The following is a 72,089-nucleotide window of genomic DNA, read 5'->3' on the forward strand; positions in this document are numbered from 1 at the left end:
AAAACTAAGAAACAAAATACTGTATCTAGGTCTTCCACCGAAGTAGAATATCGTGCCCTGGCTGCTACAACTTTCGAAATTAAATGGATTGATTATCTCCTACAAGATCTCAGTGTTGAGACCATTACTACTGTTGTGCTTTACTGTGACAATAAGTTTGCTAGACATATTGCTCATAATCAAAGCTTTCATGAAAAGACTAAACACATCGAACTCGACTGTCACGTTGTCCACGAGAAGATTCAACAAGCAACTTGTTGACATTTTACAAAGCTTCCTCACCGCGTACGCTTCCAGTTTATCGTCTCTAAGCTTGGATTGGTGAACATACACAATCCAGCTTAAGGGGAGGCTATTGATGTTTGTTTTTAGTTATAATCTATTAGGTTTGTTATGATATGTTAAGATTACTACTTAGAAGTAGTAATGTGTTAGGTTTGTTAGGTTTTTGTACCCTTTTTTCTAACCTATTTAAAGGCTAGGGTTTTCCCTTTTAACGATTGTAATCATAGAAACTATTTCATACAGAAATAATACAAGTTCAAGTTTTTCTTACCTTTGATGAAGCCTATGTGTAGATCTGTCATCTCTTTTCTTCTCCTTCTTCTAGAATCCATAGCTGGATGTCGTTCCTGAGCCTCGCTTTCTTTCTTCGCTGAGCTTCCAGTGAGCCTCGTGCTCTTTTTTTTTCTCTCTCTCTCTCTTTCTCTCTCGCTGGCCAACACTGACTTCTGGAAGAAGTCTTTTTCTCGAGATATTTTATCTCTCACGGGCCTTAGGAAAATGGGCCTTTGTGCTATTGGGCCTCATTATAATACTTCCAAAATTTTAAAATATAATACAAGAAAATAAAAACATCTATCATTGAAAAATAGTAGTAATTATGATGGAGTTTGATTCAATTTTATTGTATAGATATGGACGAGAATCACTATGCATAATTACATTAAACATCGTTACTCAGTGAGTAAATACTATCAAAATGAGTAATATTTTTTATTTTATAATTATTATCTCTTAATTATATTGAAACGTTACGATTGAATGATATCAATTATGCAGATTACAAATATGTAAGTTGAATTCCTAAAACAAAAAAATAAATGACATTGAAAATTTTGAGTTTTTCCTAACCCTTCTTTATGCAAATTCCTTTTTAGGAATCACTTTCTCCCCAAGTGGTGTTCCAATGATTCTGATGACCACTGCAACCACTATTTTTGTGCTTTGTTTTTACAATATCATTGCTCTATTTCTTTTGTTGCTGTCACAGTATTTTTTATTGTCATTTTAGACCTTGTTCTCTTATTAATAGAAATGGCTTCCTATAAATTCTTTCTTACAATTCTTTTTACTCTAGCACTCTTATATTAGTGCTTTCTTTGACTCCATGACTAAGAACACACTTTTGAAGAAATTACAAAACAAGGTCAAAAACAATGTGGAGGATCTGCGTCGTTTATTGATAAAAGTGGAAAAGCTCGAAGTAGCTCTTATAGTTCAATCCAAGTTGTAGGACAAGAAGATGGACCAAACATTGCAGTAATTGTTAGAAAATGTGTCTCAATCTATTGGAAGTTCAATGAACTAAGGTTCCACAGCGAGGGCTACTCCGATCACCATGGCTCCTATGACAAGGGACATTTCGTTGCGTTTCCCTCATTTTGACGGTTCTACACCGGTGCTAGAGTGGACATTTAAAGCAAACAAGTTCTTTAACTATCATAACACCTCAGATGTAGATCGTGTAGAAATTGCTTCAATGCATTTTGAGAAGGACACTAGTACAAAATTTGCTTTTAAACTCGCATAATAGGCTTCGGTTTACACAAAATTGAAGCCTATCAAAACGCAGTGACACTTTTGTAGTTATGGAGAACTTATACACCTCGGTTCAAGGGGAACCGAGGCATAAAACCTCTATAACCTCGGTTATAAAGACAACCGATGCCTAAAACCACATAAAATTATCTGCAAAACTGGCTTTTAGGCTGACAACTTTACTAGAAGGAGTTATTGTTTCGATTCTCTGACCAACCGAGGCAAAAAAACCCTGACAACTTTTTCGAAATAGGCCTGCTGCCTCGGTTCCCTGACCAACCGAGGCGAAAAATTCTGACAACTTTTTTGAAATTGGTCTACTCCCTCGATTCTCTGACCAACCGAGGCAGTATGTCCTGCCAAAAACTGACAACCTCTGATTTTGAACATTCCATATCCCTTTTTTCAACCTGTACTGCCTCGGTTCCATTTTAACTGATGTCATAGGCCCTTTATGCCTCGGTTTAACCGCGAACCGAGGCCTATAGTTAGTAGATATTTTCAAATTTTGCATTTACAATTTTTTTTTTGAATTTTTTCTGTCAGGTTTACGCATCAGTTTTATTTATAACCGAGGTAATCGCCTCTTCGATGGTTATATTCCAGATCCATAACACAGTAAGCACATTTTCACTCTTCTTCTTCTTCCGTCAAAGAGTGAACGCGAATTGCAGCTTTGCAATCGCACGAGCAACGTTTCCTTGCCGCTCCACCGCCTCTACCTCCACCACTAGTTGCCGCCGTTGGCCGCCACCGCTGTCTCCATCACTAGGCTTTGCCGCTTCCTCCACCACTGGCCACCATTGTAAGAAACTTTATCCTAATGTTCTTTTTTCTCCCTCGCGTAACCATTCTCTCTTTCAGGCGAAATTGTTGGTTTGTAGCCTCCATTTCTCTCACATGAGTGCTTGGTGTAGTCTCCATCTTCGTTGGCTCCATTTCTGTCGCACGATCCTTGCTCCCTCTATTTCTCTTGCGCGAACACTATTTTGCTGTCGCCACCTGTCGTTCGTCGCCGCCACTGGTTGTTTGTCGCTGCCTTCTACCGTTCGTCATTGTCTTCGGTCGTCTGTTATTGCCTTCATCCGTTTTTGTGCTGCCTCCATTGTCTGTTGCAGATAAAAAAATTTGTTTTGAATAGGGAAAAGACCCTATTTTCTAGAAAAAAAAGGCATTTATCGCCTTAGTTCGAAAGCAACCGAGGCAAAAGTCCCCATTTTCTAAAAAAAAATGACATCTACCGCCTCGGTTCGAAACCAACCGAGGCAAAAGACCCCTACATACTGCCTCGGTTCTGAACTGAGGCAAAAAGGCTATGCTTTTTCCTCGCCTGTATATAACTTAATTCATGAACCGCTACGTATAACCGGAAATAATTGGTGTTGTTTCCCTTTACTGCACTAGTGAGAGGTGGTACCATGGTTTCAGATGTTACAGAAGATGGAAGCATTCACCACTTGAACAACTTTAAACCGAGCTTTGGAATCTCAATTTGGACCTTCACCATTTGATTGTCCAATGGCAGATCTTTTCAAGTTGCAGCAACATTGCTCTATATCAGACTACTACTTAAAATTCATGACGTTGGCGAATAGATTGGAATTTTGACGAAAGAAGTTGTTCTCAATTGTTTTATTAGTGGCCTAAATGTTGACATTAAACGGGAAGTGGCCATAACCCCATCAACTTTGTTAAGAGTCATAGCTTTGGCCAAATTATATAAGGAAAAATATACAAATATAACCAAGTCATCACCCTCATACTCCACCAGATTCACAACATCATTAGTCTCCTCAACCCCTTACAGCTCATCTTCCAGAAACATACTTAAACAACCTTTATCTGAGGTCAAATCAATTGCACCACCCTTATTACCCACACCACTGGGGCCCCAACTAAAAACCCCAATGTCAAGAGGATAAGCCCTGTTGAAATGCCATTGAGACGTGAAAAATGTTTGTGTTATTTCTGTGATGAAAATTTTTCCTTCAACCATAAGTGTCCTAATAGACAATGTTTTGTGTTGCAACTTGGTGAAGAAGAACAGGAAAGGGAGAAAGAACCACCATATGATACCGTAAAATAAGATACATCAAACATGAACGCCCATCACCTATCCTTGAATTCTTTAAAAGGAGGTTTGGCAGTATGGACAATAAAATTCCAGGCTTATATAGGCAATTTGTCAGTCATAATGTTGATTAATCGAGGCAGCTCAGATAATTTTCTTCAGCCAAGGGTGGCAAAGTTCTTAAAACTCCCAATTGTTCAAGCTCCAAAGTTTGTAGTCATGGCGGGTAATGGAAATTATATGGAGTTAGAGGGATTGATTCAAGACTTAAAATTACAAGCTCAAGGCAATGTCTTTCAGTTATCCGCGTTTTTGTTACCAATTTCTGGTGCAAACCTCATATTGGGTGTTAGTTGGCTCAAAACCACTGGCTCTCACTTGGCAAATTATGAGACACTTCAAATCAAGTTTTTACAAGGTGAAAAATTTAGTACATTACAAGGTGACAATGATCATCTTCCTAATACAGCCCAATTACATCACATACAAAGAATGTCAACATAAATGCTATAGCTGAAGTGTACAACATGCAAATGGTTCAAGAGGATGTTATTCCTTCTTCCTTGCTTGAAATTCCTATTGAAATGAAACTAGAATTGGCACTTTTGCTAAATACATACAGTTCAGTGTTTAGCAACCCTTCTAGTTTACCCCCGCATAGGTCTCATGTCCATGACATACCAATGTTAAAAGGCTCCAACCCTGTTAAAGTCAGACCTTATAAGTATCCTCATAGTCAGAAGGAAGAAATTGAAAAGTTGGTGGAAAACATGTTGAAGGAAGGCATCATTCAACCAAGCAGTAGTCCTTTCTCTCCTCTAATAATCTTGGTCAAGAAGAAAGATGGTTCTTGAAGGGTATGTACTAACTATAGGGCTTTAAATGCTATTACTATTTAGGATGGTGGAACAATAGACTCAACAAGCATCAAATTTTTCTAGGATAGGTTCTAACCAGACTCGGATACCACGTTAAAAAATAAATTTTAAGTCTAAGTCAACTTCACGAAATCGGCTTGTCAGATGAGATTTGTATCCACATATATATTGTTAATTGACCTTATTTTTAATGAATGTGAGACTTCCAACAAAGGAGATAAATAAACTTTATCAATTCCTTAATATGCTACTTTCGATCCATAAAAAACAATAATAAAATAAGTATATTTTTTATAGAAAAAAAAGGAAAAATGAAGATATGTTACTCGATATATGGTATAAAACATCTTAATCAAGAATCATGGACTATGACTTTTCACTAAGAAATGCATGAAATTGACCAAGATTGATAGATTTTCTAAAATTGTATTTTAAAAATTCTTGATACTTTTTATTATAAATTTTAGATTCCAAATTATCATATTTAGACACAAATAATTTTGTTTGGAAAACCATGCAAAGAATAATAGTTTGGTATAATCCATTTTTTTACAATATGAACATTAGGACAAAGTCCACTTCGGTGACACGGCCTCTTCGGTTTTTACGACTTCCTCTTTCTCGTAGTGTTACAATCATTGATATTTCAATAACATGAGCTAAATTTTTATCTTTTAACAAAGTAAACTCCTGAAGAAGTCTGATGACTAAGTTATTCTTGGCTTGAATCATTTTGCTTTTTGCAGTATCATGATTGATGCCTTTCTTAAATTTGAACTACTCAAATTTTAAAATCCCTTGTTTATCAAACTTTTGCAATTACTAGGATGGCTTGTTATTTCACCAATCATTTTCGGTATCTTATTCGTACGTTTACCGTGCTTCAAAATTGTAGTATGTAAATTCTCAAGTGTTCCTTCGAGAAATAATAATTAAGTGCATTTGATTGATAATTTACTTTGGTTAAGTGCATGATCGCCCTCAAATTAATTAAGAATGTACTTTAATTAATTTGAAAGTTAAATAATAATCAATTAAATAATTATTTGTGAATAATCGATGATAAATCTATCTTGGAAAAGAGTGGAATTAGCCTATTTCATTATAATCGTTTTTAAGTTTCTTATTTGTTCTTTAAACCTTCTCCAAACATCATTTTTATTCTTGAACATTGCACTGCATTCATAAGATTCAAATATTAAAAGGCAATTCTGTATTCGTTGGGAGACGACTCAGGGTTACTTTAACCCTATCTACTTTCTTGAATACTACTTGGCAATACTGAAGTTGCCTTGAAAAGTAGTATTAATTTGATAGCTTCAACAACAACTTATCAACAGGACAACACAGAAACACTGATTCATTCACCAACCCTTTTCTCTCCTTCTCGCCACCTCCGTTTCCAATCCCATACATCTTGATACTATCTCTGAAACCATAAATCTTGATACTATTTTTATTTTTATTCATTAACACCAATCTTCACAAGAAACCCAAAAAAAGAAGCAGATCAAGAAAAGAAAAAATCTCAGTTGCTTCAAGCTGCAACAAATCACAAGTAAAATTTAGAACTCCATCATCAACCCATGAAAAAATCAGAAGAAAAAGAAGGTGCCAATTTGAGTCAAATATCTCTTCGACCCCTTGAGCTATCTGACCTGGATGATGACCTCCGATGAAAAGGTGGAACCTTTCTGCACTTGGGATCCTTATAGTAGCAAAGAAGAGGGCATCAATTTCATCCAAAACATAGCCAACAAGTTTGCATGGTGCAGAGTAATATGCCTGAACGATCGTGTTATTGGGTGTTTCTCTTTCCTCCAATTCAGAGCATGATCAAAGTAGGAACAGATCCTTGGAACTTGACTATGTTATCGGTTCCAAATACAGGGGTAATGGTGTAAGACCCTTGAAAATATTTGTAATTCAGATACTAGAAAAAAAAAGTAAAAAGTGAATAGTAAATTGTGAATAGTAAAAAGTGAATAGTAAAAAAAATATAATTTGTGGAAAGGATAAGTATTCCACGCTGCCTTGAGTCATAAGAGATCAAAATTCATCAAATTGTGAATAAAAAATTATTTTTGTAATAGTAAAATGAATAGAAAAATGAATAGTTAAAATGAATAGTAAAAATGAATAGTAAATTTTTTTTTTGCTATAAATAGCCAAGGGGGGAGGCTGAAAATTTACACAAAAAACTTAGAAAAATTTTGAGAGAAGAGAGTTGGAAGAATTTCTAGTTGCAAAGGGGACATTTTGGAAGTTTTCGGAGAACGAGAAGATTTAGTCTGTAATAGAGGTAAGGGAAGCTACTCTTGAATCTTGAGTATACAATACTTTTCTTTTGTCTAATCCTAAATCTTGAATATGGAGTATTTTATTTCTGGATGATCTTGAATTTTGAATGAGAACATATTTTTGTGATGAGACCAAGTTTGATAGTTGTAAAACGTGATATTGATTATGTTATGCTAATTGTACGTTATTGTTACTTAGAACATTTATTTGTTTCTTTTGTATTGTTGGAAGGACGAGAAGTTGTCTAACCGGCTCTGCCAGATTCAACTTCTTGTTTTCCCAGACCTTTTATTGTTCCTTATCTCTTTACATTTTTGGAAGGACGAGAAGTTGCCTAACCGGCTCTGCCAGATTCAACTTCTTGTTTCCCCAGACCTTTTATTTCTTATTTATATTGTATTTTTGGAAGGATGAGAAGTTGTCTAACCGGCTATGCCAGATTCAACTTCTTGTTTCCCTAGAAATTTTATTGTTTTATCTATTTTTTTATTGCATCTTTCTGGAAGGATGGGAAGTTGTCTAACCGACTCTGCCAGATTCAACTTCTTGTTTCCCTTGAATTTTTTATATTAAGATTATTTTGATGGTAGGGGAGCTAATACTTTCTTACATATGATATTTATACATATTATGATCATGAATATGAGTTATGAACATGTAAAAATTTTGATAATGGTAGTTATCTATTCACTTGTGTAAATTTAGTTTTCATGATTATAATTTTTCTTATTTTCGAGTTACTGTGGTAAAACATTCCTTTTAATTGTTTTTACCGTTGGATTTAGCTAAAATTTTAATATATGAATCCTAAGACCTATTTTTTTATTTTGACCGTTCGGATCATTAATTAAGAGTGTGTACTTGGAGAAATAAGTTCTACATGTTTGAGTAAATTAATTACCCCTATTATTGTGTTACTAAGTCCTCTCGGTAAAATATAGATTATGTTTTATTTGACCGTTAGATCAACCTGAAAATTTGATGTATGATTCCTAAGATATATTACTATAATTTGACCGTTCGGATTTGTAATTAGAAGTCTATGTGTTGAGAAATAAATTTCGAAATTTTGAAAAGTAGGATGAACACTATATTTTTATTCTTAAGTTATCATGGTAAAAACTTCATATATATTTCATTTATCGTTACATTGAGCCCAAACTTTAATATGTAGTTCCTAAGATATGTTGATGTATTTTGGCTGATCTATGACCTTTGATTGGTGAAAATATGTTGAGTTATACTCGTTATGGGAAAAAATGAGTTTATAATATGAAGTATGGTATCTGGCAATATGTTTAATTTATTGACACCAAAACGGGTTATTGTCAATTTATGATTAAAGAATGAACATGATTGAGTTAGGTGGATAAGAGGGTATGAATTGTTGATTTTATGAAATGTTGGAGTGGATATAAGAAATCATTACTTATGAAATGATGTTTACTACTGGGAGTAGTATGTTCGGTTTATACCATGAGAGGTTGATATGAGCAAAGTAACACCCAAGGTTTATGAAAGCAGGCAGAAAGTGGTTTGACCATAAGGCTTTGACATAAACATATGATTCGTAAGTTTTATAGAAGCAGGCAGAGAGAGGTATGACCATAAGACTTCAGAAAGTAAGACATAGTATACAAGTAAGGCTTAAGGAAGGAGGCAGAGAGCAGTCTGACCATAAGGCTTCGTGAGTAAGCATGGTATACTTGTAAGGTTTATGAAAATGAAAAAGAGGATTTTGAAGAAATTAAGAAAAAAAATGGATTAATGACATAGGGATAATGGTATTTATAAATTGCAGAAATACATGATTGAAACATTTATATTATAAGTAAGTTTAATGATTGTATGATATGGTTGGCTTACTCTTATTTGTTTGTACTATGATCATATAACTCATGTTATATATGAGCAGATAATGTTGCAGATGCGGTTGAAAAGGCTTAGAGATGATGAGAGAGATGCGGGGAAAACCTTTCAGGGATTTTTGTAAAAAGAATAAATTTGCATTGGAAAAATATGTTGTATAAGACTTATAAGTTTAATTTCAAATTTATGTTAAGTATTGTATTGTACTTTGGAGGAATTGAAATAAAGTTTGATTGTTTATATCAGATATCAAATTAATTTAGTCTCTACTACCAGTAATACCCTTTAAATTATTTGGGTGTTACAAATGGGGTTACCACGGTGATTGTGAAAGAAGTGGTTAAGGTTGCTTTCACTGAGCAATCGTTGCCAAACTTGGAGAAGATTGAAGCTCTTGTTGATGTGCTGAATGTTGGGTCTCAGTTAGTGCTAGAAAAAGCTGGTCTTCATTGGGTTGATTATATAAAACCCTAATTTGGAATTTGGTGGTGCTTAATTTCATATTTAAAAAATTTTGGGGTTTATGAACCCTAATTTCGTTATCAACCCTAAGCATTAATTATTAGGGTTGAAGATAATGAATCCTAATTTAGGTTTATTATAAAAAAACCTAATTGTTAAATATATAATGTAATAAAACTTTATGTAACAACATGTTCTAATGTCACATATAATAAACTTATCACGTCAATGTCAGGTTATAAAAAACTTAATCTATTAAAGTCAATTTAACGGCAAAAAGTCAATTACTGAAAAAAAGTCACATAAATAAGTAGTTTAACCTTTATCTATTTTTCAAATCTATCTTGATACATAGGTTGGTTATATAAAATTCAGGATAATGAACTTTATCCATCTTTATAACTTATTTACGTTTATATTTTTTTTTACTCTCTATTATGCAACATTAAATTCAAATCAAATAATAAATACTTATCATTTATAATTCAATAATTTCTAAATATTTAAGTATTTATCATATAAAAAATATGTAATTATTTATTACAAATAACATACCATATATTTTTTTCACAAAGATCACTTATTTTATTCAATATGTTTAACATCTAAAATTATTCTACAAAAACATTTAATCATTTATTAATTTATTGGTTGTTATTATATTAATTTTTTTAATTGCAATATATTTAATTAATTTTTTAAATATAATATGTATAATTAAAATTAAATATTAAATATTTATAATATCTCTTGCGTATCGCACGGATATAACTGACACACGTTTACAACGTTTTTCCCATTTTCATTTTATATTGGAAAAAAATTAATGATTATTAAAAAATATAATAAAATCAATTAGAATGTAAATTAGTTTATTTTGTATTAAAAAACATTAATGATTATTTAAAAATATAATAAAATCAACTAGAATTAGAATTAGTAACTAACTCTTATCGGGCTTATGAATTCCATGGATCGAGAAGCCCTATATCTTTTATGTCCGTCGACGCTGTCACAAAATGAACATTAAGACAACCACCAAAGACCTTCGAATGGCCGACATCCAATTACTCGTCCTCTCTCACCCCGACATCACCAAACTCCCCTTCATGGTTAAGAATGCCTATGATAAGAAAATTTTTCCTAGCGTGGTCAACGAGGTGATGAAAGACATTGTCTCTCAGGAATTTGTCACCATCGTCTACGAGGTGCTCCCGGACGTTATCTCTGAAGTCAAAGCAGAGGAATTTCTCACCGATTATTCTCGGGTCTGCGCCCTCGTCCGCGACGGTTTAATCCGTCGTGCCGAAGATTTTAACATCGCTATAGATGACGTCGCCTTCTTAAAGGTGGTTCTCACTAGGGATAGAGCATAAGCAGGTGAGTCTGGTGTGTCCGTTACCATTATCAAACCTTAACACAACACTTATGTCTCAATAATGTGGTCAATAATGTGGTGGCAACACATGGCTGATCATTTTGTTTTGTTTCCTTGTTGGAATTAGTTTTCTGTTTTTACTTTAGATCCTATGTCATCTAAACACAATACTTGATTGTGTGGTTAAATGAACTTTATCATCAATTTAGTAATTATCAACTGACAAGTAATTTCATTTCATCCCTTGAAAAATTAATTTGGATTGACAAAGCTTTGTAATTTGTTCTAGTTTGGATAGTAAGTGAGTCAGTTAAAGTGTTTGAGAAAAACAATAAAACAGAATAGGAGGAAAATCAGTAGAATTGATTTACTGTTTGTAGAAAACTAATTTTTAATGATAATGTAGATATTCATTTTGGGCTTTTGGGAATATTGGAATGGATTTAGCAAAGCGTTTACAGGCATTTGATGTACGCCTTACGCCTACAAGGCGTAGCTGGCTTCATACGCGCAAGACGCTAGCAAATTAAGCAGAAGTTTCTTCCTTTCCAATTGTTGTGGACCATAACTTGTAAAAAGCCTAATTTTTTCATCTATTTCATTAGATGTTCTTTACTTTTTTTTTTGAAGATGATAGAACGTGATCTTTGCTAGGAAGGCTGACATTATTGTTTGCTGCCTAAGATTAAACCATAAAACGGTGGTGCTTTTGCAATCCTTCATTTATTTTGTTTTAGTTAGTTTCAGCCATTTGGTTCCCTATTTCTTTTTTATTGAAGTTTTTGAGATAGGTGGAAACCTATATTTTTTAAAACTATGGTAGATGGTTGATATAGACAAATGGGTAAACAGAAAAGGTTTTGTAGTTACACCAAATCTATGACAGTATCATACATGTTATCTATGTACACCAAATCTAATTGTACTGGAACGTGAGGGGATGTATTAGGGAAAACCCAAATCCCTTATCAACTAGAGATAGCGTCAAGATGCAATATAAACAAGCTGGTTTTATAGTGTAGTTACACCTAAAACACTTTGTAAGATACATGAAAGAAATAAAGGTGGACATGAAGGGGGGATGGCTTTTGTGTAATTAAACTTTGAAAACTTTTTCATCAATGGATGACGTTAATATGCATGCATACACAGGATTTGTTTGAAGCTAAAGTGTTAGGAAAGGAAATAGAAGAAAATATAATAGATTTTATATCAATTCACTCATAAATTGAGCTATGTCTAATTCCTTCGAACATGAAGTATTTCCACCTACCTAACATTGGTTACAACAAACATTCTTTATGTTTTTTTATTTAAAGCAATGATAACTTTATTGCCCAAGCATTGTGTTTTTTACTAGGTCTCTAAATTTTCCAACACAAGATAACTTGTTAGTTAATAGATAATTCGGAGTGAATGTATGATAGTTGGAGCACAGGAACATGAACATTGCAAATCAAAGAGTATTAAACTTGTAGAGCGTGTAGGAATACAAAAGAGCCTAAAACGCTTTGTATGTCTTTGATTCCAACAGAACCAAAGTCAGCTTCATGCATTTAAAAAATGGTTTTTGACGTTCTTGGGTCTCCATAACTCAATTTTTGAATTTTTTAGGCTTTTTCAATTTAGTTAAACCTTTCGTATGGTCGTGTCCTCTATCACTTTATTTTAACTAATAATCAGGTTGATTCTTTCTTTAAATGAAACCAAACTTTACTAAAGTTCTACTTAATTATATGCTCCAACAAGTTCTTGAATTAATATTCATGTATCAAGTTATCCCCAACCTTTATCTCATGAACATATCCTGTATCAACTGTAAATACTAAAACATCTCTTCATTTCTAGTAATTAATGGTTTATGCAAACATGAATCCATATTCTGGTCTGCATCATAATTTTTCTCATTAATTCAAACACTTTTTTCTTTGCATACTTCTCTACTATGGCAGACACAATCTCCACTACCTCGTATTAATATAAGTATGGAGGTTGACCTCAGCCCTATTCCAACAGGTTTGATGCATTTTCTTGTGTCTTATGTTGCATACCTTTTTTTTTGGCTTATCATAACTTTTATGATGATAGCTTCAAGACCATTGAAAGTTCCTGTACATAAGATGGTTAGAACAGATTCATTAGATCCTGCTGGAAGATTACATGTCTACACACAAATTACGTCTGATAGAAATCTTGAAATGAGTGCTAGTTTGAATGCTGTAATGTAAGGTGGTTCCCATATATTTCATTTACGTTTTTATATCTAACTAAGCTAAAACTCATAATATTAGTTGGTTTCAATAATCGTACATTCTTAATTATTTTAGTATGTTTTGTTTGAGTTTTTTATCTTGTTTTTGTTACTTTATGTATTTCTTGTGTTCTCTTTAGCATCTCTATCTCTTAATATTGTTCATCTCATTTTCATTGTTAAGTGTAAATTGTCTGAATGTCTCAAAGTTGATGGGGAATACTAGGATTGACTGGGTATGAGTATGAGTATGCATAATATATGTGATTTTAAATTGACTATTGGGATGAGAATTAGTGTGTACATATCTGTCTTGTCCCCACTCCTTCTCTGTTTTAAATTACTAAAATATTCTTACCTTATTTTGTACTCTATTTTGAAATTTATGCAATTAGAATTCTTCGTTGTTATTTAGCATTAGAGAGAAGAAAAATTGTCTTTCTGGCATTGAGTTCTTGATAATATCATGCTTCTTCCACTTTTATTTTTATTTTCTGTAATTTAATTAATATTTGGGTGGGTATTGGTATACTTGTTATTCAATGGAGATGAGGATAGAATTTTATTTAGGAGACAAATATCAAGTTTGCTCCAACATAAGGGAGATGAATGAAAATATATATTCTATTTAGGAGTTGTATATTTCTATTGTTGAAAGGATTAGCGACAAAACAGGTCATGAAGTATGATATCACTTTGAAAAGGGGGAAACAGATAAGGAATATAGATTATATATAATGAATTCCGTGTTAGGTACACACATTGGTATTTTTGTTTATAATGGAAAAGAGATACAATAATAAGGAATGAAATCAATGTCTAATAATGGAAAATATTTGGTAACCTATTTAATGTAACCAAATCATATCTCTAAGACTCTTACTCAAGATGGAGTATATATTATCATGTTAGACAAACTTGTTACAAATGTCATCAACATAAGATCTCTTGAGAGACTTAGCAAACATGTCTACTAGTTGGTTGCCAAAGTTGACAAAGTAAATAATGACAAAGCTTGTACACATTTCCAGACCATGACGGTCTCTATATCAAAGTGACAATCAATCATCAATGTACTTCATCCTTTCAAATCATATCTTTAACACCCCTCTTCAAGCTGAACATTTATATGGTTAGAGAAACATTGACAATACTTGTTAGAAAAACATTGTTGGTAGATGCTACTTGCCAAAAAAACGTCAAAGATAGACAACATTGTCAGAAAAATATCAACAATAAACAATCTTTGCCGAAAAAATGTCAACAATACTATCTAGGAAAACGTTTGTGGTAAACAATACATTTTGGAAAAATGTCAAAGGATTACACCCCAGACAAACATTGGCAATAAATGGTGCGCATTGGAAAAATGTTGGCGGTAAACAACAATCGTCAAATAAATGTTATGTTGGGAACCTTGAAACAAAGACCAGATAAACAAAGCAAAGAAGAACCAGAGATAAACTCCCAAACTGAATTATTCACGTATCTAAAAGAACAATGTTTACAAAGTAAAAAGCTTCCTTTCAGTTTAGGGTATTCCCTGTACGAAAGTCAAAGACTTTCAATACCAAAAAGATAGCTCCCTAACACCTCCCATAGGGAAACTATTTATAGACGTTTTGAGAAAATCTCTCCCCCAAAACAACTAACCACTTTACCTGTTTTATTTCTGAATTCCCTTCTATAATGCACATTCCTCTCTCTCTCAATATTTCCCTTCCTAACATGTTAACATTACAAATAATTGTTAGTTGGAAGAAACACTTGTTGGAAAGTTGTCATTGGTAAATAATAACATTCCCTGTAAAAGCTTATGAGAAAGTTGTTGTCAATGAACCGTAACACTTTCAGTGAGTAGTGCATTCAACTTAAACAGTGATAGAAGGAAAAAAACAATAGAAACATAAAACATGCTGGATTTCTCAAATATTTACTCCTAAGAGCCGTGGACTCACCAGGAGAAGACAAATTTGAATTTGCTTCTCCTCTTGATATCATGTTGAAAGGAATAGTGAGAAAACAAGTCACAAAAGGTGATATTGCTTTCGTATTATGTTGAGAAGAGAAAACCTGAGAGGAATATAATTTTACTTCAAAACGATAAAATTGTGGTTGTCACACGTCACTTTACGTGGCAGCTACGTGTCACTTTACGTGGCAGCTACGTGTCACTTTACATGGCAGCTTAAGTGCAATGCCATTTGTCATGTAGAATAAAATTTTACGTCATTGGAAATGAAGGACTAAAACCATTGCTTTTGAAAGTAGGGGGACCAAACAAAATCAAAGTTTCAAGCCGGGACCATCTGCAATTTTTTGTTATAGTTAAGAAACCAAAAACATATTTAACCCTATAATGAATTTTTGGTGTTGTGTACAAAAATGAATATATTTATTTGTATTGAAGCAGAGATACTATAATAATGAATGAAATCAATATCTAATAACAAAATTATGTTATAAGATATTTCCTATCAAATCATATCATAGTTATTCTTTGGGATCTCACATAAACTATAAGTGAAAGGGTGTGGACCTCACAAGCGGATTTTTTGAGGTTGTGTTAAGATTAAAGTATACTTTTTAAGATAATGTCAAACTATTAGTGATTGGGTGCAAAACTTACCAAACAAGCCAATTTTATGAGATCAAATTAGGTTTAATATCCACTTTCTAAAACCTACCTCTTTAATATAGTCAAATCATACGAGTTATTAGTGATTAGTATTTGATTTTTATGCTCTTTGATAATTTTCCTATTTGTCTTGTTTCCTGAATCTCAAGGTTGTAATGAAACCATTTCTACCCTATCAAACTCAATACCTAATTTTCCGGCTTCATCGCGAATATGGTGACCGATGACATCATAAAAATTTATTTTATCGGCAAGAATTTGAGATAGAGTGAATTCTTTCCCGAACTCTAACATGCTCCTACTCAGTGTCGACAACAATTTATCGCAATAATCCACCCCTATCTTTCTATGTAGGTTGACCAACATTTCAAACTGTGGTCGAGCCAGTAAATGTAATTCCACTTCTATCCGCTTCAAATCTCTAGTAAGAAGAGTAAAGCGTAATAAAGTGATGGTTTCCCTAACCTCAATAAGGCTAGGAATGTAAACGAATGGTGGCAGAAAATGAATCCCTAGAGTAAGGGAGAAAGTTGATTCAGTGAATCGATTAAAAATAACGGCATTATATCCGGGTTCTACGGTATACAAACTGTTATAGGCTGTTGTTGCTAACAGACCACCTACTTTCAGGGCAGAAGAAATTTTAAAAGAAGTTGAGATTTTTGAATGAAGAAATTTAAACCAAGACATGATAGCAGCGAAAATGAGTCGGGAAGGAGAAAGAGTAGAAAGAAAGAGTCTACTAGAAGAAGAAAAGGAAAAAGTTATTATGGCAGAGGAAAAGAGGAAAGAGATATATATAATACGAAATTCTAAAATAAAATTAATTCAAAAGTAAAAAAAAATGAAAAATTATTACACAGAACCCAAAATATATATTACACATTAGTCCAGAATCATACCAAGGTCACAATTGTATGAATCTCATCAAGAAGTTCTTGAACACTAGTGAGTTCTAGAGAATATTTTGGGTTCCTTCTTTGTCTAATGGAAGACCTGGCAAGGGACAAAGCAAATTAGAAATATATATATATATATATATATATATATTCTAGTCATTGAAATGTATCTAACACTGTCAATATATTTTGGGTTCCATGTAATAATTTTTCATTTTTTTTACTTTTGAATTAATTTTATTTTAGAATTTCGTATTATATATATCTCTTTCCTCTTTGCTCTGTCACAATAACTCTTTCCTTTTCTTCTTCTAGTAGACTCTTTCTTTCTACTCCTTTTCCTTCCCGACTCATCTTCGCTGCTATCATGTCTTGGTTTAAATTTCTTCATTCAAAAATCTCAACTTCTTTTAAAATTTCTTCTTCCCTGAAAGTAGGTGGTCTGTTAGCAACAACGTCCTATAACAATTTTTATACCGTAGAACCCAAATATAATGCCGTTGTTTTTAATCGATTCACTGAATCAACTTTCTCCCTTACTCTAGGGATTCATTTTCTACCACCATTCGTTTACATATCTAGCCTCATTGAGGTTAGGGAAACCATCAGTTTATTACGCTTTACTCTTCTTACTAGAGATTTGAAGCGGATAGAAGTGGAATTACATTTACTGGCTCGACCACAGTTTGAAATGTTGGTCAACCTACTTAAAAAGATAGGGGTGGATTATTGTGATAAATTGTTGCCGGCACTGAGTAGGAGCATGTTGGAGTTCGGGAAAGAATTCACTCTATCTCAAATTCTTGCCGATAAAGTAAATTTTTATGATGCCATCGGTCGCCATGTTCGCGATGAAGCCGAAAAATTAGGTATTGAGCTTGATAGGGTAGAAATGGTTTCATTTCAATATCCGGAAGGGTTTTTTATAAAATCCGTGACAAAAGAATTTTATTGTCAATCTACTAAATAAAAATGAAAGGGGTTTTTATGTTGTTTACCAGCTTTTATCTTTTGAATATGGATGAAGAGAAGTAGAATGAAAGTTAAAGAGGAGATAAACATTCAGTTTCATATAATAAAAAATTTACATTAAATTATATTAGTATTCAAATCATAACTAAACATTACATAAAATTATATTACTAACCTATACATAATACAAAAAGTATTCCAAACTTGGAATTTGATGACATAAAATGTCTAGCAGAGTAATACTGAACAGAAAAGCGGCGTAAACAGAGTACTCTCTGATCCATTCAGTCACACTCAACGCTTGCACCATCTTCATCGCACGACAACCAAATCATTTTTCGAATACATTCATTTGTACGTTCTTTCTTTCCTTCTACCTTCAAATTTCAATTTACCTATATTTCAAAGGCTACATCAACCCATCCCACACACCCAACTTAAACTACAAGTTGACTTTATTGCAGTGTTTGAATTGCATTCTTTTCTTATTTCAATATTGCTTCATGTTGTAGAAGAGGTATCATGGAGAGTAATGGGAACTTGGTAAAGCATGTCGAGAAACAAACCACTCGAATTTTGTTTTGTGGACCCCATTTCCCTGCTTCTCATGAATATACAGCAGAGTATTTGCAAAATCATCCCAGTACCAAGGTAAAATAAAATTGTTAATGAGTATTTCCTTAGCATTCTATTTGTCACTAAAACTTGTGTTTGTGTTTTTACCCTATTAGGTAACTCTTCTATGTGCAGTTACTTGTGGCTTAAGATAACGGCCAATACAATTTCTAGATAGTACTACTAGCCTTGCGGTTATACAATCTTTGTATTACTTTGGAAAAAATGTTCTCAGTATGTGGCGTTTGTAGGTTGATGTTCTCTCTTTTGAAGCTGTGCGCAAGGATATTGCCAACTATAATGTCTGCATAGTAAAAAGCATTAGGCTAGATTCTGATATAATTTAAACAGAAGACTTTGGACGACATTCTGATGTTGCTTTTAGTTGGTAGGTTTCTGCATATTCCGATCTATATTTACATGTTGATTTGTTAACATTTTGAGCAGACATATAATATATACACTTGATGAGATAATCATCAATTAACAACCAAAGCTGAAATTTCATGATATGTAGACTACATGACTTGGTTCATGACATAGGTATGTACCTTTATGTGATCATTGGAATTTTACTTTTGACTAGTAAACACCGTGGCAAGGATAGTTTGTTCCATGTAGTGAACATAGTATGGGAAAGAACAATGAACCACAGAATTGACCGACTCCTCACTTTCAAAATCATCTAAATTAATCGCTAACATATTTCCATACTATATTAAGTGAATACTATAGTAACAGAAATATAACTCCTCAGACTTACATTCATGAGGCATAACCACATACATTTATTTAATTTTTTTTATTAGAATGTGAATTTCAAGCTTAATTTAACCTCACAAAACAAACTTATAAGATGAGTTTGCACCTATATATGTACTATAATTCAACAACATCTCTAGTAGATATGGAATCTCCAACATACTCACTCACGCCAAGGATTGGACTTCTCGAGCATGGAACTAGATATTTGAGGTCATCTGATAGCCAATAGCATGATAAGTCTAACAAACCACACAAATAGTCTTTAATACCATATTAGAAGGTAGACTTTAAGTCTAACTCAATATTATAAAATCTACTTGTAAAGAGAAGTTTACACCCACATATATATTACAATTCAGTCATATGTCGATATGAGATCTCTAACAATAATTATAAAAATAAGAAATTGATCCTACATAAAAAATATCTAGATTATATTCGTATTATTAGAAACATTTTATTTATTCTCATATCCTGTCTTTGTCATTGGAGGATATCAAATGTCCTCTATTTATTGCATTGATTTCTTTTTCCCAATATAAATAAAGGAATAATGTTGTCTCACAAAAACACAGTTCCATCACCACTGGATTTGTCAACTATACTTGAGAATGCTTGACATATTCACCAAATCTTTAAAAGAACCAAGGCTAGATTATATTTGCAGTAGGCTAGACACATATGACCTATATGGCACAGATTGGGGAGGAGTCCTATAATTATAGAAATAAGGAGTTGTTTCTATATAATTACAAATATCAAGATTATATATATTATTAGGAATATTTTTATTTATTCCCACATCTTACGTTTGTTATTGGAGGATATCAAATCTCCTCTATCTGTTGTATTGATAGCTTTTTCTCAATATAAATAAAGCACTCCTACTATCTTAGAAACACACGCTTTGATCTCAACTCAACACTTCTTTGTTCCCTAGAGTTTAACAATAATAATGATAATGAATGAAAAAAGTAAAGCCAAAAGATTGGTCGTCTACCCTCCAAATTAGGGGGCAATCATTTGTAAAAAAATATGATGATATATAGGTGTTTGCAATGCCACCTCATTAATTGGAAGAAATAAAGATTGGCAACACTAAAGAAGACTGCAAGAAAAGAAACCGGGATGAAAATTAATGAAACCAAAACAGGGAAGAGGATATGATAGCATATAATTTAAGTCAACAAGAATTTGAGGGTGCAAATAGCTCTGAATTTTGCCCATAAAATTTAGGGAACAGATTTTCTTTACGTTTACAATTTGTGAAAACTTACGACATTCAATAGGAGCTTAGGTTCCACTGTATTTTAAGGCCAAGTATGAAACCCTAATCTCTCTCGCAGCCCAAACATATAAGGAATGCATTGGTGACAATGCCAGAGAGTTCACTTTTATAAGAAGCAAGGGACACAAGTAAGTATTTCCTAGAAAGAGGGGTTTCATTTTAATAATATTGTTGTTATGGTAAAATATAAGTTGTATTACTTATCATAATGAAATTTGTTATTATAAGTTTATTATTTTACTTATTTTGTTTTATTGTTATACCATTATTGATATTTAGTCACACATTCAAAATATTATGTTCACATAAAATAAATATAAAATTATTAATTTTATTTTACAAATTAGTTTTATAAAATTTAGTAAAACTTAAATTTTATAAAACATACTTGAGATCTAAAACAGAGAAAAATAGTTCTAAAGGGCTTGGAAGATCCTTCTTAATTCTATTATTTATATAGATAAAAATCTGATACAATAGGTAGATGGAAGATGAAGAGATTGTCCTAGACTGCTAAGAACAATCGTTATAGATAACCCAATACACAACTACCTATTTTAGGTCCTGCTATACTAATCATAGGTAGACTTAATAATTATTCTAACAAACATAAATCAAATAATTGAGAAGCACTAACTACTTCTTATAAGACCTTGTTTGTTGAGGTCTTTGAACTTTTGGTTTAAACGAGAATTTTGTGTTTTAGATAAAATAATAAGAGTGCCATGTTGTTTAATTAGCTTTAGCTTAGTGTAGTGGGGTAAAAGTTTAATAAATATATTTTATGTGATATGTAAATTAATTGAATTAAATTTAAAATAAGTAGAATGGAAAATTAGGGTTCCGTGTGTAATAATTTTTCATTTTTTTTTACTGATGCATAATCTAAGTTGATTATTAACATTAATCTGTTTATGCTTAATAGCTTCACTGACATCTAGTTCTTCCCTTTTTTTTTCTACAAGGTTTTATGTACATTCTGTGAACTACGCTTATGATTAATTAACTTCTTTTCATTAAATGTTTGTTGACTTGGATATGATGTTCTTCAGGGCTGTTATTATAAACAATAAAATAATTCTAATAATAATAATAAGTTATGTCAAAATAATTGGTTATGTCAAAATCAAAATAATTAAAATTAATGTATGTTAACCGGTAAACACATTTTTTAAAATTTTCTTTTTCAAATTAAAATTTAATAAATATTTAGTTTAATATAATATTTTAAAATAATAATTATTATTATTATTATTATTATTATCATCAATATTAATAATATTAATATTATTATCAGTATTGTTATTATTATTATTATTTTTATTATGTTATTACTTTGTTTTAATTCAATATTTATTGTTGTTTCTAAATACATTCGTTATTATGTGATTATATTATTTGAAACTCTAATTTCTTTTAATTCAATTTATTGGACTAGTTTTCTGTTTTTACTGCAGATCCTATATCTTCTAAATACAATAATTGATTGCATGATTAAATGAATTTTATCGTCAATTTAGCAAAAATATTTCAATACATCCTGCCACTTTTGTTTCCTTTGTCAGTTTGACTATTTTTGTTTGCTAATCATACCATCAATATTGTAAATGCTTATATAACATTCTTACTTCACCTTCTTATCTATTTCTTTTTTCTCGTTTTAAATAATTTTTCAAATTTTTTGCTTACTAGATAGATCCATCAAAAGAATCCACTCTTATGGATTCATGTTAATATACATCAATCTCTTGTGTATACTCATATGTCTAGATTTGCACAAGTAATCGATTCAAATCCCATGGATCATATGTCTAGATTATTTTGTTTCCCTATTTTCCTATTTTAAAAGATTAAATTGTTATCGGAAAGGAGAATTTAATTTACACGATTGAGAAGAATAAAATCATTCTTATTTTCAACTATATATTAAATACGTCAATGCAATGGGTACTAATTATTGAGGCTGCCCACCTCACGAGTTTTGCACGGGATTAAACCTTTGTATTTGTAGAAATCTCTGACTTGCTGGGCTGAAAATTGTCCAATCCCTTTTTCAACAATAGACTGTATCATTCCTCTCTCACTGCTGGGCTAGATGATAGATATAGGCTGATTATTTTGGATTAGCTTTGGTGGAATGGAGAGGAGGGCTCTTCTTCCAAGATGTGCAAGAGGAAAACTTCCGTTTTTGAGCTCTTTGGATGATCTGGGAAGAATTCCATGTTTTGGTTCTCTCTCGAGAAGTTTATTTGCAGAGAACTCTCCGATATTCAAGTTACCAGGAGTTATTTTGTAAGAAATATAAAGAATAAGTGAATGTTTGATGTGTCTTTTGAGTTTGACATTTTTCTAATCTTCTATCTTGGAAAACGTGTAATTGTATTGAAATTCTTTAGATGGTTTTTCTTGGGTTCGATTCGATTAAAATGTCAAGGTTTCTCATATTTCCTTGGGCAATAGTAATAAAGGCTCTCCCATTCTGCATCCCATATCCTTTTTGGGGCATCCTACGATGTGAAAAAAAGACTGCATCGCTTCCGGTGTTTTGCTGTGTACTTTTCATATCAGATTTCCAGAAATATTTGAATAAGCCCTTTAGATTACTAACTGGAAAACAAAATTATGTTTCAAATAGTAATTATAAGGTTGATAACTTTGAATTGGACTATTTGAAAAAAGTGCACCTTTACCATAAACTTTTTTTTTACGTCTTTCTTTCATTTCTTGTTCTGATTATCTTATTTTCACTCTGTTTCAAACTTCAGTTATTTTTTAAATGGAGTGTAATTACCTGTTAATCACTTGCAAGATGAGTATTATTTGCAATTGAGACAGCTCAATCAAAGGTGAATCATGAAGAATGAAAGTGGTTTTTAAAAGTTTGAGGTAAAAGAAAAAAAAAAAAGTGAAGAAAAGTGATGTCGTCACTATACATTGCCACCCGTAACATTTCTCAGTCACAATTGCTACTATATCTATGTTCCAATTCAATGTAGAATTGAAAAGATTTTTATATTCGCAAGTTGCAGGTATCATGCAACAGTCATCAATGCAATAACATTCGGAATTCAATACAAGACTAGCAGTTATATTGTTTAATGCTAACTACCTATTCCTTATTCTGTGTTCCGGATCATGGTTTTCATATGGTTTTAAAAATTCTGTATAAACTATTTCGAAAAATGTTTAAAATTTTTCATTTTCAGGTTTTTTTTTTTTGAAATCTCAAATAAGTCTTTTAGTTTTTTTTTTGTCTCAATGGTTCTTGACTTTTGAAAATTTGTTCTAATTAGAACTATACCGTCAAATTGCATGCTGATGTTATTTTTTTAAATAACGTGACAAATTGTTAGATATTTATAAACAAGTATGAAGTAAATTTTTTGTTTTTTTTTAAATTAAAGAAATTAAGAAAAGTTAATTAAACTAAAATGTTTATGGCAATTAGAGGTTTTGTTAGAGAAAGTTTAGGGTTCTGTAACACGCGTTGGAGAATTGGGTAACAGTGGTAAACATGTCGAGAATTGGGTAACATTCTCAATGTCTCATTTTCTTGACCTAACCTTTTCTTTCTGAAAATTTCTTTTTAAGGAATGACTCTCTCCCCAAGTGGTGTTCCAATGATTCTGATGACCATTGCAACCACTATTTCATATTGTTCTCTTTTTAATACAAAAGGTTCCCTATAAATTCTTTCTTACAAATTCTTTCTTACAAATTATTTCTACTCTAGCACTGCTACATTGGTGTTTTCTTTGACTCCATGACTGAGAACACACTTTTGAAGAAATTACAAAACGAGGTCAAAAATAGTGTGGAGGATTTGCGTCGTTTATTGATAATAGTGGAGAAGCTCGAAGTAGCTCTTGTAGTTCAATTCAAGTTGCAGGATAAAAAGATGGACCAAATCCAAATAGCGTTGTAACAGTTGTTAGAAATGTGTCTCAATCTATTAGAAGTTCAACAAACTCAGGTTTCGCAACGAGGGTTACTCCGATCACCATGGCTCCTATGACAAGGGACATTTCGTTGGGTTTCCCTCATTTTGGTAGTTCTACATTGGTGCTAGAGTGGATATTTAAAGCAAAAGAGTTCTTTAACTATCATAACACCTCGGATGCAAATTGTGTGGAAATTGCTTCAATGCATTTTGAGAAGGAGGTGGCACCATGGTTTCAGATGTTACAGAAGATGGAAGCAGTCACCACTTGGACAACTTTAAACCGCGCTTTGGAGTCTCAATTTGGACCTTCACCATTTGATTGTCCAATGATAGATCTTTTCAAGTTGCAGCAACATGGCTCTGTATCAGACTACTACTTAAAATTCCTGATGTTGGCGAATAGATCAGAAGTTTGACAAAAGAAGTTGTTCTCAATTGTTTTATTAGTGGCCTAAATGTTGACATTAAACATGATGTAGTGGCAATGACCCCATCAACTTTGTTGAGAGTCGTAGCTTTGGCCAAATTATATGAGAAAAAATATACAAATATAACCAAGTCATCACCCTCATATTCCACTAGATTCACAACATCATTTGTCTCCTCAACCCCCTATATCAAGAGGATGTTATTCCTTCTCCCTTGCTTGAAATTCCTATTGAAATGGAACCAGAATTGCCACTTTTGCTAAATACATACAGTTCAGTGTTTAGCAACCCTTCTTGTCTACCCCTACCTAGGTCTCATGTCCGTCACATACCACTGTTAGAAGGCTCCAACCCTGTTAAAGTCAAACCTTATAGGTATCCTCATAGTTAGAAGGAAGAAATTGAAAAGTTGGTGGAAAACATGTTGAAGGAAGGCATCATTCAACCAAGTGGTAGTCCTTTCTCTCCTCCAATCATCTTGGTCAAGAAGAAAGATTCTTCTTGAAGGGTATGTACCGACTACAGGGCTTTAAATGCTATTATTATTAAGGATGATGGAACAATAGACTTAACAAACATCAAATTTTGCTAAGATAAGTTCTAACCAGACTCATACCACGTTAAAAGTAAATTTTAAGTCTAACTGAATTTCACGAAATCGGCTTGTCAAATGAGATTTGTATCCACTTATATATTGTTAATTCACCTTATTTTTAATGAATGTGAGACTTTCAACAAGGGAGATAAATAAACTTTATCAATTCCTTAAGATGTTGTTTTCGGTTTTTACGACTTCCTCTTTCTCGTAGTGTTACCATCTAACCTGAGCTGAAATTTTATCTTTTAACAAAGTAAACACCTGAAGTTTTCTGATGACTAAGTTATTCTTGGCTTGAATCATTTTGCTTTTTGCAGTACCATGATTGAAGCCTTTCCTAAATTTGAACTACTCAAATTTTAAAATCCCTTGTTTATCAAACTTTTGCAAGTTACTAGGATGACTTGTTATTTCACCACCGATCATTTTCGGTATTTTATTTGTAGTACGTTTACCGTGCTTCAAAGTTGTGGTATGTAGATTCTCAAGTGTTCCTTTGAGTCCAAAGAAGCTCTTATCTAACCCAGAAATAAAGCTGAAGAAGGTAAGCGTGTTCCAAAAAATAGCATAGCAACAAGATAATTGTCACAAAATTGCTATCCACACAGTGAAGAGTCATTCACTCATATTTTTATTCTTGTGTGACATAAATTGTAGAAAATAACAAAGATTTATAATGCTGAGATTAATAACCATGTATCCTATATGTAAATTATATTTCTGTAAGGTATGTAATTTCATGTTATTACCAAATATAATATGTTGTTATATGTAACTTGTTTTTATTTTCTGTGTAAATGGAAAAGAATCAACTTTGTTTGAAAAATTAGTAAAATTCTTACAAATATATAAAGCATATGCATAATATTTTTAAAAATGTTCCGAAAATAGTTTTTTGTTTTGGATAATTTTTCCAACCAAAATATCCAAATTCAAGAAAGTCATTTTGTCTGAAAAGTTGGAAGAAGTTGTCACGTTAATATCTGGATTAAAATAAATTAAGAAACAAAATTGTGAAAACATTAGTAGACAATCACGAAAAAAAAATTCATTTCAAAAACATATTTAACGTTTTCTTAATCTTTAAAAACTAATGTGATTACAATTATGACCTTTCAGGAACTTGATCAATCGAACGAGAACCCCTGATGATGAAGTCCAAGCTTACGGATTAATATTATAAATATCTATTTTTAATTTTAAGTATTATTTGTATTTGCCTCTTTCATAGCCCCTTTGTAGTATTTCAATATAATTGTAACGTAATATTTTCTGTATCATGTGTCTTCAGTAACTTAACATTAAATCATTCTTTGAAATATAAAATAGGCAAAATACCCAATTTTGTCCCCACTTTGGTTCGGAAATCTCAAATTAGTCCCTTTATAGAAAAGTGAGTTGAATGGATCCTTACTTGTAATTAATTGACTCTAATCAGTCCCTTCCGTTAAATAGAAGGAAACGGAGTTAGTGGACTGATGATGTGGCACTAGTCATTGGTGAGGTGTCAAGACGTAATTAAAAATTTATAAAAATGAGAAAAGAAGATTCCATGTCAGTGGGGGCAAAAGGGAAATGTCCTTGGACTGTGCTGCAAATCCTCCTCCCTCCGAAGACTGAACGCAAGATCCGAGCTGAAGATGGTATTGATAATCTTCATGGGACCAGCATAGGACGAACCAGGAAAAAAGGCATACGCAATTTCCTTCTTATCCGAATCCGCAGGCATTGAATCCTGAGCATCCTTCCACCACCTGAAACACACGGAATCAACCACCGACACTCTTCACACATTCAATCTCAATCAAACAATGCAGACAGGCTCGTCGACTGGAACGTCGACGGCGAACTCGGTATAGCAGAGGGCAGAGAGGAGGGCGGAGAAGCCGGAGGCAGCGTAGGAGAGGACGATGGCGGGGCCGGCGTGGAACCGGGCCTCCTGTCCGGTGACGACGAAGATACCGGAGCCGACCACTGATCCGAAGGCCAACCAGCTGAGGTCCCACCAGGTTAATTGATTTGGAAGTTAGCTGTTGGAAGGGCTTTAATTGATTTGGGTGCCAGTATCAACTTAATGCCACTCTCTATGTTTAAAAAGATTGAAGGGTTGGAACTCAAGCCTACTCGGATGACTCTTCAATTAGTAGATAGATTTCTTAAATATCCTTATGTTGTAGATGTATTTAGGTCTTACCTTGGAGTACTAACACGTGATCGTATCTCTATACTTACTCCATCCTTTCACTATGTATCTAAGACTGATTGGAATCTCATTTGGCAAGATCTATTGGTAAGTTAAGCAATATATGTCCAAATTCTAGATTCATTATATTGATAAATTTGTATTGATATAAGGTTATTACTTTCTTTGTTGTAGATGACATTTGATATGCCAAATGTTGAGAGCTTAAGGAATATTTGTTTATCGCAATTGCAGAAAGATTTTGAGGGTTTAAGACAAAATTGACGTCTAGATATATATTTGGACCAAAAAGTAATGAAACTCCATGTTCCAAATATTCAGCAATTGACGAAGAAACATGGCGTCAGTTTGTAGAGCTTCATTCATCCGAGGCGTGGTAGGTAAGTGTAGTAAAATCATTCAATTCATCATTCATAATTATTTTTTATGACAATTGTTTCATTTTGTCACAGGAAAAAGGTCAAAAGCATAGGGATATAGGAAGCTTGAGAATAAAAATCCACACCTACTATCTCATGGTGGATATAGGAAGCTTGAGGAAAACATAATGAAGCAGAAGTTAGATAGTAGACTTCCACATTCTGAGGGTGGTGACCCTCCTCCTCCTCCTTCACCACCATCTCGGCAAGAGAAGTGGAAGTTAGCCCGTATAAGACCATCGGGCTCCTACACTTCCGACTCTGCTAGAGAGATATCTGAAAGAATTGTAAGATGTCATTTCTCATATTTTTACATTATTTTTGTTATATATATTACCTAGATCTTTCAAATGATTTTGATCTTTTGTTATGTGACAGGACTCCTTGGTTGAGCAAAGCTCCCAAGGTCAAATCACACAAGAAGGTCGTCTGGATATTCTTGCCACAACTATTGGACGACCTAAGCACACAAGAAGGGTACGTGCTGCTGGGACTGGCATAGGCATACGACAGTTCTTTGGGTCTTCCTCGCGTCCATATTCATACGAAAAGATGAAGGAGGACATAAGAAAAGAGATGACGCAGGAGATCACAAAGAAGGTTCGGCCAGAGTTGTATGATGAAGTTGCTGAAATGGTTGCGCGCCAGTTCCAGCAGCATTATGGGGATTATGGTAATCGTCCTCCGCCATCTCCTGTAGCGGAACATGTTGTGCCCCCTACAGGTAAACTTAATGATTTTTGTTTATTAATTTACCTTTTGTGTAACCTAACATTTAATTTGACAGGTAGAAGCGGTAAAGGAAGTTGCTCAACTGCCGGTGCCCCAGGGGACGACATGGATGACACTCGTCCATGTCAGTTATATATTCTCTCTGATACTGGGACCATGCTAGTGAATTGTGGTATAGTTTATGAGACAACCATTGTAGTGCATGGTGTACAACTTACAGAAGATGAGGTCAAGGTCACGGTGGATGAAGTTGTCGTACCAGATGTTGTTCTTCCTATGCCTACAGATGAGTTCTTCACTGTGGAAGAGGCATTTAAGTCCTTTGTCGCCTGACCTACTAGACATTTGGTTGGTGATGTATCTGATCCCCCGGTAAACACTCGTACTATATACTTTTCAATTTTAATATTTACTTCTAATTGACGTTATAACATAAACATTTTTTCATGTAACAACAGATAGGTCAAGAGGGAAGTCCTACACCGAAGAAGACTCATTTATCTGAGGACGACCCTCTTGGTGCGTTAGACGAACTTGTTAAAATCATTTCAGATGCACTGATGACCGTACACTGGGATTCTACTACATTTGGAAGAGAAGCTCAGATCCCATTGTACTTGCATCAACAAGATGTTAGGGAGCTTGCGTCGGAGAGAGAAGAAATTAATATTACACTCATTCAGCTGTGGATGATGTAAGTTTATGAGAACTTTTTTATATAATTATTTTTTATCAAGTTACTTATATCAGATTATTTCTTCATTTTAGGTATATGTTTGATATTAGTAACAAGAAGGGGTTCAACGATGTATATGGGTTCATTTACCCCTCTATGACTCATGAAAGAAATAAATTTGATGATATCCAAACATACATCACCACCTACTTTGGAATGGGGAAGGAGATATATTTTATCCCTTATATACTTGGGTAAGTGAAGTTTGTTAACTTTAAAGTTTCATTTATTAATTTTGGTATATGACAATTAAGTTATTACCAATTTTAGGTGTCATTGGCAGCTACTTGTTATCTCCATACTGGAGAACATTGCTGTCTGGTTTTGTTGATTGCACAAGTCTACTCCCAGCCCTCTTAGACATGTAGTAGATTGGTAAGAACCTCAATGTTTCAACTTTCTTTGTTATATAAATGTATGCTAAAGCAAATTGTTTTAATAGTTCCATTGCAACACATATGATGTTATCTAGGAGATCTACTGCTACAGCTAAAAAGCTTACACGGGTTGCCCTTAAGGTTTGGTATTTTAGTCCATACTTTGTTACAATTGGTTCCATTCAAATGATGTTACTTAACATTTTATAATTATGATGATATATTGTAGTGTAATAGACAAATGGGGTCATATGAATGTGGTTATTACGTCATGTTTTGGATGATGACCATTATTCGTGCACATTACACCAGTGGATGAAAAACGATAATATTTATGTTTGAATTTTATTTTCTCTATAGTTTAGATTTCATATACACTAATTGAAATCATTGTGTTTTATGCAGAGATTCAATATGACTGCTCCAATTCCAAAGAAGTTACTTCAACTTGTGAGGAAATCACTGGCTAAATATGTAATTCATTTATATAATAGTAAGTAGTAGATATTTGGATACAGTAAGTTCTAAGTTTATGTTTCTAAGTTTTTTTATGCTTTTCTACATTATTATTAGTTTAACTTTGTACATTGCATTGATTTATGCTTCAAACTTGATTTATGATTACATTGGATTGATTTATGCTTCTAAGATATTGATTTATGATTCATTCAAAATATATGTTTCTGGATTATTCTGGACTGTTCTGATTATAAAAATATATGCAGGTTTGTTTCTGTAGTTGGGAATATTGTAGAAACATACCTCATTTTTTTAAAAAAAAGGGTATATGCCTCGGTTGAGGTCATAATCGAGGTAGAAAGGCCCCCTTATGGTCCCCGTTATGGCCACACCCGAAGCAAAAAGGCTGCCGGATGAGAGAAAAAAAAGGGCTTTACTACCTCGGTTCAAGCTACAACCGAGGCAGTAGAGGGGGACATTATGCCTCGGCTCAAGGGGAACCGAGACATAAAGTCCTACGAAAAAAAAAATTTAAAAATAAAAAACTCTACTACTTCGGTTAATGTTGAACCAAGGCAGTAGAGGGGGACATTATGCCTTGGTTCGCGCCTGAGGCAAAAAGTCTACTACTTTTTGCCTCGCCTGGATATGCCTCGGTTCTGGAACCGCTGCCTATGGGTAAAAATAACCGTTGTCGTTTCCTCTGACTGTATCAATGATTGTTGTTTTTAACTTTTATAGTATTGAACATCGTTGTTTTTAACTTTTATAGTATTAAATATCGGTCTTTAATAATGTATGTTGAACAATATAATTTACATTATATAATAATATTCAATTTTAGATTATATTATTTGATTGTCTTGATATTAAAACCTGATTTATCATAATCCAATTTCAACACACAAAAAATGATTTGGAAGCATTTCCGGTGGTTTTGGATAAAACTCTGGAAATAAGGGCATTTCTTTCAAACACAGTTAGTTCCGGCGGCTTTCCAGAAACTCCGGTTAGTTCCGGCGGTTTTTCAAAAACCCTTGGAAATAGGGGTGGTTTTGCCGAAAACCGCCGATAATTTTGTGACGGTGGTTTTCTCAGTGGTTTCCTGCAACCGTGAAAAACATGTTTTTTGGGGTTAAAACCTCTGGTAATGCAAAAATAAACTCCTGAGAAAATTACAGATTTTTGTAGTGTTAGTTCTTAGTTTAAAACTACTGGTTTCTCTGGGATTATATATGTAGCTATGGTAGTCACACTTTTTAATCTTTGAGAGTAAAAAATATTTTGGTATTATGTACGACTTTGTTTTATATGCTTTATATGCTTTATCTTTATCTGTAGTAAAGAATCAAACTAATGAAAGCTGAAATTCTAGACTTTGTTCGAAGGATATAAGTTCAGTGTAAACTATCTGCATCAATAGGTGCAAGATGTTCCCTTCGGCGTTTTCTTTTGTCTCCAACTAATCATTATTTCACGCCACCCTTTTCATGCCTCACATTATTCAAAAAAGAGCGTTTTGCCTTTCCCCCTCCCCTTTGCATAGCTATCACATCTGACCGAAGTGTTAAAAAGTATTGTGAAATGAACAATTCTATTTTTATTTTCTGATAATGGTCAACAAATATCACAGGTTATTGGTTTCTAATTATATTAATCACCTACCATTTTATGGATTTTTTTTAGTTTTTGGAAAAATTCTGATGTACTGAAACAATATGTTAAATAACCCAAATTTAAAATGAATATGTTTGTAATTGGATGGATATGTAATGAGAGTTTGGAAACTCTGTAAATTAAAAAAAACATATCAACCCTTCATAATTAGTTATATAATATTCTTTTACACATGAATAACTAGCATATATAGTTTGTTGGCAAATAAAGTTATAGCTGAAAACCTGAGAGACATGACTGTCCTATATTCTGGACTATTGAGAAGGGATTGCTGTTAATATGAGAGATGATGGTAAAGATCAACATAAAAAATATGAGAGATGATGGTAAAGATCAACATAAAAGCGTGGATGCATTACATGTTGATTGCTGTCATGTTAGCCATTGAGCCTGCTGATATGAAAGGATGAAATAATTTGTGATTAGAATGTATAGGATGAAATAATTTGTGATTAGAATGTAAAGGATGAAATAATTTGTGATTAGAATGTAAAGGATGAAATGATTTGTTATTAGAATGTGATTCCTACAAGGTGAATCTAACTAATGTGCCTGCAGTTTAGCTTACTTTTTTATCCTGTTGGAATATGTCTTTTATCAATTTTTTCTCTAGAATAAGAAAAAACTAATCCTATCTTCTATTATCTCAATCGAAATTTTTTATATCTCAAAAACTTATGAAAAAACAAAGTTGAACAAAATAACAAAGATAATATCATCATTTTGAAATAATCTAAGACAGAAAGTACAAAGATAACAAGTACATTGAACCAAGTAAAAATACTTCTAATGAAAATGTGAGTAGTTGTTTTCATAACGTAAAAGATTGACGTGGTTTAATAACAATCTCAAAGGGAATGACTCTGGTGTTAGTTGACTGAGAGGTTTCAGTCATATCAATAAGATAAGGTGATGAATTTAAAATTTTGAAAGAACTGCAAAAAGATAGCAAGAGTGAAATGCATTATTTGAAGGTTAAAGAATATTTCAAGACACATTCTTCTACCACTTCTAAATTGTTAATAACTCAAAATGATGATCTTTGGTATCATTGGCTTTGAGTTGTTAAAAACCTTTATGGTTTAGACTTCAATAGATCTTTCCAAACATTGTTATTTATCTGAATCTTCTAAACATTTGTGATTAGATGAGTTTCCTTTTCTATGTTATAACTAATTAAAGTGCAATTTTATGTGAACTCACGAGATTGCGAGAGAATAGAATGAGAATATAATCTTAAAGTTTATTTGACTATAGCATGAAGGTATGTTAACTTATATCATACTCCTTTACACATCTCTCTTTTCCAACATGAATGTCTAGTTCGGCTTTTACTTTTTCCAACACCAAAAGATTTCCCAAAATCGAATATATTGTCTAGGTTACAACAGTATTACTTCCCTGGTGTATAATCTGTAGACAAAATGGAAACGCATGAAATATGAGAATAATGGACTATAAAGATGGGAAATCTGGTGCTGTCCAATATCTTCAAAGCCGTACGAAATGAAAGCAGAGAGGAATATAAGCGTGTATGAATATGTGTCACGAAAATTGGATTTTGAAGGCCTAAAATTGATTTTTTCAAACATTGCCAATGGAGAATAGTATAGGTTCAAATATAAGAGGAAGCTTCTGGGTAATTTACATAATAAATGGTTTATTATATATAATTTACACTACTATACCAATTGTATACGGAATTCATATCTAAGGTAAGTTACTTTGGCAATATTTAAAATCTAATCAGGGAACTATATATATTATATTTGTATGCTTAATTTTGTGGACTTAAGTTTCACATTTTGAAAGGACTATAATGTGTAAATTAAACATATACGTACCAGCACGGTGGATTTGATAACGGTATCTGCATCAACCCCATCAATAGTCCTTCCATCCAAGAAGGAAATCATCACATCCATGAAATCTTGACATTTATCAACCTTTTAATCGAAACCCTTCTTTTGTCTGTGTTCTTCTAACTCCTCACCTAAAACACTATCCAAATCTTTGGCAGTTTCTTTCATTGCCTTCTCATGGCCTCCGAAATCAAGCCATTTCAACCAAGAAGGAATAACATCTCCTACTATGTGCACACCCACCAGACGCATGAACTCCTCCACAACCCTCACACATCTTTGTGCCTTCTCATCGTTCACGTTTTCACCACCAAAATATTTCTTCCCAACGAGCATTCTAAGAACCATGTCGAATGTCAAGTGATAAAACCATAACTTCAGCTCAACCGAGGCATAGCCAGACTCACCCTTTTGACTACACCAAAGAGTATACAACTCTTTGATTGAGTTTTGAACTTCAGAAACACGAACATGTTGCAGTTGTTCCACTCGACGAGGGGAAAGGTTCTCTAAAGTTGTAATCTTTCGCAGCTGGCGCCAATAGGGACCATAGGGTGCAAAGCCAAACAAGGCATGGTTATAGCTCACGAGTTCAATGGCGACAAGTTTGGGACGAGAGGAAACCACCATGTTAGTTGTGGTGAAGCATTCCTTTGCTATTTCCCAATTGTTGATTACCAAAGCCTTTTTGGAACCAAGTTGGATGGTGAAGATGGGTCCATATTTTTCAGCCGAAGTAACCATTGGAATGATAAGCTTTTTGAACATGTGTTTTCTTAAAAGTTAGTTAGATGTCTCAACCTGTTGATTATAATAATAATAGTGATACCATGAATGAGGATATGAGAAGAAGTAAAAGACAGAAAAAAGAAATTTCCTTTGGAAATGACTTTTATACTTATCTTGTTGATAATGATTCAATAAGCTTTGTAGAGGGTACTATTGTTCCTGATGCAAAACAGTGGCACAAGGCCATTAGGATTGAAATTGAATCAATTAAGAAAAACAATACTTGGACTTTAGTACATTTTCCTAAAAGAGATTGTTATTATATATTATTATTATTATTATTAGGCTTAATTACCTACTTAGTCCCCATGTTAGGAGGTAATTTTCTGTTTAGTACCCCGTTTTAAAAATGTAGGCATTTGGTACCTATGTTTTGAAATTTGTATCAATTCAATCCTATCCAGTTAACGGCGTTGTAATTGATGCGAGAAATTAAGGACGTTAATGATAGCCTGGGTGGAATAGCTATGAAATGTTTGAATGCATCTTCATTAACGTCCTTAATTTCTCGCATCAATTATAACGCCGTTAACTGGATAGGATTGAATTGATACAAATTTCAAAACATAGGTACCAAATGCCTACATTTTTAAAACCGGGTACTAAACAGAAAATTACCTCCTAACATGGGGACTAAGTAGGTAATTAAGCCTTATTATTATTATTGCAAAAGTGAAAAACATTGATTTGGAACGTTTGTTAGAATGTTGATATTTTATTAATTGGCAAATGGTAAAAAGTTTATGAAGCAACGTTCATTTTCTTTAAGAGCTGCAAACGTTCAAATCATTTATTATTTTTATTTTCTTTTATTGATATTATTCTACCCTAGCTCTATAAATAGAAAGCTATTTCCTCATTCCAAAACACATTAAAATCAATATTCTCCTATTCTCCTTTCTTCTTAGTTTCATCCTCTTTTTCTCCTCTAAAAAATATTCTGGGTTATTTTATACTCTTTTTAGATATCCTTGCCAGTTCTGAGATTCTCAGATATTCTGAAAAGTTCCTGTTGTATGCTAGGTGACTTGCACAATACACCACGGATAAGTCCTTAAGGACAGTGAAAGTACATGTCTTAGGAAATATTGCTTTCTCAGCTTTTCTATAACAAGGACTTATGGCTGACATCAACAACATGACTTTGGAGCGCCAAACCTTTGCTTCCGAAACTTAGACAGTCTTCGCGAAACACTTCCTGACGTGTCAAAAGTCGAGGTTTTCTCTAGACAGAACTTCTGGTGTTGGCAAGAACGCGTGTCCACCCTTTTAGACATATACGGAGTTGTTCCTGCTCTTTCATCTCCGAAGCCCGAGTCTAGTGTTCCTTCAAATTCAAAACTAGTTGAAGAGTGGACTTACGCGAACAAGGTATGTCGACACACCTTGCTTAGTGCACTTTCTAATGATTTGTTCGATGTGTATTGTTCCTACAAGGAAGCAAAAGACATTTGGGACTCGTTGGTTCTCAAATACATTGTCGAAGATGTCGTCAGACAAAGATTCGTCATAGGGAACTACTATCATTGGGAGATGATTGGAGGTAAGAACATCAAAACTCAAATAAATGAATACCACAAACTACTCGAAGACATCAAAGTAGAGAATATTCTTTTACCAGATGAATTTGTTTTAGAACTTCTTATCGAGAAATTGCCATCATCCTAGACAGATTACAAACAACAGTTGAAACACAAGCACAAACAGATGTCTCTACCAGAACTCATTACACACATAATAATTGAAGATACTAACAGGAAGGATTCTGCTACTGCAAGGGCCAAAGCTTTGTTTGCAAAAGCAAATATGGTAGAAGTAAACATGCTCCCAAAAGGTACGAACACAAACCTAATCACAAAAGGAAAAATAATTTTCTTAAATCCCATCCCAGTGAATTTAAACCCACCTTTAAGAAGAAAGGAAATTGCTTTGTATGTGGGAAGCTGGGCCATCATGTACCATAGTGCAGACGTAGAGTAAGAAAGGATAATCCTAATTTTCTTAAATCCCATCCCAATGAATTTAAACCCACCTTTAAGAAGAAAGGAAATTGCTTTGTATGTGGGAAGCTGGGCCATCATGTACCATAGTGCAGGCGTAGAGTAAGAAAGGATAATCCTCCTAGGGCAAATATAGTCGAAGGAGATGACATTATTGCTCCGGTCGTTTCTCAAGTAAATTGGATGACCCATATGAGCAAATGGGTGGTAGACTCTAGTGCCTCCAAGCATATATGTGCAAACATAAGTGCCTTTACATTTTACACTAATGTAGGGGATGGAGAAGAACACGTCTACCTCGGAGATTCCAAGACCACTCCTGTTCTGGGAAAAGGAAAATTTCTTCGTAAGCTCACATCTGGAAAGACTCTGGCCTTGAGTGATGTCCTACATGTGCCATCAATCAGAGTTAATTTAATCTCTGTAGCAATATTGGGAAAGGTGGGGGTTAAAGTGTCATTTGAGTCTGACAAGATCATTATGACAAAAACTAATGTTTTCGTGGGGAAGGGATATTGTGAAAAAAGACTCTTCATTCTAAATGTTTTTGAAAATATTAATGAATCAAGTTCTTCTGCTTATATTGTTGACTCATGATATATGGCATGCTAGATTAGGACATGCGAATTCCTCGTATGTTTTGAAATTACAACGACTAGGATTAATTAATATGCATGATAAACTAAGTAGTAAGTGTGATATATATGTAGAATCTAAAATAACAAAGAAAACATGTTTTTCTATAGAACACCTAACTAAACTGTTAAGGTTAATTCATACTGATCTAGCTTATTTGAAACAACCATGTCTAGAGGATGTAAAAATTATTTATTGACCTTTATAGATGATTATTCTAGATACACCAAAGTTTATTTAATGAAACATGAACATGAAGCCTTTTATGTGTTTTTAACCTATAAAGCAGAAGTAGAAAATCAATTGAATAAGAAAATTAAGAGGATTGTATCGGATAGAGGTGTGAGTATGTACTATTTAATGAATTTTGTGTTAAGAAGGAATTATCCATGAAGTAACCCTACCATATTCACCTGAGTCTAATGGAGTAGCTGAGAGAAAAAATAGAATTCTTAAGGAAATGATGAATGCTATGCTTGTTAGTTTTGGTGCACTTGATAACCTTTAGGGAGAAGTCTTGCTTACTGCATGTTTTTTACAAAATAGAATACCCCATAAGAAAATCAGTAAAACTCCCTATGAGTTGTGGAAAGGCTACCAACCTAACCTTAAATATCTGAGTGTGGAATTTCCTAGCTAAGGTAATGTTACCCGATCCCAAGAAAAGGAATATAGGCTCTAAAACCTCTGATTGCATGTTCTTAGGTTATGTCGAACATAGTGCTGCCTATAGGTTTCTAGTGGTTAAAAGTAACATACTTGAGAGAAATTCTATAATGCAGAGGAAAAGTGCTGAGTTTTTTCAACATGTGTTTCCCTTAAAGGTTAGTGAGATGTCTCATCCTATTGATTATAATAATAATCGTGATACCATGAATGAGGATTTGAGAAGAAGTAAAAGACAAAGAAAGAAAACTTCCTTTGGAAATAACTTTTATACTTATTGATAATGATCCAACAAGCTTTGTAGAAGCTAGTAGTGCTCTTGAGGCAAAACAGTGGGATAAGGCCATTAGGACTGAAATTGAATCAATTCAGAAAAACAATACATGAACTTTAGTAGATTTGCTTAAAGGAGCAAAACCCATTGGTTGTAAGTGGATCTTTAAGAAAAAAATATCACCCTGATGTGTCAAGCTATAAGAGATGATGTCTTGAAAATAAAAGAGCATCCAAGTTGAATACTCCTCCTGATCAGGATGATAATGAAGATGAGTCAGGTGAAGAGGGAAGTACACCTGATGACTCTACCCGAATGAGTGTTGATGAGAATGAAGAGGAGGAGATTGTTGAAGAAAGTAATAGTGATATGCTCCTTAAGACATATCTGAAAAAGAACAAGAAGAAAATTTAAGTTTGCTTGTTTAATGTTTTGTTTGCTTTTAGTACTTGTTTTGTAAATGGCTTTGTATGCCATTTTGTTTTGATATAATCTGATTGTAATCATATTTTAAATCAATGAAATCAGAGTTTTTTTAAATTGAGTAACTATTTATATCTGATTGAAATCGACTGTGTGATGTATGAAGTTGATTAATTTACTATTTATCATTGCACTCATACACAGATTATCATTACACACATAGATTATATCTGTAATATTTCTTGCATAACAATAATTCTAAAAATGCTTGATCTGGAAAGATCTTGAAAGGTTTTGTAGGAAAATTGCTTCTGGATTAACTACTGGAGATAAAACTCAAATGGAAAGCAATGAAGTCGATTACAACAGTGGATCAATCGATTACCATTTTAACAGGGGTTATAAATTCCATGATTTGGAATTTGGTAATTTTGTTTCTTGATCATATACTGTTGTTTGTTTCATTTTCAATATATCTCTGATCTTTTATTTGATTGAAATTACTTGACATAATATTGAGATTGTTGATTGATATTGTATCCATGCTACATTGATGTGGTTGCATAATTTCTTATCTGATACAATATTGTCATATGTTTATATTTACTATGAAATGTTATGTGAAAACTGCATTGTGCATTGTGCATTGCATAGGATCTTAGATAATTTCACATGCCTACACTTTAAGGGGAGATTATATCTTTATCATGTGATTATCTATGACAGAGGAGCATCTTTGTTTGATTAATATGATTTACTGATGCATCTCTGAATAACTGTCTCTGTCAACATATCATTATCATGTGGAATACCTTTTTTGTTAATGCACAAAGGGGGAGAATGATGTGAAAAATATTTCTAATAAATTTTCTGATAATGCTGAGAGTTTTCTGATAAAAATACCTTTGTTTGTGCATGTGCTCTCTGATATGAATTGATATTTTTTGAGCATGTTTGCAAATCTTTTGCTCTGATATATTTGCTAATCATTTGCACTGATACAATTTTGACATGATATGATTGAATTTGTACAACAAGGTTGTTTATTAATCATGGTTGTGTATCATCAATAAAGGGGGAGATTGTTGAGATTGTTGATAGGAAAAGCACTGGTTTAGCTGAACCTACAATCTCAGTGTTTCTGGTTTTTGATGATGACAACATAATTAATAACACATGTGATGTTTATGCGTTACATGTTCTATTGCTTACATGCTACTTGTTTTAATTTATGAATAAATTTGTTTAAAGAATGGAGAACATGATTGTGTTGATACATTGCATTTCACTGTGCTATATAATTGATTTTATTGGTGAATGCATGTCTGATGTTTCATAGAAAGAAAACCACTAGCACTTATGTTGAACTTTTTACTGTGTGGCAAAACAACAGTTTTAAGTCGACTTCATTATGGGGTGAATCGACTAAAACTCGTGGCTTTGCACAAACTTGTTAAAAGTGTGCTGTGAGGATTTTCAAAGAAGAAGTTTTTCAAAACTTTGTTTAATTGTGTTACATAGTCGATTATATGCAACTTGCATTCGACTAAGTCTGTTACAGTTTTGAAATTTTGTTAATGCTTGTGTTAAATGTTACAACGCCTATATTTTTATATTTGTTGACCAAGCATTTATTATGATTCGATTGCATTAATTGCACATTCAATTAACTGCATAAAGTGTTGCTAACTGCTTTGACTGAACTGTTACATTCGACTGCATTAGTAGCTAAGTTGATTAAAATGGGTCTGAATTGTGAAAATCTATAAATTGACGCAAACTTGATCTTTGTAAGAACTTTTGTGATTCTAACAGTTTTGTGATATTTTGCAAAGACTGCATTCTTACAAAGAAAGGGAAATAGCTCTAAGAAACAAGAAGTGATCGTGGTGATCATCTACTTGTGGATTCTTGAAGAGCAAGTTATCTGCACATTTGGAAATGAAAGACATGGGTGAAGCCAATGTGATATTAGGTATTAGAATCACAAGGAAGGGAGATAGTATATTACTATCCAAGAACAATACATTGAGAAACTTCTTAAGAAGTTTGGGTTTTATGATTTCTATACCTGTGAGTACCCCTTATGATGCTAACTCTAAATTAATGAAAAATAGAGGAGAATCATTATCTCAGCCTCAGTATCCCAAATAATTGGGAGCTTATTGTACTTAATGAGGTTTTCTAGACCTGATATTGCTTATGCAGTTGGTAGACTAAGTAGGTACACTCAATGTCCGAATCAAGAACATTGGGATGCACTTGCTAGGCTTATGAGATACTTAAGAGGTTCAATGGATTATGCCATTGAATACATTGGATTTCCCGCTGTACTATAAGGGTACAGTGATGCTAACTGGATCTCTGATTCAGATAACAAAATTCACTAGTGGTTATGTATTCACACTTGGGGGTGGTGCGATTACATGGAGATCAACCAGGCAAAAAATTATTGCAAGATCAATAATGGAATTTGAGTTTGTTATTCTTGAGCTGGTTGGTAATTAGTTTGAGTGGTTGGAAAACTTCTTAGCGAACATTCCACTAGGAATGAAACCAACCCCATCGGTATCAATACACTGTGATTGCCAATCGACAATAGCTATAGCTAAAAACAAGAATTATAATGGGAAGAATAGACATATACAATTGACACACAATTTGCTAAAATAATTGTTAAAGAGTGGAACTATTTCCATTGATTATGTGAAGTTAGAACAGAATCTAGTAGATCCTTTGACAAAACCCCTGGGAAGACAAATGATATTAGAAACATCGAAGGTAATGAGACTTAAGCCACTTGCAAATAAAGAAGTGATTGTAACCCAACCTTTGTGATTGGAGATCCCATGAATATGGGTAAAAACAAGTCACTTGTTAGTTTTGATAGCACTAAATTGATTTTAATCAATTATGTCCCTTCCTATGGTGTGTGTGAAAGTGCTAAAGACTGCATTATAGAGAGGTTAAACTTTGTCATTAAATTTCTATGTGATGAAAGAATTTTAGCTTAAACAAAGTTTTTAATGATTTTCATATCCCTTATGGGTAGTGTATGATTTGCAGCATACACTTGATGAAATCACCTATATGAGTGTCGAGGCCGCTTGCATGAGATTTTGACAAGATCTCTAGAGCACTCATAAATATAGGGCACACGCATAACCTGGTAAGCGCAACACAGCGATAACAACAAAGATTGTAGGGGTGTATTATGATTGATAAACCTCTAACACATGTCAAGTTTATTTGGTTCATATAGCTTGTTATACCAACTACACTCTGTAAGTATCTCAATCTAAGACTGGTTCATATAGCTTGCTACACCAGCTCTGATGCATTACATCCTGTGAGACCCAGGATAAAAGTTTCTTATCTTTATTTTAATGTTTGGATCAAAGACCATTTTCCTTCTTTTGCAATATGTGGGGGATTGTTATAATATATTATTATTATTGTAAAGTTGAAGACATTGATTTGTAACGTTTGTTAGAAAGTTGATATTTTATTAATTGGCAAATGGTAAAAAATTTATGAAGCAACGTTCATTTTCTTTAAGAGCTACAAACGTTCTAATAATTTATTATTTTTATTTTCTTTTATTAATTTTTTTCTCCCCTAACTCTGTAAATAGAGAGCTCTTTCCTCATTCCAAAACACACCAAAATCAATATTCTCTTATTTTCCTTTCTTCTTAGTTTCATCTTCTTTTCCTCCTCTAAGAAATATTCTAGGTTATTTTATACTCTTTTTAGAGATCCTTACTAGTTTTGATATCGTCAAAAATTCTGAAAAGTTCCTGTTGTATTCTGGGTGACTTGCGCAACCGTGGATAAGTCCTTAAGGACAGTGAAACTACACGCCTCAAGAAATACTATTTTGTCATCTTTTCTATATGAGTATTCGCCATGCTCCTGCAACCATAGAAGCCTCTTTTCCTTTAAAAAGTTTGAAGGGATCATACAAAAAATAAACAAAAGAGGATTAGAGAAACAAGTCCAATGGTAATGGTGTTAAGGTAATTTAAAACAAAATCCATGTGAACTTGTTAGGAAAGTTTGTGTGCTGTTGAGTAGGAACTAATATTCCATTAAATAGATCATTGACAGAGATGATAACGGGTCCATACAGATATGCTGCATTATCTGATAAAAAACTCATTTAAAAAAATTTATACATCCTCAATTTTAAGAACATAAGGTTTGCAAAAGAAAGGGCAAGGGCCCCTCATCATTCTCTGTCTATATTGGACAAATTCCATAAAATAAAGGTAAACCGTAAACATTTTCTTTAAGACAAATATCCAAATTTAGGATTTTATATATATCAATATCAATTTGATATTGAAACATACTGTTAACTACATTTTTTTTTCTTTAGTATATAGATGTATAGATCTTGAAAAATGAACCTATATCAATTTGATTTCTTAAAACATACTGTTAACTACATTTTTTTTTCTTGGAAATACTCATTACAAAATCATTAAAAGAATAAAATATCTTGCATTAAAAGTTTCTATTATCTGTGCTTCTTAAAAGAGGCTTTTATGGCATGACGAGTAAACCATCAAAGTAAGGAATTTTCACTGAAATTATTTTGTAACTCATCTTTCTACTATATTTTCTTCTCTCTTAAGTAAGCTATGACTTAGTTATATGCATGAGTCCCATAAAAATATATACGACTTATTGAATAAAAGTGGCTTTTATATAGCCTTTACAAGCCACACACATCAATAAAGACTTCATCTTCCAATTTATAGTAACAGTGTATTAACAAATTATTCACTATATGTTGTAAAATGAAATCTTCATCTCCTAATTTATAATTTTATGCAAAGACCTCTTTTATAATAGGATATTGGTATGTTAACAATTTTATACCAACAACATTTTGAAAACGACCACGTGTGAGCAATTTATTGGCCCTTTTAAGGAAATTCACTCACACAAGAAGAAAATTGAAAAAATGAACAAAAAACACAAAAAAACCCTTCATGGAGAGTCCAGTTCTCCCTGTTGAGGAGTCACGTTCAACTTTTTGAACAAACTAACAATTAGCCCCTGATAATCGATTAGAAGGTATTTGTAATTGATTACCAGAGACATATTGGTGGTTTGTATAGAAAGTTGAACGTAGCTCCCTAGCTGGGAGAACTAGGCTCCCTAGGGTTGCATGGACTTAGTTTTTTAGTGATTTTTTCAATTATTTGTCTTGGATGAGTTAGTGAAAATCAGCGACCTCAATTATAATTAAGACGATGAATCAAACAAACCTTTTTTCGTTATGGTTTTCAAAATCAATTATGGTTGAAGTTGAATTAACTCATTACGTTATAATCCATTCATTCATAGTCGAAAAAAATAACATAATAGATAAGAAATCGAAAAATGTAATGATAAAAAGAACATTACAATATTGAAAAAGACTTACAATAATAAAAAAGTACTTCATTTAAAAACTAAGAAAGACTATACTATCAAATCTAAGAAGGTCCTTGTTGATCTAAGCGACTGCATATATAATCCATTTGTTCCTCTCACTAGTGGAAAATATACTTTTTATATCGATTTTTTTACCTGTTAAAATTCACCAGGCATAAAACATGGTACGATGGCAGTTTTGTAAATATGATAAACTTTTTTACACCGATTATATTAAAAATAGGTATAAAAGGTGGGAGGATTATAAAATACAAATATTTTACACCGCTTGCAATCCTAACAAGTATAGAAAATCTTTTTTTTTTATACCTGCTAACTCTAGAGCAGGTATACATTATTGATTATTTTACATTTCCCGTTGCCATACTTTATCTTCTACGCAAGCATTCACATCTTTAGTGGCTCGAGAGCTTATCCTTCACCATCACAAAGCATCTTCCTCACCTTTAGGTTAGGGTTTCTTCCTCATTTTCTCATTTTTTCATCTTTGACCGATTGAAACTTCATTTAAACATTATTTCACCTTCAATCTACATCTTCCACCTATTATAGTCACATTCTACCGATTATAATCTCTTTCCACCATTTAAAACCCCTTTTCCACCGATCAATCGGTCCATTATAGGGTTCCTTGGTTCCTTTAGGGTTTTGCACCGATTAAACCATCAAGTTCTCTGGTCTAAGGCAAACATTTGATGACTGCCCTATCCAAGTTACTTAGCCTATTTGCAAGTTGATTTAAACCATGTAGATAGTCTCATTACTATAGTTGTTATGAACTGTATGTAGGTAAAGTTTTGGGGTTGCTTGGAAGTGTGCAGCTGGAACAATCCATCAGAGTCTCTTCTTAATGAACTAAGAACCGTTGAGGTATGTTTATGTATTTATTTATTGTTGTCTGATTCCTCTATCATTCATTATAAAGCACCCAATGGCCTGATTGGGCTCTATAGTGCACAGTTCTGTATTCGTTGTTTTCCAGTTTTCCTCTTAGTTCATTACACCTTTATTTTAATGGTTACTGGAAAAGGCAGTTTCCTATCAGCACAGAATGGAATGCAATTAAAAGACAATGGTGTTTTGTGAATAATGCTTGGAAATTATAATGCTTTGCAGGGATGATTCCAAAATCTCATCACCTTACGACTATATGTGGTTGGTTATCAAATGTTTATAATCTTCAATTTGGTTAAATTGACATTTTGAACCTACAAAATTTATAATTGTTGATAGAAATTCTGGATCAAACCAGAATTTTAGTCCAACAAGAATAATACACTGATCTCCTTTCAGAGTCTTTCTCTCATAAACATACTTAGTAGAAACTACCCACTTAATACAAAAACTGTCATGCCATCTACATATATAAAACCATTCAACAACTATAACACACACCCATAAAATCTTCGTGCCTAGATTGCTACCTAAAGATGCAAATTGTTGCCCTATACTAATGCTGCATCTAGGTGAGAGGAGAGAAAAAATAGATAATATGTTTACTGTTTGTTCTATTGAAGACAAAATAAAGGGGAAAAAAATGAACTTTCAGTAAAAAGATTTTAATTTTTTCTTTCCTTCCATTTTCTCTTCAATTCATATTTCAACTTTTTCTTTCCTCTCAAACAGAGGGTAATGTTTCATATATGTGACTACCTAAAGAGACTCTGCATCAAAATATCATTGTGAAAAAATTGTAAATAATGTGAAAAAGCTGCTATATATATGTAAAGGGATTTTCACAAATGTTCTCTAAATCTAGTAATGTGTTTTAAAGCTGCTATATATAAAGGGATTCGCACAAATGTTTAGGTTCAATTAAAAAGTTCATTCATACCTATTTGTAAGATGTTAGGATCTGATTGTAAAGGATGAGAAAATGTTTAGTATTTGTTGTTTATGAGGGTGTAGGCTCTCCAACTTTCCAATTACAATGTCGAGTTTTTTTTATTTAATTTTACAGGAACATGTTATCTTACTAAAAGTTTCATAGTTTGAATATATAAACAATGTTGTTTAGTTGAGCGTATAACTATTTTTATTTCTAGTAATTCTAGTAGGTAGCAGTAAATTCTATAGATGATTCATTCTTTTTTCTTGTTAGAGAGAAAAAGGTAAAGAGAAAAATGTAGTAAGGTGGGTGTCACGTAGCCTTAATCACTTTGTTTCCCTTTTGAGTTTGAACTAAAGTTGCTAAAGAAAAGGTATAAAGCCGGTCAATAACAGCTACAATCTTAGATCCTCACTGGGTTACTATTCTAATTTTAAACGAGTTGTATCCATGAAAGATCATAAATTACTTGGGTTAAAATCTCATGATTGTCATGTATTGATGCAACAACTACTACCAGTGGCTATTCGGGGCATATTGTCTAAGAATTTTAGATACACATTAACAAGATTGTGCTTCTTTTTCGATGCAATATGTAGTAAAGTTATTGACATTCAAAAGTTGGATCAACTAGAAAATGAGGTTGTGGTCATTAAAAGTACACTAATATTGTAAGTTTTTTAATAATTTATTTGTTATGTACATATAACTGATTTTACTAAGTTCCTTAGGACTCATTTCAATGTACATTTAACTTTATAGAGTGGTTGAGGCATATTCAAGGTTGTAGGGAACACATATAGTCTCTACAAAGAAGTTGCAGTTCATTGCACCAACTGTAAGTAGTTAATCTTTCAAACTATAAATACAATTATAAATTTTAGGATACTTTATAAATTTAACTTGTAGTGCTCACGTCAACTGGGAAGCTTTGAGTGCAGATATTATGTCATGAGGCACATGCAGAAAATTTTATCCCGCAAATGTCGTTGACTCATGGAAATTGGTAACGTGAACATTTTATAACTAAGATATTAAGCCATTAATATTATAACTTGACTCAAATTATTCATTGTATAGATATTTGATGACACGTCTCCAATGGAACAACAAGTCATAAAGGATGTTCGGGAGAAGTGGGCTACATTTCTTTTAACCATTTGTAAATGATTGGATGTTTCAATATTACATTTTGAGTTTAGAAACTATTTTATGTGTAACTGTGTTAGGTAAATATATTTAGGAACTTTGCTAGGTAAATATTACATTTTGATATGTTAATGAAAACAATATTTATTATTTTTCTTGTTATTGATTATTTAAACTGTATTCTGGGATTAAATCTTATGCAGGTCTGAATATGGATACTAGCACATACAAATCAAATATTTAAAAAAAAAGTCACTTTTTTATAATACCACAGGTATAAAAGTGAGACTCTTTTATACCTATTATAGCACTAGTAGGTATAAAAAGATATTTTTTCTTTAGCAACAAAGGGAACTTTTTATACCTACTCCCATAGTACCAGGTGTAAAATTAAGACTTTTATACCTATTATAAACAACACAGGTATACATAGTAAAACTTTCTACACCGATTCAAGAGTACGTATAAAAAATCGTAAACTTTATATACCCCTACTTCTATACCTACTCAAAAACAGGTATAAAAAGCTATTTTTTATGTATAAAAAACCATTTTTGTCCTAGTGTCTAGGTGTCCAACTCCAGTGTCAATGTTGTCAAATCTGATATCGTTGATGAATTGAGTCAACATTGCAGAAGAACTTTTTTGCTGAAGGGGAGGCACTCGGCAAACATTACACATTCTATGAGCATCCTCTCTTTTGTGAACCCAATTTCCATCTATCATTTTTGACAAAACCAAATGATTGTATAACTTGGGCTCAAATCCTAAATGAACGCTTAACTTGGGTAAACGGATCAATTGTCACCGATGCCAACAAAATCTCCTAAAACAACATATACCAAAAAAAATTATCACCAACAATCTTTACAAAGCAACATAAAACATAGTAAAGCAACAAGCGCCACAACATAGCGAAGAACAAATGGCAAGAGGGAGAGAGGGCAAAAATTAAAAGTTGTCCATAGGAAAGGGAGAGACAGAGAAGAGAGAAAATCAGTGGAGGTTGACGGTGAATGTTGCCACAAAGAGAAAAAAGGATAAAGGGTGAAAGAGAGAGCAACTAGAGATATAATGAGAAAGAGCAAGAGAAATGTTACTAGAAAGAAGGCAAGGAGCCTTAAAATAGATTTTAAACGTTCTTTCCTTCACAAATTGCCCTCCACATCACCATTTCAATTTTTTAAAATTTATTTGAAGTCCGCCAACAAAACACTGACACCTAGAGTTGTTAAAAGGTTGTGGCGATTTGGTTGTTAAAGAAGCATTTTCCTATTCTTTTATATAATAATCTTCCATTTTTGGATATTTATTTCGCAGACTCTAAAGTCAGTTCTCTCTTGATAACTGTGTTTTCCATATCAGTTAATCGATATAAAAAATGATGATGCATTTTATATCGATTTTAAGGGATTTTTTTTATATTGATTTCGAAATTAATATAACTTTTTATACTTTTTGTATTTTAAAACTAATATAAAAATCCTTTTTAACCAATATAAATATAAATATTTTAAGTAAAAATCTTTTTAACATTCGTCATTTCATTCCCAAATATAATTCCACTTCTTTGACCACAAATAACCAACAACACTGCAATCCACGACTAGAAGAAAATGCATTTATTTATAGTTAAGAATTGTGAGTAATAACAAAACTCCGTAAGTACATAGAAATATCCACAAATTACCAACAAAAAAAACCTATCATTGATCAGCGCATAGGTAAATTTCATACAAATTATTGGTCCGTGAGAAATAATTTTCAGTGAGTAATTTATAATCCATCTATATGTAAATTTTCCACTACTACTTATCTATAGATAAATGGGTACACTTTAAAAAACTTGAAAGACACATAGAACAACCACCATTATATCCCAACATAAAACAATTTTCTATAAACCATCTTTGTTGAAACCACATACATACAAAGAACAACCACCATTATTACTGCAAAATTGTGTCTTCTTTAACCCATTTTGTAGCTGTTTTAAGGTGGATGCAAGATGCAATTGAAACACAGAACCAGGTAGCAGTTTTATAGTTGCAGAGGCTTCCATTTGGTGAATATTTAAATTTTTTTGAGTTGACCACATTTCTCTCTCTCTGTATTTATTGTCTGCTTTAAATAATTGACTTAAATCGTTTTAATCATAAACATTGCTAATGATCATTATTCAATAAAAATAAATATTCCTTCCAGTTTCTTCTTTTTATTGCACTGGTTTTGGTCCATTGTCAGAGCGGCGGCAGCGGAATGGTTAGTATGAAATAACAAACCAAGAGGGTTTTTAGTACTATCGTGTACCTTTTAATTTCTACTAAATTATACTTACCAAGCAAATAATAAATACAATTAAAGAGAGTAAGGTTGAGAGTAATTTGCACAGATGATTTTATCCTGGTTCGGATCTCACCAATCCTACGTCCAGTCGCTTATCTCAAACCAAGATAAACACTTCACTACTCACAAAACAATTACAAATTACAATCACAAAGAAACAATTTGTAAAAGTTTAGAAACCACCTCTCTTGATACCACAAGAGATGAACCTGCACCTCCTTTGAGTCTTCACAAAGGATGAACACCTCCTTCGAATACTTCACGAAGGATGAACCTCCTCTTCCGAACACCTCCTTAGACACACCAAGGATGAACCGGCTATTTCCTCTGTCACCATAGCAGCACTTCACTAGCTCCACAGACACGAGTTTCATAAGCCGAACAAGAACACACAAGTCTCAATGATTTCTGAGTACTAGAGCATAAGGGAAGAGTTGTTGTTGATGGATAAAGAGAGCCTATTTATAGACTCAAGCAAATACTCTTCCATTCTTCGTAACTGGCCATTTAACGCTTTTAATCGATTAATACAAGTGTTTAATCGATTAAAATGAGTGCAACGACTAATTTTCAAAAGCTGGAAAACTCCAACGGTCAGCTTTAATCGATTAAAATGTATTTTAGTCGATTAGCTAATAGATTAAAATTTATTTTAATCTATTAAATCGGAAAAAGTTGAGTTTTAAGATTTTACTCGTTTTAATCGATTAATACTTGTTTTAATAAATTAAAACAGTGCAATTTTGACTCTGGACATTAATTATATAATATAAAATTACATGGAATCAAAACCACTAAAAATCTAAGTCCTAGACACTAAACTACAATTATTACAAAAGTTTTCCATAGCAATACAAGTCTTCATAACATCTTCTTGAATCTTGATTTCTCTTGACTTGATTTGGACATCATCAAAACTTCATCTTCATCATTTTGCTAACACATGGTTATAATAATCATGATAAGTTACGAATTAGAATAATATTTATTAACAAAAATCAGTTTACATGTGTTGGTACCGATTTTGCGCAGCAGAAATATTAAACTAGAGTACGATACAGATTGTTAAAAGCAAAGAACTTGTTCGGTAAATTTAAAAAATGGTTCCTTTAGTTTTCTTACAAACGTTTTAACAAACAATTGATGTGCAGAAAATATAAAGAGTGTAGGGAGTAGAAAAATCACACAGAAGATTTTTATATTGGTTCGAATCAATAGATTCTACGTCCAGTTGTTAATCATATAAAGAGTGATTAACGATTTCACTAAAAATAGTTTCACAGATTACAATATAGTGAATGAAAATAGAAATAGCAAAAATATTCCTTCGACGAACCAACTAGAAGGAAGCTTCCTTCGACAAATGAACCAGAAGCAAGCAGCGAACACTTTCCTTCGACAAACGAACCGAAAGAGTGCAGCAATTATCTTCCTTCAACCAACGAACCGGAAGAATCAACTCTGTCAACTTGAAGAGAATCGCTCCGACCTTTGACACATAAAGCACGAGCTTCTCTTATTCACAAGACTTGACAAGAGCAATGAACTAACACTTGAGAACTTCGTCATATCACATTGTATTCTCAAATGACATAGATAACCCGCTAAGGGTTTAATCCAAGTATATATAGACACTTGGTCTGAAATTTAAAAGACACATTACAACTGTCAGTGATAATCAATTATTGTAAGTAATAATCGATTATTCAAGTCCGTTACAAGGTTTTCAAAAGAGTGAGAATCAATTATCCTGAGGAATAATCGATTATCTGCACAACTTGAGTAGTTTTGAATCAGACCAAGATAATTGACTATTTCGAGCAACGGTTTCTAAAAAGGCTCGTGATAATCAATTATTACATCAAATAATCGATTATATGCGCAAACATCCTAAGGACAAGAAATTTCTAAGTGTTTACATGTTCAAAGTTATTCGTAATACATTTTCAGTCTACAAAAGTGCTTTTAAATAAATTACAACTTGATTCTTCGAGTTCTTCACTTGCAGCATCATCAAAATCATTATCTTTAAAATATCAATCCACCTCATTGGTAACAATCTCCCCCTTTTTGATGATAAAAAATCTTTTGTTCAAAAGCAACTTTGTGTTATCTGCATAAAATAATAACTCACAAACAACGAAACAGATTAACAGTAACTGTACTATGAGTTTGTTCTTCTCCCCCTTTTTGATAAAAAGAAAAAAGATCAAACATGCTCCCCCTCAAAATGTTCTCCCCTTAAATGAAACAATATATGCACTATATTTGAACAAGAGAGCATTTTATTAATTGTAGGGAAAATGACATTTTCATCAGAAAGGAAATACAGAAACATTTAAAGCATCTTACTAAGTTAAAAACAAATAAACATATGGCCTAATCTAGAATTTTGGACTAGGTGGTTTTTTTGAAGGATGAAGATTGAGATGATTTTCAATGTTCCTAAGATGGGTGTCAAAATCGTTAAACTTGTCAATGAAATATTCTTCATGAATTTGTTGCCACTCAAAGATTTGATCAAAATAGGCTTGTTGAGCAAGATTCATATCCTCTAGTTGTTTGCAAAAATTGGCAAAGTATTCTTCCATGGATAAGGTGGAAGATGAAGGCATTTGGGAATGACCAACATCAGAAGGAGCAACAACTCTTACTGGTTCAACCATGTGAGTGTCCATATCATCATCTTCATTATCTTGGTGATCGTTGATGAGTGCATATTTATGTCCACATTTATGCTTTAAAATTTAAATTTTTGATGAAATTCATGTGCTTGAATGATTGATTTAAAGAGAATTTGTGATGATTGGATATATTGAGTTTGGAAATAAAAGGACTTTAATTCATTCATTGATTCACCACTTCTCTCTCTTATTTCATCTTGTATTCAATTCCATTTATGGAGAGCTAAGCATCTAGGGCTATTCTGTTGTAATTCCATAATGGATTCTGAGGTTAGGTTGGGTTAATGCAATTGTTTATTTTGATTATTTGATTTAAGTTGTTCTCTCTCTATGTCTTTCATCTCTCTATCAAATTAAAAGCAAAGATTGTTTGCATCATAATGTGTTTGAACCTACATGCATATTGATTATATGAGTTCTAGGGTTTCTAGGTTTAATTGAGAATCTACTTTGATTTAATTTAGAAACTTCCATATGATTAAATGACTTTTATTATCAATCGAGAATGTAATTGGTAGTACTAATTTCAACTATAATCAATTGAGAATTTACTTTGATTAATTAGTTTTTAACTTGGTTAGGAGATTTAAGAATATACATGATTAAACACAATATGATTTGATTGAGAATGTACTTTGGTTGAGTTTATTGTGAATAATCTAGAAAGGTTTTGCATTTGATTGAGAATTTACTTTGGTTAATTGCATGATCGCCCTCAAATTAATTAAGAATGTACTTTAATTAATTTGAAACTTAAATAATAATCAATTGAACAATTATTTGTGAATAACCGATGATGAATCTATCTTGGAAAAGCAGTGGAATTAGCCTATTTCATCATAATTGTTTTTAAGTTTCTTATTTGTTCTTTAAACATTCTCCAAACATTCCTTTTATTCTTCATTGAATTGCATTCATAAGATTGAAATATTGAAAGACAATTCCGTATTCATTGGGAGACGACTCAGGGTTACTTTAACCCTATCTACTTTCTTGAATACTACTTGACAATACTGAAGTTCCTTGAAAAGTAGTATTAATTTGATAGCTTCAATGATAGCGTATCAATCGTCATCCTTGTGAATGATCACATGCCCACGAGCAACAAATCCCATTTGTCGAAAAGTGTTTCAGTTTCGATTGCTTGGATGGCTTGAGTGAGCTCTCCTTCTACATTCACTCATTTGTATTCAAGAATCCTAGAAATAAGGAGTGCATAAGGAAGATGATAAGCATGATACTTTTTAGCCTTCAGTGTCTGAGATGTGTGCAGGTCAATCAATATGTATGTGCTTTTAAATAAATTTGAATTATTTTTCCTTTTAACATTGGTGTTGCGCTTACATTTTCCACAGTCGGTCTTTCTTCTTGTGAAATCTGATGAGAATAGATGATTATCACTAGTTAGAGAACTTAAATAAATTTCTCCCTATTGTTTTAATCATTGTTGACTTAACTATTACATATCAAATTCGGCGGGAAAATTGACGACATAATGGGTTAGGCAAACAATGTTTGTTGGGAACCTTGATTGTTTATAATAGAAGCAATTCCAATCCCGGTCCATTAGAAGTTTCAAATCATTATTTTGTGGTTTTCGTATTGGCAAGGACTTCAATGATTGAACAAGGGAAATGTCCAAAAGAAAGGAAAGTATATATGGGTAGGGGTGGGCAAAATGCAGTTCAGTGCACTGTACTATAAATAATTGTAGTTAACTATAAAATAGTTCAAGTGAACTGAACTGAACTAAAAAATAGTTCAAAGAAATTGAACTGAACTAGTTTTTAGTTCAGATACACTAGTACAATTCAGTAAACTGGTACAGAAAACATCAACAATAATACTACCCTGGCAGCAACTAAGAAATTAAACTTGAATCCTAACATTCGTGGTTGTCCCGACTGCGACTGCGGATTCATCGAAGAAATCGAACACCCGCCGCGCTCAGTCCACCTCGACCCTTGCCGTCGTCGCTTCCCTGCTGCCGCCATGTAAATGATCGGCCAGAGCCCTGCCTCCGACAACGTTGTCCGTCCCTTCCTGCACCGCACCCGCCACAACGGTGCTGACCGCTCCCCCTTCAACCCCGTTATCGTCCTCCTCTGCAGCGCAGCTGCCACCTCCGCTATCAGCGAGGAGGAAAGTCGAGGCTTTGAGCTCTTCTACGACGATGGTGCCGGTTCTGGCTTGAGACCCTTGCCTCCGAGCATGCCAGAGTTTCTACTCGGATTTGGATTCGATAGGCTTCTGGAGCAACTGTCTCAGATTGAGATCAACGGTATTGGAAGGTATGAGCACGCTCCTGCGTCAAAAACAGCCATAGATTCCTTACCAACCATCGAAATTGATAACACTCACTTAGCCATGGAATCACACTGTGTGGTGTGCAAAGAAGCTTTTGAATTAGGTACCGCGGTGAGGGAAATGCCGTGTAAGCATATATATCACCCTGAATGCATCTTACCATGGCTAGCTTCGAAGGTTTTCAATTTGGGGTGAAATTTTTTATTAAAAGAAAAATCTGTGGTTTAGTTAACTGTACTCAAACTCTGTAAAGTTCAGTTTCTTTTAACTGTACTATAGAATAGTTTATTTAGTTTTTAGTTAAAACAAATTTAGTGTTTTTAAGTAGATTATAGTATGGTTAACTGTAGTTACAGTACAGTTTATTGAACTATGCCCAGCCCTATATATGGGTCTTAGGGGTAAGACTAGGTAATATGTTATTGCTAAAGATTTCACTATTTTATAGGTAGCCCCACACCCTTTTGGATACGGAACTAAGCCTTGCTCGGGGTGTTAGACTACATAATATTTTATCATATCTTAAATTATCCTTTATGACTAGATTCTCTATATCATCTTTATATTTTAGAGTAGTTATCATTTATCTTATAATGTTTGTTTTTGTAATTAGTGTAAATAACACCATAAGTTTAATTTGTTTAATATCTATCTATCTACTTATATTATATTATATTATATTATATTATATTATATATATATATATATATATATATATATATATATATATATATTTATTGTAATTAGAGGAAATATCTTCTTATTAAAGAAGACATTTATAGAATATTTCTAATTAGTGAAAATAGATGTGTAATTTTTTAGATTAATTTTTTTCCTATTTTCCTATTTTAAAAGATTAGATTGTTACAAATGGAGGAAGGAGAATGTCATTTACATGATTGAGAATAACAAAATCATTCTTATTTTCAACTTCGTGTTAGAGCTCCTGATCTTGGGGGCTTTGTTTCGGATGTAACAGTAGTCACCGCCGTCCGTAGACCGCGACTCCGTCGTAGCGGGTTGTTGATAAGGCAGAAAGGTGTGCAAAACTTCAGCGAACACAACATCGGAAGTCGCTACGGGAAAGAAGCCTCCACGCGTCGCCACTTGTTGCCACTGTTGTCGACGCGTATAGCCCATGCGCCTAGTTCTAGCGAGACCCACTCGCAGTCATTGTCACAGACAGGGTCGTTGGAGCCTCCTAAGTCCATTTCAAGGGTCGGTGACGTCTCGTTTGGCCCATATTTGAGTATATCTAAGTTTTAAGTTCTTCTCCTTTTCTCGGTGTGACCCTCACGTCGTCGTCCTCTCGAAATACGTCACCGGAGACACCTGATTACGTTCTACGAGATGTCTGAAGTAAAAATTATTCCTTTTGGTCTTAATGACCTACCAAATATGGGGGGTGCCTGTCGGTTGGATGGTCAGAGTTTCTTACAATGGAGCCAGTATATTTGAAGGATTCTTAAGGGTCGCTCAAGACTTGATCACATAGATGGAGGAGGACCAGGACCAGACGACACTCATTTTCTAATTCGAGACAATGAAGATTCACTTATTATGACTTGGATGTGGCAATCCATGATTCCTGAGATAAGTATAAATTATTTGTTTCATTCTTCTGAAAAAGAAATATGGGATGATTTACAAAGTACTTTTTCACTAAAAAGGATTTTGTTGCATGCTATGACATTGAAAGCACAATATTTAATACAAAACAAGGCTTCCTTTCTGTATCAGAATATCACGAAATCCTGAATAGATTTTGGATGGAATTCGATCAGAACCAAACAATAAAGATGTGTAAAACAAATGTTGTTGCACTTGCTGAATTCATTGAAAAGGGAAGAATCTTTCAATTTGTCCATTGCCTGAATCATGAGTACGACCCAATCCGGGTACAATACCATCCCTATCATAAGTTTTTTTTATTGTATGAGGAGAAGAAACTCGAAGAGCAATCATGCTTAATGGGGGGATGTCCAACATAGGCTCTACCATGACAACTGGAAAGGGAGTCCATAAAGGAACAAATGTTGGGGAAAGCCGTTTGAAAAAGGTACTCATGAGGACTATTGTTCATACTATAAAAGATTTGGACATACCAAGGAAACATGCTTCAAACTCCATGGAAGAAAGAATGCTCTCAAGTGCATAGGAAACAACAAAGGGTCTACTCAAAGATGGGTAAATCATACTACCTCAGAATAGGAAGCCACCAATCAATCTTGTCCTTCACCACCACCAGATATTGATATGAAAGCTTATAAGGAGGAACTCGAGCGCTTGAAAGCAATGGTTGAATCAATAAGTAAGCCCTCTGGATCATATACTCTGTCCATAAAAGGTAAGATTTGTCTTAATATTGTTGGTCATGTGTCTCAAGGTATTTGGATCCTTGATTCAGGAGCAACTGATCATATGACACCTTTTAGTGTGTTCTTCAACTCATGGTAAAATAAATAAAACACAACTTATTACAATTGTGAATGGTTAGGGTATACCTATATGTGGCTCTGGGAATATAATTTTGGACTTAACTATTGTATTGAAGGATGTTTTACATGTTCCTCAATTAGCTAATAGTCTTATCTTTGTGCAAAAACTCAGGATTTAAATTGTTCAGTAACATTTTTCCCAACTTATTGTGTTTTTCAGGACCTTGCCATGGGGAAGACGATTTTAACTGCTAAGGAACAAAGTGGGTTGTATTTTTTAGAGTCTGAAGACCAAAGCAACGCAAGAAACATGAGTCAACAAGCTACATCTGGGATGTGGGCAAATTCCCAAACATGGTTACATCATCAAAGGCTTGGGCATCCCTCATTTAATCTTATCAAGTCCTTATTTCCCCATTTGTTTACCAAAGAGTTTGTTGAGTCTTTTAATTGTGATATTTGTCAGTTGTCAAAACACCATCGTGCATTTTATTGTATTAGTAATAAAATGAGTACTTCTCCATTTGATTTAATTCACTCTGATGTTTCGGGTCCTGACATAGAATCTATTTTCGGAGCCAAATGGTTTGTTACCTTTATGGACAATTGTACCCGTGTCACGTGAGCATACCTTATGAAAAATAAATAAGAAGTTTTTCAAATTTTTGTTAATTTTTTCCGTCTTGTCCAAAATCAATTTGGAAAAAATATCAAAAGAATCAAGTCTGATAATGGTACTGAATATGTGAATAATGAATTTCTCAATTTTTTGTCTCATAAAGGTATTGTTCATGAACTAACATGTGTAAATGACGCTCAACAAAATGGGGTTGTAGAAAGAAAGAATCGTCATCTTCTTGAAGTAACTACAACTCTTCTTTTTCGAATGTTTGTTCCAAAACATTATTGGGGAGAAGTTGTGTTAACTACCACATATCTCATCAATAGGTTACCCACTTGTATCCTATTTCTCAGTATGTTTGCACTAACAATCTCTCTGACAAACATAGAAGCTTTATTGCTGCCATTGATGCCACAAAAATTCCTACCTCAATCTAGGAGACCATGAAACTTGAATATTGGAATGAAGTCATGAAAGAAGAGATGAATGCATTAGAAAGAAATTCAACTTAGGAGATTGTTGATAGGTAAATAGACAAGAAGGCAATAGGGTGTAGATGGATATTCACATTGAAATATAAGGCAGATGGGACAATAGAATTATATAAAGCTAGATTGTTGGCAGATTGTGTGTTTCTTGCAGATAGTCTAGTAACATGAAGAAGCCAAAAACAAGATAGAGTATCTTGTTCTAGTGTAGAAGCTGGATTTCGAGTTCTTGCTTAAGGAAGCACTAGTGCAGTCAGGGGAAACGACAACGATTATTTTTGCTCATAGGCAGTTGTTCCCGAACCGAGGCATATTTAGGCGAGGCAATAAGTCTACTACTTTTTGCCTCGGGTGTGACCGAGGCATAAAAAGGTTAGATACTGCCTCGGTTCTTCCTTAACCGAAGCGGTAGATGTTTTGATATTATTTATTTTTTATTTTCGCATGACATACTGCCTCGGTTCCTTCTGAACTGAGGCATAAAGTCCCCTTCTATTGCCTCGGTTGTGACCCTAACCGAGGTAGTAGAGCCCCTTTTGGTTTTTTTTTTCAGTCCGCCAACCTTTTTGCATCGGGTGTGACCTTAATCGAGGCCATAGGGGGCTATTCTACCTCGGTTATGACCTTAACCGAGGCATATTCCCTTGTTTTTTTTTAAATGAGGTCTGTTTCTGCTACATTCCCAACTACAGAAACAGACCTGCATATATATTTACAGCCAGAATAATCCAGAAACATATATTTTGAATGAAAATTATATTAAAACATAAAATACATTCAATTGAATCATAAATCAACTTCTTAGAAGCATAAATCAATCCAATGTAATCATAAATCAAGTTTGAAGCATAAATCAATCTAATGTACAAAGTTAAACTAATAATAATGTAGAAAAGCATAAAACAACTTAGAAACATAAATTTAGAACTTACTATATCCCAATATCTACTACTTACTATTATATAAATGAATTACATATTTAGCCAGTGATTTCCTCACAAGTTGAAGTGACTTCTTTGGAATTGAAGTAGTCCTATTGAATCTCTGCATAAAACACAATGATTTCAATTAGTGTATATGAAATCTAAACTATAGAGAAAAAAAAAATTCAAACCTAAATATTATCGTTTCCCATCCACTGGTGTAATGTGCATGAATAATGGTCATCATCCAAAACATGACGTAGTAACCACATTCATATGACCCCGTTTGTCTATTACACTACAATATATCATCATAATTATAAAATGTTAAGTAACATCATTTGAATGGAACCAAATGTAACAAAATATGGACTAAAATACCAAACCTTAAGGGCAACCCATGCAAGCTTTTTAGGTGTAGTAGTAGATCTCCCAGATAACATCATATGTGTTGCAATGGAACTATTAAAAAAAATTGCTTTAGCATACATTTATAAAATAAAGAAAGTTGAAACATTGATGTTCTTACCAATCTACTACATGTCTAAGAGGGTTGAGAGGAGTCTTGTGCAATGAACAAAACCAGACAGCAGTGTTCTCCGGTATGGAGATCACAAGTAGCTGCCAATGACACCTGAAATTGGTAATAACTTCATTGTCATATACCAAAATTAATAAATGAAACTTTAAAGTTAACAAACTTCACTTACCCATGTATATAAGGGAGAAAATATATCTCCTTCCCCATTCCAAAGCAGGTGGTGATGTATGTTTGGATATCATCAAATTTATTTCTTTCATGAGTCATAGAGGGGTCAATGAACCCATATACATCGTTGAACGCCTTCTTGTTACTAACATCAAACATATACCTAAAATGAAGAAATAATTTGATACAAGTAACTTGATAAAATAGAATTATATAAAAAAGTTCTCATAAACTTATATCATCCACAGCTGAATGAGTATAATATTAATTTCTTCTCTCCCCGACGCAAGCTCCCTGACATCTTGATGATGCAAGTGCAATGGGATCTGAGCTTCTCTTCCAAATGTAGTAGAATCCCAATGTACATTCATCGGCACATCTGAAATGATTTTAGCAAGCTCGTCTAACGCACCAAGAGGGTCGTCCTCAGATAAATGAGTCTTCTTCGGTGTAGGACTTCCCTCTTGACCTATTTGCTGTTACATGAAAAAATGGTTATGTTATAACGTCAATTAGAAGTAAATATTAAAATTGAGAAGTATATAGTACGAGTGTTTACCGGGGGATCAGATACATCACCAACCAAATGTCTAGGCCACGCGACAAAGGACTTAAATGCCTCTTCCACAGTGAAGAACTCAGATGTAGGCACAGGAAGAACGACATCTGGTATGACAACTTCATCCACCGTGACTTTGACCTCATCTTCTGCAAGTTGTACACCATGCACTGCAGTGGCTGTCTCTGTACCACGAGCCACTAGCATGGTCCCGATATCAAAGAGAATATATAACTGACATGGACGAGTGTCATCCATGTCGTCTCCTAGGGCACCGGCAGCTGAGCAACTTCATTTACCGCTTCTACCTGTCAAATTAAATGTTAGGTTGAACAAAAACTAAATTAATAAACAAAAATCATTAAGGTTACCTGTAGGGGGCACATGTTCCGCTACAGGAGATGGCAGAGGACGACTGCCATAATCCTCATAACGCTGCTGGAACTGGCGCACAACCATTTCAGCAACTTCTTCATACAACTCTACCCGAACCTTCTTTGTGATCTCCTACGTCATCTCTTTTCTTATGTCCTCCTTCATCTTTCCGTATGAATATGGACACGAGGAAGACCCAAAGAACTATCGTATGCCCATGCCAGTCCCAGCACCACGCACCCGTCCTGGGTACTCAGGTCGTCCAATAGTTGTGACAAGTATATCCTGACGACCTTCTTGTGTGAATTGACCTTGGGAGCTCTGCTCAACCAAGGAGTCTTGTGAGATAAAAAACCTTCAAAATCATTTGAAAGATCTATGTAATATATATAACAAAAATGTTGTAAAAATATGAGAAATGACATCTCACAATTCTTTCAGCTATCTCTCTCGTAGAGTCAGAAGTGTAGGAGCCCGATGGTCTTATACGGGATAACTTCCACTTCTCGTGCCGAGATGGTGGTGAAGGAGGAGCAGGAGGGTCACCACCCTCAGAAAGTGGAAGTCTATTATCTGACTTCTGCTTCATTATTGTTTGCTCGAGCTTCATATATCCACCACAAGACAGTAGGTGTGCATTTTTATTTTGAGCACTTATTCCTTGTGCTTTTGACCTTTTTTCCTGTGCAAAATGAAACAATTGTCATAAAAAAGAATTATGAATGATGAATTGAATGTTTTTACCTACACTTACCTGCCACGTCTCGGATGAATGAAGCTCTACAAACTGACACCATGTTTCTTCGTCAATTGCTGAATAATTGGGAACATGGAGTTTCATTACTATTTGGTCCAAATATATATCTGGACGTCAATTTTTTCTTAAATCCTCGAAATCTTTCTACAATTGCAGATAAACACCTATTCCTTAAGCTCTCTACATTTGGCATATCAAATGTCATCTACAACAAAGAAAGTAATAACCTTATATCAATACAAATTTATCAATATAATGAATCTAAAATTTGGAGCAATATTGTTTAACTTACCAATAGATCTTGCCAAATGAGATTTCGATCGTGGTCAGATACATGGTCAAAGGATGTAATAAGTATAGAGATACGATCACGTGCTAGTACTCCAAGGTAAGACCTAAATACATCTGCATTTGGGCCAGATGCAACTCTAGTGACCACATCAATAATGATAGGTGTCCTCACACCTGCATTTCTTCTAAGTATAAGTTGTCGTAACCTCGTCGCTCCTCTCGTACGTCTAGAAAGTGGTGGGGACTTCATCCGCTGACGAATGAGGTGACTTAGCCGTATATTTGTCACAATAAATAAGATGAAAGATTAATAAAACACTTATAAAATAACATATATTGTTTAACAAAAGCCATAAATATTTACACAAACATGAAATTCATACATAATCATATGCATTGGTCATATGTATATTCTCTCATTGTGATCTTCTCGAATTGCTTGTATATCATCAATTAGAGGGTCGTTATCCAAATTTATTGTGGTTTTAAATGGATGGTTGTCAGCAATATGAAGATTACTTAAATTCTCTTCTTTATCTTCAATTTGTCTTTTTCCTTGAAGAGCAACATACCAATGGTCATACGCAGGATCTTTGACATAAAAAACCTGACTTGCTTGATATGCCATGATAAACGGTTCGTCTCCATAACCAACCTTTCGAAAATAAACAAGCGTCATACCAGATTCATCTATTATGACACCACTCTTATTGTCGACCCACTTACATTTGAAGAGTGCAACGGAAAACTTAGTGTAATCAACCTCCCATATCTCTTCAATTCTACCATATTATCTCATGGATCCAATTACAGGATTTTGATCTTTGGATGTGGAAAATTGTAGCGACTCAGCTTCTAGACTGACGACACTATTTTGTACTGTGCTTTTATCATCCAAAGTCTTTGTATAGAATGTGAAATTATTAATTTCGTAGCCTGTACAACATACAACATCAAACTTCAAACCATTTGCTAGCCACAACAAAGTCTCAGATTATCGTGATTCTTTCAAAACTTCAAATTTGAACCAGAACAAGAATGTTCTGTTATGCTCCATCAACTGCCATTTCTCTGATTGTCTTGGATACTTGTCCTTTACAATGGCTTTATGTGCTTCCAAAAATGGGATCACTTCATCTGTGTTGTTTAATATGTACATATGTGCTTGCATCAATTCTTCACGACTTTTCGCCACCACATTCACACCTCGGATGCTTTTACTTGTAGAATATCTATTCAACCATGATGTCCCAGGGACTCCTATCGAATTTGCTTTATTCATATAATTAGAGCAAAACTTAATACTTTTTTCAGCAATATATCTTTCAATCATTGAACCTTTTGGACGATATTGATTTTTGACGTACCCTTTCAAAATATTCATATAAAGCTCAATAGGGTACATCCATCTTAAGTATACTGGTCCACACAACTTTATTTCTCTGACCAAATGAACAAGTAAATGCACCATGATGTCAAAAAAGGATGGAGGGAAAAACATTTCTAGTTGACACAAGATGATGATAATTTCGCTTTGAAGTTCATCTAACTTTGTAGGATCGATGACTTTACTACAAATTGACGAGAAAAATAAGCACAATCGAGTTATGGTTTGCCTAACTTTTTTGGGCAAAATTCCACGAATTGCCACCAGTAACAATTGTTGCATTAAGACGTGGCAACCGTGAGACTCCAGTCTAACAAGCTTTAAGTCCTGCATTGACACTAAGCTCTTGATACTCTTTAAACAAAGACAAAAACTTATCTTCTCTTGTGTGGACATTGTGTATCATGCTGGGGGCAAATAAGTACGTTTACCAATCTCTCCTTGTGCCAACTCTTCTCGGATCTTCATGTCAACCAAATCCAAACACGCATTCACTCCATCTTTTGTTTTACCCTGGATGTTTAGTAGTGTACCAATCAAGCTATCACAAACATTTTTCTCTACATGCATGACATCTATGCAATGTCTAACATCTAACTTTGACCAATATGAAAGATCAATGAATATTGATTTCTTCTTCCAAGGGGTCGTTATAGAAGACTTCTTCGACGTTTTCCCAAATACATGATGTACTCTATTAACTTTTTCAAGAACTTCAACTCCAGTAAGTGGAAAGAGTGCATTGTCTTTCTCTTGTTCTCCATTGAATGCTTTCTTTAACCTTCAATATGGATGATTAGATTGTAAAAATCACCAATGACGCATATACACTATTTTCCTTCCGTGTTTTAATTGATGAGCTGAAATGTTTTCTTCACATATAGGACATGCTTTATGACCCTTCACACTATACCCCGACAAATTACCGTAAGTTGGGAATTCAATAATGGTGCAAAATAACATGGCATGCATCATGAAAGCTTCTGAAGCAAAGGCATCAAATATTTCAACCCCATCCACCCACAACAACTTCAAGTCTTCAACTAGTGGCCTGAGTTAAACATCGATGTCATTTCCAGTATGCTTTGGACCAGATATCAACATTATGTACTTTCTTTTCATGCACAATCCAGGACATAAGTTGTAAATTATTAGTATAACGGGCCAACAACTGTGCTTGGTACTTAAATTACCAAATGGGTTCATTCCATCAGTAGCTAAGCCAAACCTAAGATTTCTACATTCTTCACCAAATTGGGGGAATTCTTGATCAATATTTTTCCATTGCTTTGAATTAGCAGGATGACGAAGCAGCCCATCAGTTGTTCTCTCATCTGCATGCCATCTTAGGTTTTTAGCGTCTTTGGGATTCGCGAACAAATGCTTAAGTCTGGGCACAAGTGGAAGGTACCAAACTACTTTCAATAGAACCATTCTTTTCTATGTGACCACTATCTTCACCGTTGTTTTTTTGACTTGTATCGTGATAACCCACATATTGGACACTTTATCAAAACTTCATTCTCATTCCTATATAATATGCAATCGTTCGGACATGCATGTATCCGTTTATACTCCATACCCATCAGACAAAGAATTTCTTTTGCATCATAATTACGAGTGGGTAAAGTATTTCCATCTGGCAGCATTTCATTCAACAACGACAACAATTTTGTAAAACTCTTATCAGTCCATCCATTGGTCGCCTTTAAATTCATGAGCCTTAACACCGCTGACAACCGTGTGAACTTAGTTGAACCGGCATACAAAGGAGTCTCCGCATCAGTGGACCTCGTTTCATACACATGCACTTGGGCAAAATCTTATGCGCCAACATCCCAGATCATGTCCTCTAAGTTGTCTTCTTCTGCTCCATCTTCCATATCCATTGTGGAATCATATACATTTTCAGTTAGAGAGACAGTTGAAAAGTATGTTAATTCGTTGTGTCATATCCATGTTGTATAACTTCGTATGAAAGCATCACAGATAAGATGTTCCCTAATATCAGTTGCATTCAACTTCCTCTCATTCAAACAGTGCACATAGGGACATCTGAACTTGACTTCATCATCACCACTTGTACTCGCATTACGTTGCGCAAACTCTATAAATTCTTCTACCCCTCTCTCGTACTCAGTGCTCATGTATGGTAAATTAATCCACCCTCGATCCGTACGCATGTTTACTAAAATTATTTACATAATTTCAATAATATTGAATGATCACTTTGATCGTGTTTGTATTCAAGGTGTGTGACCATATCCCATTCAAGAAGATTCACTTTTTTTAGTTTATTAAACATATCAATTTTAAACAACATATCTTAAATTTCACGAAATTTTGCCAGCATTTCGCATTGGTCATCAGGTTACATGAAATGAAAGTGATTATAAATCACAATCAAATATGCACCTGACAATCAATACAAAACACAACGACAAATTTTCATGAAATTTAAGACATGTATATTAAAATTGATATGTTATAATAAACTATGAAAAAGTTATTACTCTTCTTAAACTTTCCAGCTGGACAATTCAAGATTCAATACTTGTAAATTATTATTACCATCTCCTCTGTTCATTTGTAAAAAGTACGTTTGTTCAAAAAATCTGGAGATAGTAAATAATTTTTGTATTGAATCTCAAACGGGAAACTAAGGCTAATTGTCAACAACAACAATATATTCAAACAAATTAATAATTACATGTGCAACATGTAATATATTCTACCAAACAATATATTTAAGCAAACAACTCCCACATCGCGTGCATTCTCAAGTTGGCTTTCAACTCCCACAGATTTATGTTAGTTTCTCTTCTTTCTCTATCACGTGTATCTTTTCTGGAAAATTATGTGTGATCATTATGTCTTCATTTGAAAGTAATTGGAGACTAATTAAACACTTTAATAAATATCTATTTCATATTGTCTCATAGAACTTGCATGATTGATATAATTGAGAAGAAAAGTATTAAAGTTGTTGTGTATATATATCACCTTAGTTACATAAAAATTGTATTTTATATCTCGAATGTATATTATATCTCTATGGCGTGGCCGACCTTATATCCTATGCCACAAACTAATAATATTTTCAGGATTTCACTTAAGAATAACCAAACTATTCAGAACCCTGACCTTCCACTACCTTTCAAATTCTAGCACATAGTTCCACTCATACTTAGTTCTAGAAGACGATTATAATTTCATAAACTATTATTATTATTACATAAATTAAGTATATATTCAATTTTATATGAAAATGACAATATCAAATCGGTAATATAATAAAATGGTTTAGATAAAAAAAAGGAATTAAAGTTATATATCAATTAAATAGGTTATGCTAGTTTTGAAAGTATCATATCACTTTCATATTTTACTCTTAAATATTATTAATTTGTATTAATTAAATATAATGAATTAAATTTGTTCGTCTTATTTGATATATGGCTAGCTTTTCCTTTTAATTAGCCATTAATTTATATTCAAAGCTTTAATTAGCCTTTATTTATTTATTTGTTTATTTATTATTAATAGTATTAAAGTAATAAAAAAGTATATCCGAGTTGTTTTTGGTGGGTTCTGAAAGTATATTGGTTCTGAAAGTGTATTGAAACTTTCTTGTAGGGCGGCTTGTTTTTTCTTTTTCTTTATAATTCCTTATTTACCGAAAAGTTCTGATAAAAAAAACACTCATTCTACCAACTCCAAATCGATAGTGAGGCTTATCTAAACCTAAAGTTCTGATACCAAGTTTGTTCCTTTGAATAAGTAGATGTTTCCATAAAAACTTATAGAGAAAAATGCAGAGAGCAGGGACACTGGAATAGTTTCAACCAACAGACCAACTCAAATTAATATTAAAGACATTTCAAAAATTTACCGTGATGCACAGTGAGGGCGCGGGCAGCAATGGCTACAGACGAAGCAACAGCGCGAGGAAGCAACGAAGAAGCAGAAGCAACAAAGCTTATTTCATGCGCAGAGAAAGAAGTAGAACGAACGAGCAACGCAAGAAAAATGAAACGACAGCTGAAACTTTTCAACTTAATAAATGATACTACCTCGGTTTTCAAAAACAACCGAAGCAGTAGAGCACTATATGCCTCGGTGAGAAGAGAACCCAAAGCCGAAACTGCCAATGACACCACTTCTAAAGCAACCGAGGTTGTAACTCTTGGACAAAACAAATTGAAGCTTCAAAAAGTGGTACGGTGCAAAGGTAGGCTTTATGCCTCGGTTCTGAGAGAAACCGAACCAGTAAAACCTTTTCATAAAGTTGTCAACTGGCGTGTTCAGTTGTGTTCAGAGGTGCAGAGGCTTTATGCCTCGGTTCTCAAAGAAACCGAAGTAGTAGCATCTTCGGTAGGTGGTTTTAGGCACCGGTTCTAAAAGTAGCGAGGTGGTAATTCCATTATGCTTTGGTTTGCCATGTAACTGAGGCCTATAAGTTGAACTTAATTTCAAATCTGCCATCGTGTTTTGATAGGCAGCGATTTGGTATAAAATGAGGTATAATGTGCGAGTTTAAAAGCAAATATTCTACTAGTGAATGTCTGAGGGACTCGAATGAAAATCATTTTGGATGATCTTAAAGTCAAGGTGGATAACCCTATGCAACTACATTGTGACAATAAGTCTACTATGAGCATCGCCCATAATCCAGTACAACATGATAGGACCAAACACATTGAGATTTACAGGCATTTCATCAAAGATAATCAAGATAGAGGCTTTGTGATTAGAACTCATGTTCCTACAGAATTTCAAATAGCAAATATTTTTACAAAAGGGCTCCCTTCAGGTAGATTTCAAGATCTTGTAGGCAAGTTGGGAATGATTGATATTCATTTACGAACTTGAAGGGGAGTGTTGTAATTAGAGGAAATATCTTCTTAATTAAAGAATATATCTATAGAATCTTCCTAATTAGAAAAAATAGATGTGTAATCTTCTAGATTATTTTGTTTTCCTATTTTTCTATTTTAAAATATTAGATTGTTCCAAATAGAAGAAAGGAGAATATAATTTACATGATTGAAAATAATAAAATCATTCTTATTTTCATCTATATATTAATACATCAATGCAATGTAAACCATTTCTTAGTTTTAACATATGGGTACTAATTACTGAGGTTGTCCACCTCACGAGTTTTGCACGGGATTAAACCTTTCTATTTGTAGAAATCTCTCACCTACTAAGCTGAAAATTGTCCAATCCCTTTTTCAACAATAGACTATATCATTCCTCTCTCACTGTTGGGCTAGAATTTAAGGAGCACGATAATATAGCCTGATTATTTTGGATTAGAACCAACTATGCTTTATACTTCTAGTTATTGCGTATACTTTTCTTTTAAGTGCAGCATGCTATTTCATGTTCAACTTAAATCTACTGAAAGCTCATTAGGATCATTTCTACCAAAAATTCTACTTGATTCCATTTTTTACCATCTTATTGTTTCTACGAGAAAGATGAAGGGGTGGAGTTGGTTATCGATTGGAAAGGAAAAAACAGGAAATTGTTAATGAGAAAATAAATCATCTGTGATGGTGTTTTATAATAAACTTGAATGATTTAATGTTCTTACTGTTTTATTTTTTTATTTGTATATGCTGGGCTGCCTGATTAAGAGTACATAAAGACTAGAGTTTATCAGTTATTAATTAAAAGTCTTTTTATATCTTTCTCTCCCTCACTCTAGTTACAGAGGACGTCATAAAAAAAGGTGAGGAGGGGACCAAATGTTGGCTATATTTGAGCATTGAATCTCAATTTTTCTCGTCAAATAATTATCCTAGACCCGTCTGTGGCAGTACGGATCTATAGCCGATAGTTGCTAGAAATTTACGGGTTTTCTCAATTGTGTTGTGGGTTGTAGTTGAATTAGTTAGGACACACAAAGGGATAAATAGAGAGAGAAAGAAAGCTTTTCTTCATAATAATACCAAATCCCTTAAATTTCAGAAGGTAACATAATTTTTTGATATAGCTTTGATGGAATGGAGAGGAGGGCTCTTCTTCCAAGATGTGGAAGAGGAAAACTTCCGTTTTTGAGCTCTTTGGATGATCTGGGAAGAATTCCATGTTTTGGTTCTCTCTCGAGAAGTTTATTTGCAGATAACTCTCTGATCTTCAAGTTACCAAGAGTTATTTTGTAAAAAAATATAAAGAATAAGTGAATGTTAGGTGAGTACTCTGTCTGATATTAATGTGTATTTTCTAGGGCCTCCGATAATAGAGCAAAGTAATTAATCATGTATCTGATTAAGAACAAGTATTTGAATACTAATTTTCAATTTCTTTAATCTAGTGATAGTTGTTAGTTAATACCTTGACATATATATGAATCCGAGAATGTTAGGACTGTAGGTATTCAACATTATCCTGGAGAAAGTATTTTACTAGTTCCATCAATAATTTCTTCATTTATGAATTTTGTATTTTTACAGTTGGAGAAATTGTATAAGATTTTTGAAAGATGTTAGGCCATCATATGGATTGATACTACCAGTTGTTGGGTTTGAGCATTTTGGGTTTGGATTAATTGTGTTCCTTTATATTCTATGTAAATACGTATCTAGATTATTTAGGTATCAGGTATTAGAGGACATCTTGTAGCGATTCGTCAAGTTGTTCCTTCGAAAGCTTTTTCAAATGTACAGGCACTACGTAAATGATGCACATGTATTTTTCTGATGAAAGTACATTCTAATATTTTGAGTTTGACATTTTTCTAATCTTCTATCTTGGAAAGAGTGTAATTGTATTGATATTCTTTATGTTGAGATTGTTGATAGGGGAGCACAGATTTAGCTTAACTCACAATTTCAGTGATATCTTATGTTTTAGATGATGATAACACATAATTAATAACACATGTGTATTCTTTGTTTACATGTTCTGTGCTTACATGTTATATGCTTTTGCTTACTGTGTCAAATCTGTATAAGCAAATCTGGGAATATGATTGTGTTGTTCATTGCATATCATTGTGTTTAATATGTGATTTTACATGTGTATTCATGACATAAGTGTTTGGAAATGGAAAATCACAAGCACTTTCGTTGAACTTTAATGTGTGGCGAAACAACAATTTTAAGTCAATTACATTATGGAGTAAATCGATTAAAACTCGTGTGATTGCACAAAATCTTTTCAAGTGTGCTGTGAGATATTTTGAGATGAAAAGTTTTCAAAACTGTGCTAAGTGTTGTTGCTTAATCGATTGCATGCGATTTGTATTTGACTAAGTTAGTTGTTGTTTTGAAAACTATTAAACGCTTGACACAACTGACATAACGATCATATTTTTAAATGTGTTGACCAAACATTTAATGCAAGTCGATTACATTAATTGTGCATTCAATTATTTGCTTGGTGACGACAAGATGTATTCGACTACATTAGTAGTTAAATCGCTTAAAATGCGTTTGATGTGTGTAATACTATAAATTGACGCTGATTTGAATTCTGTAAGAACTTTTTGGAGAATTAACATTTTCATATCTTTCAGAGAACGCTGTGTAATCTTACAGAGAAAAGAAAAGCTCCAAGAACCAGAGATTGACCGTGGTGATCAAAGACTCGCAGGTTTCTTGAGAAGCAAGGCTTGCTGGGTATTGAACGTCTGATCAATCTGCACGAAGAGGTGTATTCTGCGTGATCAAGAATTTGAATTCTTTGCAGGAAGAAGAACGATGTTCTTGATTTTGAGGGTGTCTCAAAGGGTTTGACAGCAGAAGAGGGTGTTCTTGTTGCGTGTCTGTATTGTTTACTGCCTATATTAGATTAAAGGGTTAAAGAGGTGTTTTCAACTTTTGACGTGAGATCTCTGTAAAAACCTTGTTGTAAAAATCTTGATATTTATAGTGCATTTGCTTATTCTCTGTTCCCTACACTCTTTTATTAAGTCGATTAACCTGTTTGTGTATTCGATTAAGTTTACTACTACATTGCATATCTTTTAACTTGCGATTAAGTTTGTGTAAAGACATCTTATTTTGCGAAAAAGATTTTGAAAGCTTTTATTTTTACACTTCACTAATTCAACCCCCTCTTGGTGTGAGAAACAAAGTACTTCTATTTTAACAATTGGCACTAGAGCTGATTTTAATAAAATATTTGAAAAACAAATCGATTACCATTTCTTTTTAATCGATTCGATCCTGAAAACTAACTTCTGTTTCTCAAACAAGGAGGACAAGTGATTATGTTTTTGAACTTTTGCATGTTACTTGTAATGCTAAGTCTAATTCCATCACTAATGGATTTTATGAGTCTTTTGAAACAGATTTCTTGAGAAACAAGAAAAATGGTGGAGATGAGTTGGAATGCATAACTTAAAGGATAAATCTGCAAGCTGAAAAATTTACAAGAGTCCTCAATAAGAAGAAAAGTGACAAGCATCAAAATGACAATAAAGAGATTGTTCCAGGAAGTGATCTCATCATGATGGCTAAATTCGAAACGGCGAGAGCGTGTTTGGAACAAGGAGCAAAAGGTTCCATGTGGTATTTGGACAGCAGATGCCAATCATCGGTATTGGTAAAATACAAACTCCTCCATATGAAATTGATAATGTACTGCTGGTTGAGGGATTGAAAAATAATTTGCTCAGTATTAGTCAATTGTGTGACAGAGGACTGAAAATAACTTTTGAACCAAAATACTATTTGATTAGCAATGGTTCAACTGATGAGTTGTTACTAATAAGAAAGAGATACAACAACATATACATAATCGATTTTAGAAAAACTTCATTCAAATTTGTTTGTATGTCTTATGTATAAAGAAGATGATGCATGGTTATGGCACAAGAGGTTAGCTCATATTAATATGGGTTAATTAAACAAGCTAGTGTCGAAGGATCTTGTCATAGGTCTTCCTAATATACGCTATGCTTCTGAAAGATTGTGTGATGTATGCCAAAAAGGAAAACAAACAAGACAATCATTTAAAAATAAAAGAGAAATGTCTACCACCAAACCCTTGGAACTGTTACATATGGGCTTGTTTGGTCCCTCAAGGGTTAGGAGTCTCAGAGGTAACTTGTATGGTTTAGTAATTGTTGATGACTATTCTCGATTTACTTGAACTTTCTTCATTTCTGCCAAGAGTGAAACTTTTCAGGGTGTTCAAGAAATTTGCTGTTGTTATTCAAAATGAAAAGGAGCTTAAGATTAAAATCGATTAGAAGTGATCATGGCAAGGAGTTCCAGAATGAAGTGTTTGATGAATATTGTGCTGAGATGGGAATCTCTCACAATTTTTCAGCACCAAGAACACCTTAACATAATGGAGTTGTTGAAAGAAAGAATAAGGCATTAGAAGAATT

General features: G+C 33.4%; 1 long non-coding RNA gene and 6 pseudogenes across 4 annotated transcripts; 5 read left to right on the top strand and 2 right to left on the bottom strand.

Annotated features, from left to right (window-relative positions):
• Positions 1–3,919: 3,919 nt before the first annotated feature.
• LOC148193487 (uncharacterized) lies at positions 3,920–4,746 on the top strand (annotated as a pseudogene).
• An 851-nt stretch (positions 4,747–5,597) lies between these two features.
• LOC148193488 (uncharacterized) lies at positions 5,598–9,414 on the top strand (annotated as a pseudogene).
• A 949-nt stretch (positions 9,415–10,363) lies between these two features.
• On the top strand, positions 10,364–18,678 carry LOC148193489 (uncharacterized). 4 transcript variants are annotated; one of them, XR_015782129.1, is made up of 5 exons: positions 10,364–10,782; positions 12,733–12,796; positions 12,869–17,894; positions 18,053–18,191; positions 18,272–18,678. It is a non-coding gene; the product is annotated as an uncharacterized LOC148193489 (long non-coding RNA). The 4 variants fall into 4 exon arrangements; XR_015782130.1 differs by having other exon boundaries at positions 10,366–10,782; positions 12,869–13,009; positions 17,776–17,894; positions 18,053–18,678; XR_015782131.1 differs by having other exon boundaries at positions 10,366–10,782; positions 12,869–13,004; positions 17,776–17,894; positions 18,053–18,678.
• An 8,054-nt stretch (positions 18,679–26,732) lies between these two features.
• On the bottom strand, positions 26,733–42,469 carry LOC124821869 (cytochrome P450 82A4-like; annotated as a pseudogene).
• A 10,910-nt stretch (positions 42,470–53,379) lies between these two features.
• On the top strand, positions 53,380–55,457 carry LOC148193490 (putative E3 ubiquitin-protein ligase RHC2A; annotated as a pseudogene).
• An 84-nt stretch (positions 55,458–55,541) lies between these two features.
• Positions 55,542–56,808, top strand: LOC148193491 (uncharacterized; annotated as a pseudogene).
• A 4,945-nt stretch (positions 56,809–61,753) lies between these two features.
• On the bottom strand, positions 61,754–64,075 carry LOC148193492 (uncharacterized; annotated as a pseudogene).
• Between the last annotated feature and the right edge of the window lie 8,014 nt (positions 64,076–72,089).

This window comes from Vigna umbellata, chromosome 9, assembly GCF_029865625.1.
Source record: "Vigna umbellata cultivar VRB3 chromosome 9, Vumbellata_1.0, whole genome shotgun sequence".
NCBI classification, from domain to species: Eukaryota; Viridiplantae; Streptophyta; class Magnoliopsida; order Fabales; family Fabaceae; genus Vigna; species Vigna umbellata.